Here is a 72,089-nt window from a genome sequence, read left to right on the forward strand (position 1 = left end):
GTAAAAAACAATAGGTTTCACACACCTTATATTTAGGAATTAGCATTTGAAAAACCTCGCAAATTCACTGAAAAAAAACATAGGTTTCATACACGTTATAGTTAGGAATTAGCATTTAAAAAACCTTGCAAATTCACTGAAAAAAACATAGGTTTCACACACGTTATACTTAGGAATTAGCATTTAAAAAACCTTAGAAATTCACTGAAAAAAACATAGTTTTCACTCATGTTATAGTTAGCTGGACATTTCTCTCATACAAAACCATTGAAATTCCCACGTTATAGTTAGTACAGCTAAATATAACTCGCGTGCCCGCAATGCACTGCTGATGACGTCACATATAACATCACTCATGACATGGTCAGTGACATCACTCATGACAACACTGATGACATCTCAAATGACATCACTGATGACAGGAAAGGGTTTGGTGCACTTATGGGGTATAAAAAGGCTTTTATTCATCTCCAGATGCATTTCATGAAGAAGCACAGTGAAAGTTATTTAAACAGTCCTGCAATCTGATTGGTGAATCCATGGCCAAGGCCGACATTGGGGCGTCAACATTACCAATGCTTTCATTTGTATTACGGGCCTCAGTGCTCCATTCCACAGTCATACTTGATGTCCACATGAAATGTTATGGCACTCCCACCACCTTGATATATAAAAAAAACAGGCATAGTCACTGTGCCTGAAAATACCCCTTGCCTACCTCTGGATGTTGTCACAGGATTTACACATGAAATGTATCTTTTATAAGGCTATGGTTACCTTTACCCTGCCTGAAGCTGATGGAGACTGATTTGCATTAGCTCTTCAACAACTGTCCAACCAGTACATGGCCTGAATGAGGGGTGAAAGAGGTGTGAATACAGCTCCCAAAGAGGGGACAATGGCCTGGGTGTGAGGAGGTGTTTTTCTTCTCCTTGCAGAAACAGCAGTATGGGTGTACATATAAACTTCATTACCATAGAAAGGGACCTGCCATGAAACAAGCAAATATAAGGTGATACTTGGAAAGGCCCCGCCCTTGTCCCCATAATCAGACTAGCGCCAATCCTGTTGGGAAGTAAGTTATCCTCAAAACTTATTTTGAGTGACCATAGATGAGGGGACTGCTCATTACCATGGCCACACCTCTGAGTGGGCATACAGTCTCTGCAAAAAGGGAAAATGGTATCTCCATCTTGAATTTTCAGAATAGGGTATACTGTTGGATTATTTGTGGTAGGGCAAATAGGAACTGCTGCAAAGGTGGGTAGGGTTGTTTCTGGAAACTTTTACCCTCTCAGTTAGGGAAGCGCCAGAGGTCATCCCCACCCACTATATGATGCCTGGCAAAAATATGACATCCCAAGGCACCATCCCCCTAAAAAACTCTCTGGACATATGGAACAACAGAAGACGGACTGCATCTGCTGTGTGAGACTTATGAGGGGCTGGGTTTACTGCTACTTGTACTCAGGATAAAGAAGTAGACTACAATGGTCAGTTGTCTGACCTCCTGTGTGGCTATATAGACACAACAAGCTGCAAAAGCCTTGTTTCCCCGTAGTGCTCAGCTGACAGCAGAAACTGGACCTCGACTTACTCTGCTGTTGGCCTTTGAAAGCCTGAGTTTCTATTTTTCTTCACTGACGCCTAGGTCCTTAGAAGTGAATTTCTCTAGGTATTTTACTATTTTAATTTTCAATAATGCTTTATTTGTGTTAATAATATTTACCATTATTAAAAAATATATATTAAAATCAACAAATATATTCACAACAAAAACATTTAAAATTGAATGACCAAAAAGAAATTCAAATGAAACCAACTTATTTTAATATAAATAATAATGATCATAATATTTATTTTGTATAAATAATTTCAAATCTACAAATAAATAATGAAATATAAAATGAATATTAAGAATCCAGACTAAACAATAGTAAAGTAGGTGGGCGTTGAAGGAGTCACATCTACTATTCAAACTTCAATGCAAGCAACAGTAGGGAACGTTTTGGGCTTTCGAGGGCCCACATTTATTATTCCCACTCCAATGTAAGCAAAAACAGGGAAAGTGGTGTACCCTTGAGGCTATTTTTAATATTCCCTATTGAGTCTTAGCAACAGTATGGAAAATGTTGGTGTTTGTAAGGATCAAATTTAACATTCACCCTCCTAGGTAAACAAAACAAAGGAAGATGTTGAACTTTGGAAGGGCTAGATTTAATATCCCCACTCCACTGTTTAAAAAAATGATGTTGTTAGTCTTAAAATGCAAAATACAATGCCCACTTTCAGATAAACAGTTTTTTCCATATCAGTATGAAGTTGACTTTTCACCATATATAAGCATTAGGTATATTTTCAAGTCCTTGACCCTAGTGGTCATGCTGGTTCAGGGAGCTAAGGCTCACCAGTATGTCACCAGCATAATGATTTCTTTCGACAATAGTTTGCCCATATAACCTTACCAGTGCCACCATATTTTGTCAACTTTTGTGGGAATTCTCTACCTACATAGACTTGCTTCTTGGCTAGCATGCACACATCGAAATCTTCCTTCCAACTACTCAGATCTGGTGGGGCAGCCATTCCACACGTTTGGGCAATTTTCAGTTTAGCAACCATTAGGTGACAACAATTCCTAGAATGTTTGTGGTGCTCCATCATCCCAGTTGAGTTCACCGCCCGCCGCAATGTCAGGAATGCAGCATGCGCCTGCCAGTGTGGCGGGCGCATCCTAATGCATGCAAAGGGACCCCCGCACCAATGGCGGGCGGTCCCATTACTCGGGAGGATGGCGGGCAGACAAAGTGTGCCCGCCAACCTAATGACCCTCTAAGAATGATCAATGTAGGTGAATTACCTTTTAAAGTTCTGTTATCTGCCGCAGAAAACCCAGACTCAAATTCCTATATCCTTCAGAGATGTAATTGTTTCTTCCAATTCATCCGTAAATTCCACGGCACGGAAACCGCCCTTATCAAGGCTGCCGATGACATTAGGGTCATCAAAGATCAAGGGGGTATAGCAGTACTCATACTGTTGGACCTCTCTGCGGCTTTCGACACGGTCGATCATTTTATCTTGATCGACCGTGTCGGAAGGATGGGCGTACAACTGGGAGCAAAAAACTTACTGGCCTCTTTTCTGTCCGCCAGAACTCAGACAGTTACTTTGGGGCCATTTCAATCAGCCGAGCTCTCTCTACCCTGTGGGGTTCCTCAAGGCTCATCCCTGAGTCCGACACTTTTTAATATCTATGTGTTGGACCTAGCTGGAGGCATCAAGCAATATGGGATGGGCCTTACCTCCTATGCAGATGACACCCAGCTAGTCCTCGCCATTAACAACGATGGAGACGAGGTGGCGAAGCGATTCCAGGAGGTCATGCAAGCAATTGGAGACTGGATGTCCTCAAGCTGCCTTAAGCTAAACTTCGAGAAGACCGAGGTGGTCATCTTTGGGAATATCTCTCCATTGTGGTCATCTATTTGGTGGCCGTCATCATTTGGAACCTTGCCCAAGCCTGTTTCAAAGGTCAGGAATTTAGGAGTAGTGTTTGATGATCATCTCAACTTCTCCACGCATGCTAATCAGACAGCAGCATCAGCTTTCCATAAGCTAAAACTCATCAAAAAAATTCTTCCGTTTCTGCCGGACAGTGCAGGCAAAACCTTGGTTAGTACGCTTGTACTATCTTCACTCGACTATTGCAATGGCATTCTGGCCAATGCTCAAGTTTGGGTCATCAATAAAATGCAATTAGTGCAAAATGCCGCGGCCAGAGTACTATCAAAACCCCCCAAATTTAAGCCTATTGCTCACACCATCCGCAAGTATCATTGGCTACCCATAAAAAAGCAGATAGAATTCAAAACACTCTGTCTGGTGTTCAAAGCACTGCATCACTGTGGCCCCCAGTTCCTGAGAAACCAGCTCAAACCATATCTCCCAGCTAGGCAACTAAGATCAGTGACTTTGCACCAATTAACTGTGCCCGGTACTAAGACTGTCTCCTGGGGTGACAGATGTTTTTCTGTTACAGCCGCCACACTGTGGAATTCACTCCCGTTCTCAATTAGATTAAATCACTCCCTTTATTCTTTTCGTAAAGGTTTAGAGACCTTGCTATTCACACAGTAAATTAGTCTGGAATCACATTGCAAGAGGCATGAGTTGAGTTTTCAGCTCCAAGACGCCCCCGGGCATACGTTCGCGCTTTATAAATCTCAAAAATAAACAAATAAATAAATAAATCCTCTTCTATGCCCCCCAAATCATTTTCCAAGTATATTTTCAATTGTATTAGTGTATTATGGGAGCTTTAACAAGTTGCTTATTTGTCAACCAGATATGGGGGTTCAGAGTAGAGTGTGTCTTCTGGCAGAGTGGCCTGCTCTAAAAGCATTCCCCTTGTGACCTGATGAGCAGGGTATTTCTTTCTTGTAGATATCTAAAGGCTCCTGAGTGTGTTACCCCAACTCCTCCTGATTGGAGCACTTCCCAATTCAATGTTACCACTAGAGACATTTGTTAGACTTTGGAGGGTTTAGATGTACTATTTTGATGCCAATCTTAGCAGAACAAGGGCAAGTGTTGGACTTTAGAAAGGTGAAATTTAATATTCTCACTCCAAAATAATAGAAATGCTAAAGGTTTAGGTTTACTATTCCCCCTTCAATCTAAGCAACAGTAGAGAATTTAGTGTTGTTTGGAATGGTTAGATTTAGTATTCCCACTCCAACATAAGTAAAAGCAGGGAAAGTGTTCAACTTTGGAAGTGTTAAATTTACTATTCCAACTCCTAAACTTTTTAAAATAAACATTTAAGATTAAAAGAAAATAACAATATTTTAAGATATTTAGGTCCCATTCTTCATTGTGACTTGTCACGGAAGGAGGCGAATGATCGGCTGAAACTGCCGCAGCCACTACCTCCTGCCACGCCGGGACACTGCATGAGGTGCAGTCAGTAATGACGACGTTCGTAGCCAAGAGAAGCCATGGAGAACGTTTGCTCCTCTGTCTGGCTTTTCAAGGTAAATCCCAGCGGTCTCAGACCTATGCTGCATCTGATTTCTGAGCACAACGCGGGATGGCTGAAAATTAGATGCACTGAGACATGCGGATACATAGGCTGCGGGTGCCATGGATGAAATTAATAAGAAGATGCTGGGCATACCAGGACAACTTATAGGCGACCTTGCTGCCCCTTCCTCCTCCAGGATCGGTAGTGGACCGGCTGTGTGTCAAGACGGAAATAGCATCTCTTCATTGCCGCAACCACCAGGTTTCTCACCAGGGGTAAGTGCAAGTGCTCTGCTACTTGGCAAAGTGCTTAGGTGCTATCTGGTAGAGGGTCGCTGAGGCGTTCAAGAGGCGGATAATTACATGGCATCTAATTTTCTGCATTATTACAATTGTGGTTTGGATGGTAAATACCACATAAATCTTGTAGACTGCAAAAAACATCTCTAAAGAGGAGGGGTAAAAACAGAAAATATAATTAATCGAATGGGGAACGTCTTTTACAACGGGACTTTTACAACGAAGTACCGTTACGACGCAGGTTTAACAACGAAAGTCATTACAAGAACTTTCGCTGGAGGGCGCTCTGGGATAGGTAATAGTTTAATTTACTATCCAACACCTTCCCTACTATCCACGGGGACTGGAGTTGGAATAGTAAATTAAAGTATTCACTATCCAGCGCCCCACAACGCAAGTCGTTGTAACGACTTGCGTTGTTAAACCTGCGTCGTAAAGGTACGCGTTGTAACGGTACGCGTTGTACCGTCATACATCCAATAGAATAAGCCTTAAAATGCAAAATTGTTCTAAAACTGCAGGCACTTCAACCCATTTAGATTCTTTTGCTCTAGCCCAGAGAGTAAACCAACTACTTGTACAGGCAAAAGCCCAGGTAAATCGCAATGCCTCCTTGCGGAAAGATCTTGTGATGCCTGTAGAAAATCAGAAATACAGTGCGGCGGCCTTAAAACATCCCCAGAAAAGCTGTCTGGTGGAAGAGTCAGCTGATTTGGAAATGAGTTTGAGCCTTTGATTCAGCAATGGGGGCAATCTCTCCTGAACAGATATCCATGAAAAACTCAGTGCAGACTAACTGTGGACATGAAGTTGATACTAAAAGAACTAAGGAATACGAGGAATACCCCCTATTTATTTAGGCAAAACCTGGTACGAATCCTGGGATAGATGGGTTGGAGAACTTTGTGTTTGCTGCCCCACAGTCTCTATCTGCAATAGCTGCTGCCTCCTCTAGCAGTGTCTTCAATGAACCGTGGCAACCTTCAGTGCCTCTCTACACGGTAAGATTGGATCAGTGCTTACAGAAGTGCACCCACCTTGACAAAAGTGTGACTACAGGGGCTCTCTTCCTTTCGTTACATAGTATGACCCTCCAGGTGGGAACAACTGGTTCCTAGCAGTACCTCATCCAGGTATCAAGGTTGAGAATAAACTATTGGGATCAGAAAGGTCCTGAAGAATGCCGACGTGAACCTGCACGGGGGCCACCACGAACATGGCAGAAATTCGTAAACGATTTTGGAGTAAGGAGGGGTGTGCGGAATTCCTAACTCTTTCCTCTCACCACCATCCTTCATGTTTTTTAACCCTGGCCTGACGGTCCAGGAATAAATTCATGCACAGAGATAACATCAAGCTAGTTTTAACCTTCACTGCACTTTTTCTTTTAGTGATCCCAGTATATTTGGCTAAGTTATACTTGTATATTTTATGTGTTGTGCATTGTCTAACCCTTCCTTTTGCTGCACCCCAGGCATTGGTCTGATCAGGGTTGTACTGATTCAAGTCCAATAATGTAGAATGTCGCAATTTTGTGAGTGAGGGCAGTATTTTCACACTGAGCACGTGCCACCACTGATTCCATTACTCTCTACTCCTCTTTTTATGCATTAGTCTGTGGTCAGGTGGGCCAGAATCGAAGAGTTTAGCCCCTGACCCCTTCTTTTTGTGTGGGATACCTCTCACACAGATGTCATCCGGGCCGTCTACACCAGGAACTATTGAGCAGGCAGCTCCAGGAAGGGCAAAAGCACAAAAAGGACAAGATGGATCAGGGCTAAATCCATTTCATGAGGGTCCTCCCTAAGGGGGCACATCACTCAATATGCAATGGGACACTAAGAGCATGGTTAATTTTATTTTGGATGAAATAAGGGATCTTAAAGCCTCACAAACTATTGAGATAGCATCTATACATGCCTGGCTCCTAAAAAACCGAAGACACTATAGCTCAGATCCCCGAAACGTTAAACAAGGCAGAAGCGAGAATTTCGCAATTGGAGGACCAGGTCATCATAATGAAGGACAATGTAACTGCCTTTAAAAAACTAAAGTCTTCAATGGATTACAGATAAAGGAGTTGGAAAATCACTCCTGGTGTACCAATCTTCGTATTGTTTGTGTCCTGGACAGACTTGAGGGACAGAAGACACTACAATTGGTTGACTCCTTTAGTAAAAAAACATGTTCTAATGGAATATGGCAAGGATTTGACACTCATGAGAGCGTGTGCCGGCATATCTACCTTCAACCTAAAAATTTCCTTGGATGATGTTGGTCAACTTTATAGACTACCGTGTAAATGAATGAGTCTTGTCCAAGGCAATTAAGCTGCGACAGTACAATATACCAGAAGTCCCACTATGCTGTATATTTCCAGATATGTTAGCTTCAGCTGCAAAAAGTGTTTGCAACAATGCTTCAACTGTTTAAGGAGCGGTGGGCACAGGCAATGACTGGGCAGCAATCTAAATTGATAGTATTGGTAAAAGGGCAATTTCATATCTTTCGTAAGCCTGGGCGGATTTCACAGAGTTCCGCTATGCGTGAAGTGCAATCAAAACTCCACCGCACTACGTGGAGCTCCACACACGGTGGAGTGCATTAGATTAATGCCACTTGCGATGCAGTCACAGGCATATTGGATAGGACCCCTTCACTACTAGGGACAGATGGCAGTGCAGCTTCAGGTTCCAGCTCGGATGATTGGACCTCACTCACTACCTTAAAGAGAGAATGGGTGAAGATCACCCTCCATGGTGCCCTTATGACCGAGTACCTGCGAGCAAAGATCGCTCCTCCAGGTTTAATCGTCAACACCTTTCCCAGGTTATTCCTCGATGACCCAACCTTCAAAAAGTAATGGTCCCTAGTTGCATGGAAGTGCACCAGGGACTGGTTGGTATTAATTATCAACACTGCAAAAAGACTAGCAGATGCCCTTCTGGTTAAAATCAAGATTGCAGAGCGTGCACTGAAAACCATTGTTCAAATACAAAACTAAACTTGCAGAGATCAGTATGGAAATTGCAGAGAATAAAGACTACTTGATGAAGCAAAAAATAAACAAACTTGGGAAAGATATCAAGAAATTCTCAAAAGAAAAGTTTTATCCTTATCTTAAAGATGACTATACATCAACCAGAAAGGGCTATTCCTCTGATGAGAATTCTGAAAGGAGTGAGTCTAGTGACAACTCCAGCACAGGGAGCTGGGGCAGGGGTAATAGTATGACAAGAAACCAACGCTCTAATCACTAGAGTGACCATCATATCCATGGCCCTCACACTACCAAGGGCCACCCAATACAGTGGTCCTCCCCCTCCCTTCTGGCACTTCCCCCAATACCAACATGGCCCACCTCAGTACTTTAACAACGGTAACCCACCTTTTTTAGGCAGAGGTTGGGGCAGAGGAAGAGGGCGCAACAGAAGAGGTGCAAAGAAACAGGTCCAGTGGCAGGATTAAACAACCAGGATTGACACCAGGAGCAAGACCCAAGGCAGGAAAACCTAGTGGTCAACCTTTCACATCAGACCCTTTCTGAGTCTGAGAAAACTGTAGTACAGAAGGGCTTTGGCTTTGTCCCCACTCCCAAAATTGACCAGTTCAGAACACATTGTGAAATACACAATTGGTTTCATACTATACGACTGAAAGCCTTTTTTAAAGACACTCCCCCCAACAAGGTTTGAGGAATCCTTCTACATTTACACCATGCAACAATATGGTCCCGGTTGAGGTGTTGGCTTTTGAACAAACTGTCCTCAAAGAGCTAGATCTACCACAAAGGCAGGCACCCTTCTACAACCTCTCCACTATGGAAAAAGACACTGTTAGGACCTTAGCTGAGGACCCTACAATCACTATAAAACAGGCTGACAAGGGCGGTGCAACAGTGTTTCAATCCACCGCCGACTATGATGCAGAATGCACCCGCCAACTGTCAAATGGGAGATATTACACTCCAATTTCTAGTGATCCCACATCTCTGTTGGCCACCAAGATCTCCTCATTCGTCTACGAGGCAGAGTTAAATGGCTGGATCAGCCGGAAGGAGGCAGACTTCTTGATTGCTAAGGAACCTAGGGTACCCCTTTTTTTACACCTTACCTAAAATTCACAAGGGTGTTACCCCGGTTCCTGGTCGCCCCATTGTATCAGGGATAGGCTCTATCCTTGAGCCACTTTCCTTCTTCTGTGACCATTTCCTACAACCAGTTGTCAGAGAGATACCATCATTTGTGAGAGACACCACTGGCATCTTGAAAATCATAGATGAGACACCCAACCCACAAGAGATTGACCTCCTCAAAACTCTTGACGTGGAGGCCCTTTATACAAACATTCCACAGAGGGCCACCCTAGAGGTCGCTGAAACAGCCCTCAGCGCCCTTGACTGGTCTTCACCCACTCCTATTTCATTTATAATGGAATGCGCCACCCTGGCTCTGACAGAGAACTTTTTCGAGTTCAAACAACAGTTGTTCCACCAGAGCCATGGTACATCTAAGGGGAGGACTTTTGCTCCCAGTCTAGCCTGTATATACATGGCATCTTTTGAACAAAATTACATCTTCAACACTGATAACCCGTACCACAATAACTTGCTATTGTGGAAACGCTGTGGAAACGCTTTATCGATGACATTCTGATTTTCTGGCATGGGACACGAACTGACTGTGAAGAATTTGTGAGGTGGATTAATGGGCTCAATAATTACCTCAGGTTTTCCCACACGATTTCTGACACATCCATTCCATTCTTGGACATAAACATCACACTAACAACAGGGCATCTACATGCCTCCCTGTACAAAAAACCCACTGACCGAAATAGCTTACTCCTGTACACTAGTCATCACCCCATAAAGCTGAGCGATAACCTACCAGTGGGCCAGTTCTTACGAATCAGGCGCAATTGCACCAGAATTGCTGACTACAAGACAGAAGCAGACACCTTGGCATCTAACCTCATTGCTAGAGGGTACCCAGATAAACAAATTAGAGACTCATTGAAGAGGGCAAAGAACAACCCAAGGGAAACTTTACTTGTCACTCACCCTAAACCGCCTACTGACAATCTCACGTGTGTGACTTTTTTCATCCCCGACTCCGCACAGATCAAAAAGATAATTCTCAAACATTAGCAGATGCTCAACACAGGGGAATTACAACTGCCTGGACCCAGGTTTGCATATAAAAGAACATGCAGCCTAAAGGATGCACTGGTACATACCAGACCAAAAAGTGCCAGCTCTGACACCCAGAGCACTCTATGGAGTCTTCCGCCGGTGACTGGACACTACCACTGTGGGTCATGCGTCATATGCCCACTCACTACTGCAACTAAAGAAGTAACACTCCAACCTAATTTCAGATGGATGCAAAAAAAAGACACTAATTGCAACACCAAACAGCGCATTTATATACTCAAATGCCCATGCGGAATGAAATACATAGGCATGAATATGCGACCCATATATACAAGAACTACTGAACATAGAAGCAACATCCGCTGACAAAGAGTAACCACTAAAATGTACACTCACTACAAAGAGACTCCACACAGCCATGATGATCTATGCTGGATGATACTGGAAGACTTCCAATCTATCACTCAGGCTTCATTGTTGAAGATCGAACAAAGATGGGTACATAGACTATCGACTCACATAACTGGCCTTAACGATGATATTCCCTGGGGATCGTTAAACTGAACTCTGGGCAATTGCCGGCTTCGACACATCCTTGACCATATGATTAGTTGTGTAGCCCCTTTAGATTTAGACAACGGCACCACATGACTTAACCTCCCCATACCAGAGATTAGGTTACTGGTTAACTGACGTCTAAATTCACCATACAATATGACCCCATATGACCGTCACATCTTGACTATCAACCTCTACCTTGTATCACTGCCTCACCATTGACTCAGCATATATACTGACCATATGCTTGTGAGCATTGCCCAATAAACCTAGGTATAAATGACTACAGTGTCACCATTGCTATTTTTAGACAATTGCGTGTCCATCTATTATGAACACACCCAGCGGCTTACCTTGGCAGTGACACGTAGTACAGTCTTTTTAAGTGAACACCGAATGCCTCAAGCATTGACTACACATACTAAGTGACTACATTGATTTTTATTGTTTATCATTATTTAAGAGTTGGTTTCTACTACTGATAGCGGTAGTATACCTATAGCACATTGGCGCCCAGCGTCTTATTCAATTCACAGTTTACTGGACTGAGATAGTTACACTACTAACTAACCCACTACAAAATGGCCTGTCGCAGTGCTATCAGGCTCCGACGCCTTTTTTGTGCCTTTTTTAATTTCACTGATCCTGCACACACACGTGACAGACCATCCCGCGAGCTCACCACTACTTCTAAGCCTGCCACCGACGCTACCTTTACCATCCCGGTGTTGGCGGCAGGGTAGGTGAGACAGATGGACGCGTACTGCGCACTGGTGAGTCTTACCGGTTTTTCCTTGCGGAGGTAAGTGCAGAATTTTTGGGCTTCTCTCCACTGCTATGGTTCAACCCGCCGAGATTGTAACTGTGTTCTACTGGGTCCATAGTCTTAGTCACACCATGCTGCTCTGAGGTCGATACACTCCGTGACACTCTCTGGCCACGCTGGAGGTGCTCCGGTGGTGTACCCTGGGGGCAGTGGTTTGACTTTACCAGTGACCAACGGTACTGAAACGCTAGTCCGGTGCTGGGAGGCCACTAATTGGATGGCCTCATCTTACAGCACACCAATTGCCGAATTTTTACCCTACCGCCACCTATGACTTACTTTTGATGACGTATTTAATCAGAGAATACTATTTGCTCCCCCCTCCTTTCTCTCTCCCCTGATTAGGACCCAATCAGTGTCCTTTTACCGCCGACCACTGTAGCATGCATGTTGTGTGGACAGTTTAGGTGAGTCCTGGTACACCCAGATTACCATGTCCATTGATTTTTAATAATATAGTGAATTTTCTAACAGTATAGTGAATTTACTTTAGAATGGGTGATACCATTATAGTAGGTTGCATAACATGTTTTACACCATGTGTAATACTTAACATCCACTATAATGCTGTATGACTGAGCACCTGTCACGATCCTTTCACGACCACTGATACGCCGGATAGTAATGGTCCTTTGGCTAATGATGTTGTTTGCATTAATGTGTGTTTTTAACAACAAATCCTGTATCTTTTTTACCCCACTTACAGGTCTACTATGACAAGACAGGGTATGTAGTTTCACACTTACCTCATGAGTGTAGATAGCATTGCATTGATCCTAAAGAAGTGTCCCGATCATTCTTGACTTTTGAGACACAAAGCATGTTGCTCATTTGAGAGTAGAACCCTTACCACTAGACACCTCATGACTAGGTTTGGGTCCTCTCCACACAATTTTATTTAGGCAGTTTACCTTTATAATAAAGTTTGGTTAGGTCTAACTAACGTATTTTAATTCACATCCCCTTCCTACTACACATACTTGACCTCTCACCCCCACTGCAGCCACCGGCAGGAACAAAAGATCCCCGATAAAGAGCCCCGGTTCCAGGTACCCGTCAGGTATTGCAGCGCCGACCTTACGAGGGGCAGGCTCAAATGATGAAGCATGACACCTAGCTTGCTGGGTGTGTGAGAGCCCTAGTTCCAACAAGGAGTATTCCCTCTCCTTCTTACACACATTAGTGGTTCCTCAGTGACCCCACTACAAAGTTCATGATCAGGACTACTTGATCCCACTCAACCAGAGGAACTTCGTACCTCCTTTGCAATATATGTGATTTTTGTGTGCCAGATGGTTGTCCGTGGATAAGATGATTAATATTATGCAGGTAGTCATGCTGAATACTGATGGAAAATGTGGGCTATTGAAACCTGGATTAAAACTGTCTTTGGTTTTATTCCAGGAGACCCAAATTCTGGCAGGGAAGTTATCAGAATTTTCCATGTTTAGATCTAAGGCAGCATATAGGATTTTTTCATCTGCCGAAGCAACCCATTGAGGTACTGTGATTTTCATGAGTAAATAATTGGAAGCAGACGTGGTTAACCCTGCTAGTGACAAAAAAGGTGGTGTTTGCTGATGGGGTCAAGATGTCTTACGTTGGTTAGCATTCATGCCCCAGTCGAAGATAATTCTGGGGCCTTATGAAGAGCTATTCCAATCACTTGTACATATTCCCAGTGAAGTAATCATAGGTGAAGATTATATTTTCCTGCAAAACCCAATGAATGACTCCTCAGCTAAATCAAAAAGGCAATTGAAATTGTTCAAAACCATAGGAAAATCTTGGGACTATTTGATCCCTGGAGGGAGGTCTTTCCTACTAAAATCGTGTATACCTATTCTTCAGGTAGATTCCGTTCTTCGTCCCATATAGATTTATTCCTAGTGCCTAATACTTTGGTATTTATCAATCAACTAATCCTACCGAATGGATTCTCGGATCACGCAATGGTCATTCTCGCGTTTGAGATAGGGAAAGGCATAGGACAACTTAGATGCTGGGCTCTAAATAAACAATACTTACAGGAAGAAAAGGGGCTGCAATTTTTTTAACACAAGGATAAAGAGAATTTTGGCAATAAACCATAGGGCTGCTCCCCCACACACTGTATGGGGTACTTTAAAGGCATATATCTGAGAGAGGGCTAGGGATAGGAAAAGACACAGAAAACAGTAAAAAAGATAAAGTACAAAAACAAACTATAGAAAGGAATGTGCAGCAGTGCTATGAAAGTCTATTCAGAAGTCCATCGGTCTTAATCAAAGAAGTTTGGCAAGGCTAAACAGGCTCTAAGTGAGGCATAGTATGCAAAATGTGAGACTTTAAATCGAGCCTATACACAAAAGATGAATGAGGAAAGTAAATTCACAGGGAAGTTTCTGTGCATGGCTGGCCATGTAACATGCTGCAAATAATTGGGTAGATGCATTGAAATTCCGTGTTACCGCCATTCGGAGCAAGGACTTGGTAAGGGCCGGCGACATTATGCTATAACACTACAGATGAATTTATGGACGAAAACTATCAATTAATAATCCGCCCCTTGAGAAGTTCCTTCAGGAACGGAATATCTTGTTACTATCTGATATTGTAAGGGTAAATATTATGCACCCCTTTTCTAAAGAAGAACTTGCGGAGGTCATTAGGAAATTCCCCAGTGGAAAAGCCTGCGGACCAGATGGTCTTCTGGTGGAATATTTTATAGCCTTCTCATGGGTTTTACTTGAGTACTTTTTACTGGTTGCCATTACAGTGCTGGAGGGGGGCTCCATACCAGCATAATTCACAAGGGGGACATGGTAAGCATTTAAAAAAAGGGGATGGACGGAGAGGATCCTAAATCACATTGTCCAATTACGTTATTGACATCGGATTATAAAATATCACAAAATATTTAGCAAACAGATTTGATTTAATAGCATCAAATTAGATTCATTCTGAATGGCTGCATTGCAGGAAGGGAGCTAGGGACAAACAAACATTATTTAGTGGAAGCCTTTGATTAATTTGCAACTAGCAACACGCCTGCCGTGGTGCTTCTGCTGGATGCAGAGAAGGCATTTGACCTTGTGTTCTGGGAAACACTAATTTGTATCATGTCTAGATTCGGTATACCTTCCCAGACTACAGGTTTGATACAAAGGATGTATCATAATTCAGAAACCAGCATAATTTTCAAGACTGCAGGGCTAGGGAAAATCAGTGTTCAATGAGGGTCCCGACAAGGCTGCCCACTAGCCCCTATTTTATTTGCTTTCTTCATCAAAAAATTCAATTGCAATTCGAGCCAATGCTAATATTGGCCCCCCTTGTTCTTTATTGGGAAGATCAAATGATATGCTGATGATATTATGTTAATCGTCGACTGCAACAAGGGCCTCCGGGAGAGAGCATGAGAGATTTTTGCACACTATGAAGGATTGGAGGCAATAAAATTAAAAAAAGAGAACCAAAATAATATTGTGTGGATGTAATCCAGATGTTCTTCATACAGATATCCCCTCAAGTGCGAATCTTCAACCAAAAACATATTTAGGTATTATGTTTTCACCACAGACTGATGATCTATATGATCTTAATTTCTCCCTGTTGCTTTCAAAAGTACAAGACTTATTCTCACGCTGGAACTCTCTTTCATTAACCATCCTGGGGAGTGTTTCTTTGATTAAGATGTCTATTCTTTCATCTATTCTTCTTAATCTCGCCTATTACATGTGTTTTAACTGTATCATTTTTTCAAAAGGTAGAGTCCGTGTTTACGTCCTTTATTTGGAAAGAAAACATCCCCAGAATTGCACCAAGTACTTTATGTGAGGATCTTGAAAAAGGCGGGCTGGAGCTCCCTAACCTTAGCGATTATATTTTGCACATTTTGCACAGTATATGTCCAGGTTTAAAATAGATCACACTGGAATATTTGTCAACTATGGGGCTCATTAATATGGCAGAAAGCCCGCCAGCCATGTGCTGGTGGGCCTTCTGCCATCTGACTAGCAATTTCCCCCCGCCACATTACGATGGCGGGATGGAATTGTTCCACAAGCAGGACTGCCCGCCACGCTGATGCCACAGTGTTAAGTTTTAACGGGGTATACCCAAAAACAACTACCTGGCCTGGGTAAATAGTACGTTACGTTCATGTTATGTTAATTATCTTTTTGATTTCGTTGATCCTTGTGCAATGCGTAGTTACGCATATCATTCTGTCTTGTCCCCTGGTGCGTTGTTTAGGCGTCAGTAAATTATTTTTGTGATTGTACCAGGCTCTTTTTCTGGCTCTCTTGACAAGTCTCTTTGGATACCCTCTTTCTAAGAGGCAAGTCATTAAATTGTCTGATTCCTTGAAGAAATCTTCTTTCAATGAGCAGTTCCTCCGGATCCGGAGGAACTGTCCGAAAGGGAGGTTGTCACGGAGTCCTCTAGTATGGTGGCTTGTGCATCTTAGTAATGTGTTTCTCTCTGCAGGTTTCCTGTATAAGGTGGTATACAGGTGATCATCCTTGACTTTGATACTCATATCTAAAAAGTCGATGGTGTCCCTATCGGAGTGCATAGTGAACTTGATGTCCTCTGATTGTGAATTTAGCCAAACAAAGAAAGTAGTAAAGTCTTGGTCCTCACCTGTCCATAGTAGGAACACGTCGTCAATATATCTTCGCCATTTAGTGATATTGTTCCTGTATGGGTTGTCAGGCGATAGTATGTGATTTTGTTCAAAATTATCCATGAAGAGAATAGCCAGGTCCGGGGCAAAGGCAGCCCCCATTGCTACACCCTTACTTTGGATAAAGAGATCTTTTTGAAACACAAACAAATTTTGGGTCATTCCCACCTCCAGAAGTTCAATAAATTCTGTAGGAACGGTAGCGGGTTGGGGTCTTCTGTCCAGGGCTCTTGTCATTGATTCCAAGGCTGGTGATTGTGGGATGCTTGTGTAAAGCGAAACAATGTCCATCGCCACCAGTATTTGCTTGCTTCTATCAAAAGCCATCCCATCTACCAGATTGATTACCTGCATGGAATCTCTTAAATATGTTTCAGTTGGTTCTGCGAGTGGTTTGAGGAAGAAGTCCACATATTTACAGACCGGTTCCGAAAGGGACCCACACCCCGATATTATTGGTCATCCGGGTGGTTTCAGAGGGTCCTTGTATACTTTCGGTAAAGTATAGATGGTTGGATTGCGGGCTGGTTCACAATGAGGTATTCATATTCTTTGTCGGACCGGAATCCTGTTTCCTTTCCTCTTTCTGTAATGTTTTTGATTCTCATCCTGATTTTTTTAGTGGGATCACCGTTGATGGGTGTATAGCTGGTTCCATCTCTTAATTGGGAGTAGATCTATGCTTTGTAGTCCTGGACATCTTGCATCACAATGCTCCCCCTTTGTCCGCTGATTTGATAACTATCAGTTTGTTGTTCTTCAAAGTATTGAGGGCTTCTCGTTCCCTTTTGGTGATGTTATGCTTCACGTATGGTCTCTTTGCACAGATCTTCATTACGTCCCGTAGTACCACACTTTCATATGTTAGAATCCTGTGAGAGACGGAATGCGCAGGTGGCATAAATGTTGAAGGTGGACGCATACCAGTGAATGATGATGAGGACTTTGGCATGTTTGAAATAAGGTCTCAGTTGTATCTTGCGGAAGAATCTGTATAGTTCTGCCTCTAAGTTGAAATGGTTCACATGAGCGGTTGGTACGAAAGACAGTCCCTTAGTGAGCACGCTCATCTACTCTGTTGATAGTTCATGGGTAGATAGATTGATGATGGGATTCTTCTGATTCACCATCTTTATCTTCTTCTCCTAGTGTTGATTTCCCCAGGGTTTCTCTTGTTGAAATCTCACTTGCTTGGGGTTATGACCCTGTTGTCTGCCTGTGCCCCAGTTCTGTTGGCTCTGGCCTCGACGTGGACGTCTGTTCCATGGGCTTCTTCTGCCCCTCAGTGGTCTCCAGTTGGTATCCCAAAAAAAAAAGGTTGCTGTGGGACCATCTGTTGGTCTTGTGGTTGTTGGTACCATTGATCCTGGTACTGGTAGCCGCTACTGGGACCTGCCTGTTTGTTGTCACTTCCCGTACTGTAGGACGAGTCAGAGAAGTTGGTCAATCTTCTCCCACCTCGATATCCTCCCCTGCCTCTGTAGAAGAAATGTCCCTGGGTGTCTTGCTTGAAGTAGTCTTCTTGCAGGTATGGGTATGTTCTCTTCTTATCATAATATTGGATATCTTTTGTCAGTTTATCTAGATTTTTGGCCTGTGTTTCCACATTGAAGTCCTTCAATGTCTTCTCCAATCGTTCTAGCGTTCCTTTGGTGCTAGCAACAGCAGAGTGGCCACTGATCTCTTGCTTGAGGTCGCTGATTTCCTTGGTGAGCTGTTCCACTTGTTCCGCCACAGGCAATCATTACGATTGCCTGGCAGGGCGGACAGATGGAGGTGAATGGTGGTGGTCCCTAGCAGGCACCGTCCACCAGATCACAATGCTGGCCTCAGTAAGCCTTTCCATGGCGGGGAAACCGCCATGGAAAGACTGGCAGAGAATGGATTCGGGGGCCCGTTGTGGGCCCCTTCTTTGTGGGGGGAGGGCAGTTGTGCTCTGGAGGGGGTACCATGGCGTTTCCCTTCACAAAGTGCAGGGAAATGCACTACGTGGCATTTTCTCATTGCGAATGGTGGTGCCCCTGCAACACCATCCGCAATGTTAAGGGCCTTGGATGTGTCCGCCATAGTGGAGGTTGCATCATAATGAGCTTAGTGGGACCACTGCCTTACCGGCGGCCGGTCCCAGAGCAACGCAATGATTGCGGGTGGACTCAGGTTCGCCCGCCATCGTAATGACCCCCTATGTTATGCAGCTGATTTGGATGTATGACGTTACAACGCATACTTTTACCATGCATACCATTACAACGCGGTTTTTACCACGCATACCATTACAACGCATAGCGCTTTGGGGTGCTGGATAGTGAATATATCATTTACTATTCCAACTCCAGTCCCCGTGGACACTAGGGAAGGTTATTGGATAGTAAATTAACCTATTCCCTATCCTAGAGCGCCCCCCAGCGCAATGCGTTGTAATGGTATGGTGGTAAAAACCGCGTTGTAATGGTAGTGCGTGGTAAAAAATGCGTGGTAAAGGTTGTATACCAGCTGATTTGTATAAACACCAGATAAATAATCAGTTAAAGTTGATGAATTCACCTAAAAAAGTCCGATTTAAGAGCATGCAATGTTTTTTTTGTTAACGTCAGGATTTTTTTAGATGATACACAATTCACTATTTTTAACATCGCAACCCCTTTATCCAAATTTGTTACTGAATTAGGGACTAAAGTCTCATCTGGAAAAAATGGACCAAAGTAGGGTTTAGGAAAATTTCAAATCTTATCCTGATGGAAAGGGGGCTAAACATCGATGAAATCAATGAGTAAATTCAAAACAATTTTCTTTTCCTTGCCTCTTAGAGAATGTTATATAAAGCGCTTAGCAATTTAGATCTGGTTCAGATAAATTGGAGTAAAAATATTGTGCTTGCGATATTTGAAGCAGATACAGATGAAAGTCCTGGGGAATGGAAAACACTCCTGGCTTGTTTAAAAAGTCCGGACCTTACCCAGAAAGCAATGGCACAATTGGAAAAATATGAAGGTCTAGAATTAACAGCTAAAATGTGGACTGAAAATAATGAACTCAACTTCAGAGCCTTACGTGGAGCTAACTTGCGCTGGAGTTTATATTTTAGTAAATGGCTCCTGTATAGAACTCCACAATTCCTTTCACAGGTTAATCCTTATCAGTCTAGTCACTGTTTTCGGTGCTTAACTTGGTCGGCAGCCAATTGGATGCATATAATCAATCAGTCACTTCAGTCCAGGAGTTCTGGAATGAAATGCTTCAGTATCTAGAGACTGAATGCCAAATCAAACTAGCATCCAATAGTTGGTTGAAAGTACTGGAATATGATCCATCTCTTAAGCCTAATTGAAAAATGGAAAAAATTTGCATATATTGCAATGGCAGTGGCCAGATTCCTCCTGCTTTAAAAACGGCGATCACAGCAGGTTCCAGCAATGAATGAATGGGTTCGGAAAATGAAGCGAAACGGAAATAGTGAACGGCTATACCCAATGTAAAATGGGGGGATTATGAATTTTGAAAAGCTGTGGGAAGGATGTTTTGAGTAGAAATAAAGGTCAGAATAAGATGGCCTTACCTGTACTCTGCCATTTCGCACATAATTTATCTTGATTTGCATTTTAAGTGATGCACACTGCTCATTTCAAGGGGTTGTTTGATGACAGTATACATGTTTTAGGAATTGTTTGATGATAGTATACATGTTTTAGGAATTGTATTTTTCACATGTTTTCTTTGTATGCACTTAAGAGCTCCATTTTGTAAATTTCTGTAGACTGCTAGAATTATACATTATATATATAGTTTATATCTTTTGCCCCTATTGATTCCTAAAGTACTGGTATTCTTTTTGAAGTCTGCTCTGTATATTTGTATATCTGAATATGTAAGTTGTATTTATTGATCATTGGTGTATGGCCAAGATTTTGGTACTGCGTTACATATATGAATTTGAAATTGTGTTGGATATCAATAATAATAATAATATCTTTTTTTTTAAATGCATAGTTACTTATAAACAGAATTAAATTATATTTAAAAAATACAAAAGTTATATTACAAGAAATAATGAAAATGTTAAGAATTGGAAATATTTAAAATGCATTCACGTCTGTCCCTCCTATGAAAAACAGCAAAAAAAATTCATTTGTTTATAAATAAAAAATTATTAATATTCAATTAATTCTTAAAGACAATTAAAATAAGTCATGAACATAAACCTCTTTTTCAATATGCTTTAATTGTATTAACTGATCAACCAATTACAAATTAACTTAAAATCAACAAGAAATTAAGATGAAACTTAATCACAAAATTATTTACAAATGTATTGAACAATTATTATATTTACATAAAATAACAATTTCTAATAAAATAAATATTTTACATTTTTTATAAGTTCCCATCCCAACAACCTACTACTAAATTGAAAATTGCTAATTACATTTTTAAAAATCACATTAAGAATGACAAAATATATTAACTAGTTAAATTAACAATTGGTCAAATAAAATAGCATTACTAATTATCAACTACTAATGTAGTTAACATAACAAATGACTAAAAAATAAAAACAATAATTCATATCTAAACCCTTCCCTGCGGCGATAATTTAGCCACAGTGCGGGGATGTAATTAGGGGCGTAACCCCTTGCGTGCCCAGGACGGTCCCAGGCCATCCTACATCACACTGGGTGTGTGCGCAGGACGGCCGGGGGCCGTCTGAACTCCGCCCACTAATTAATTATCCAGCGCAGGTGTGGAATTTGCGCTGCGCTTGGGGATCGGCAGCGTTCGAACGGCCCCCGGCCGTCCTGAGCACATGACCAGCATGCCGTAGGATGACCGGGGACCATCCTGAGCATGCAAGAGGTTAAAAAAAAACTTCCTAACCTAATCCAAACCCCACAACACACTCCTACATTCAAAAGTGCTAATTGAATTTAGAATCAAATAGATTTCATATTAAAAATTGCAGACTAACAGTTTAACAATACTATAATGAATTTATATTAAATGATTTTAAAAAGCAACATATTTTACAACTATATTAAAAAACAATATTATACACACCAATATTAAAACCTTCTTTATGCTCCCAAATATTTATATTTTTGCCTTCTTTATTCTGTCCCACATTATTGTTAAGTTGACAATATTTTTGACACAGTATTCTTGCATCACAATATATTGTTTCAATGTTTTTTCAGAATACCCCTTTCAAAGCAATAGGTCATTCCACCTTTGTGAGGGGTTTGTTTGTTGATGTGCAACTTAATTGAGGGTAAGTATGCCACCTCCCAACTGTGAATAGTATGGCTTCATTCAGAGAGCTGTGTAAATCTGGGAACCTGCAAACTGAAATAGCAAGTGTTGAGGGTAGAATCATCTATCCTCCTGGCTGAGCGCAAAAATCAACTGTGAAACATCAAGGTTTCTTCATCAAGTTCATGAATTTTAATTGTGCCTTTTCAGATTTTCAAATGGGAATTTTAAGACATCATGTATCAAAAGAACTTCCTTGCATGCATAATTACATTCTTATGCCGCCATTACGAATGTTTGTATAACACTTTCAAATCACCCAATGCATTTCGGGTCATATAACCGTGACCCTTCGTCAGGGGTCTGAAACAAGGGACAGAGGGCACAGGGATTACACACTTTCAACCTGCAAACTGAGGCACATTTGTATTAAGAGGCGAAAGGTCTGTATGCACAAAGTTCCAGAGCTCAAAATGGGTGATTAAAACCACACCCACTTAAATATTGAATACTGCAGTAACGTTATTTACCAGGTATTGTATTACTACCGAAAATACCAAGCATACTGTATGAACAGCTGCAGCTCCTCTCCTAAGGCTGAGGAGTTTCACCGCACTGCTCTCAGAACATTGGAAAGAGGAAAAATAAAATGTCAATGACATTATTATCATTTTATTTTTCGTACTGGCCATTGGGTTATGTTAGTATGGGGCAGAGTTCGGATTACGGGGAGGAGGAGGGGTCTGTGCACCATAAGTGCGCATGACAGTTTGGTCGGCCAAACAGTAATGCGCACTTTGCATTTAAGTCGGAAGGCTCCCACACATTTTCTGAGGTTCCAAACATTCGTCAGACCAATCTTTACTCTGCGTCGTGATTGGCTGAGGGGGGATCCTGTGTGCTTCCAGAAGCAAGGTAGAGAAGAGGATAGCGGAGAAGCTGCAGGTGTAATCAGATGTTTTTAAAAAAAAAAAAATGCATCCTCCCCCATTCCATAACAGCCAGCACTGAGTATGAAGCCTGCAGTAATGCTGCACAACATAATAGAATCATCAGGTGCAGACTGACATATTCCGCAAGAGACAAAAAGTACCACCTATTGGACAATACATATAGTATTTCATACAGTTGGAAGGTTTGGTCAGCAGTGCGTTTATGGATTCGGAAGCCCTGAGAACCATAGTGGCTTCTAGCTACTTCCCTTGCCATCTCCTCCTCGCCCTATGATGACAGAAGGTTTCTTTAGCTGTGTTTTGAGCAAAGATGCTATGTAGCAGCGTGTACAATTGATACAAACTGCATTACCCCCGGACATTAGGGCTGTATTCCCTGTACTATTCCACTGAAGATACAAGATAAAATTCAAAGAGAAAATACATTTAATCTGTGAGGCTGAGCAACGCAAGGATTCCTTAATTGGGAAAATGGGCCGCCTTTCCAAACAGAAACCATAATGAATGGATGGATACACGTGGGCTGTGAGTGTTTTTGGCTCTTTTTTTATATAATTATGCATTATCGTAATGATTATTGCTTTAATTAAATTTAAGAAATGCTTGGAAGAAATATAGATCAGCATTGCACATTGTGTTACGGGTGGATTAAAAGCAGGGATTTCATTACAATTTAATGAAGATAATTGGTAGGTGGGAGTACAACTATTTCCTCTGCTATCGTTGTAATTTATATTTGCATTAGATAAAACGTTGCAGGCCGTAATGAGGTTGAAGGGGTTACACAGTGTTTATAGATTCTACAGACCTACATATTTGTCTAATAAAATGGAGGGCTAATGTTAACCTGAATAAAAAAAAATTGTAATTTGACTCCGTCAAATAATTACTTCCATGTACAGAGCATCTGTTTAGAGGGATGGACGGGGAATGTGAAATTGCTCTGTACAACTCTAATTGTAATACAGCCCCAAATGTAATTGAGCACAGCGAAGGAACTTGACACTTTCCAGGAATCAAGAAATGTATACAAAATCGAGACTAACAGTAAAGAACAATTTCTTAAATGTATTGGCTATAAGGTCGTGGATTTTCCAGGCATTCTTATAGGAGAATTGTTTAGATTCGACAGTAGGAAGGCTTCTTTCACGATGCACAAGCATGTAAAATTCCATCATCTTCAGGGCGGTTCCAAAATTGTTTGTTGAGATGGAAAAGTCCTGTGCATGGTAGTAGATTTCAGTCCTTGCCCTGAGTGCCTCAACTGCGGTGAAAGCTGGATCCCTGGTAATTATTTCTGATCATGAGCGAATACAAGTCCTGTGAGTGGTCGCCATATACTAGGCCTCTCTCACAGATTGCATTCGCCTTAGACCGGGTCAGGGTGCACTATGCCGCACCCTCGGTAGCGGGCTGCCATCCTCACTAAGAGCTGGGTTGCACGAGCACAATGGTGGCTGCATACCCTTTTTATAGTGAGTGATCAAGGAACAGGGCCAGGCTTTCTGACCTGTGTTGAATGTCATAGACGTTCTGCTCTGTGTAATCAGCTACACCATGGAAGATGTGGGAACAGCATGTAGGTGTGTGAGTGCACCATGCTGGTATGTGCATGAACCTATGAGTTCAACTACTACGGTACATTGAGACAGCGCATGCAGGTGTGAGTATGTCTGTGAGCATGTGAGAGCTACAGCGCATGGAAACAGCAAGTGCAGTTTTGTATGCATCACACTGGTATGTGTGCGTCCCCAAAAGTGCTATAGCACATGGAGGGCTACATGCATGTGTGTATGCAGCACTAATGATGAATAGGTGCCTGTGAGAGGTACCATGAATGAATGACTTTGGTTTCCCTGCAGGGAGCCCGAGGAACTGCGGGGGAAAGTATGGAGTTATAGGATCCACCAAGACAGATTTTTGTATTGATCCATTTCTGAGAGCTCGGGCAAGAAAGAGTCAGGCTCTCCAGTGTGCTTCCAAAGGGGCACTTTGGTTCTGAAGCAGGTCACTGGTGAAAGGGGCCTAGACACACCTCAGGAATCATATGAGTTTGGTATGAGATGCATAAAGAGTAGGGATTGGAGCTTTTGTAACCTTTTGATACACATTTCAATGAGCCTGATAACCAGATAAGATTATCTAGTCACTCCTATGGCGTGTGCTTGGGCTTGTCAAGTATGGAGACACTACAGATGGTATTGATGGCTCTGGAATAAGAGCACAACAGTGAAGTGTGCACTTCAAAGTGGACAACCCCAAGGCTATCAACTTCAAAGATAGAGACACAAAATCACATTTGAGTTTCATTATGAAGGAGCTTGAGGTTCCAAATTGTCAATCTGAAGCTGTGCATCAGCATGGAAAAGATTCACACAAGTTCTGCAGGTTGTGACCAGGACTGAGGGTCTGTCAGTCTCCCATGCTGTGTGAGAGGACATCACCCACAAGAATAAAGAACACTTGTCTGGAGCACCGGATTCTGTCTGACACGAGACCAGAGGAACCTGTGATGAGGAGACTGCCTAGATGGAATGAGGTTCAGTACGGATCCTGTCGAGTGGATCCTGAGAGCCATGTCGGAGATTCAGGTTCGGAGAATCACCACACCGATCGTACTGTCCACCCGTGTTTTTGCAAAGCAACTCCGGTATGTCAGATGGGGACTGTGGTGAATCTCAATGGCTGTCACCCTAGTGCAGTGCTGTGCTGAAGATAGGGATACCAGCCTCTGCAGTACACTGACAGAAAATGGGATACTGCCTTAAGCGCGTATCTCACGACCCTTGTGTGCCAGGTGGAGGGGCATGGAGGAAACCGATTGCCATTGCCTGTGAGCAGTGTTCAACTGTGAACTAAGAGCTGCTACATTGTCAATAGAACTCGAAAAGTAACCCCAGGTCTGCCATCAGAGACAAACTGTACTTAAGGCCTGAATATGAGTTTGGTGGTCCACAACTTCTGTCTCCTCTATGACAACACTGTGCTGCCGATCTACTGCTTGGCATTTTACGAGTTCCAATGACTGAAGTGCCAAACATGGCCACAGTGGTCTGAAAGCAGGGACACCAGCGGTCTGCAGTATTGGTGCTGCATTCAATTGATCTTTATTTCGGCACTACATGGCCATAAAAGATTTGCACAGCAAACACATTTAATTTATGAAATACATGTCAACCCCCATTTTTAAAACAACTAACGATTATGGCTAATGAAATCAATACAGTTTAAAAAAAAAAAAAAAAAAGACAAATATAAAACGCAGTAGCATACCTAGCTAGTGGAACATTTGGACAAGGAGCTGAAAAAGTTACCATAAAAATACACACAATCAAACCACTAAACAAAATAAAACCAAGTGAACAAGTAGTATACAACTTTGTCCTTATAGCTTTAGGCCTTTTTTCCTGCGCACAAAGTGGGTAGAAAGCAAAAATCTGCTGACACGAAATACTATTGTTTGGGTTGTATCAGATTTGATCATTCTTAGTGCCATCTTACATGACCTTATTCCCAAAAGATTACATAAAGGTTTGATCCACTTTCTTCTGGCCGACACATAGGCTGGGCAGAAGAAAAGGATGTGCTGGTCATCCTCCTTGAGATTACCCTCGCACATAGTACATGTTTCGCTGATTATTAGATCATCAACAACATTGCCCCTTCTAGACCAGCGTGCCAGGGTTGAGTTGGTCTAAAGGTTACCATATCTTAGTTTCATAAAAAGGGTTTTGGCTAGCGGGGGCTCAACTTCATCTAGGAAATTCTCAAAAAGAGGCTCGTCCTTGAAGCTTAGGAAGTTGTTTACTAAAGTCCCACCACTATTTCCATTGGTCATTTGGTTAATAAAAACCCCCCAAAAGGCCATTTTCATCATATTTTTACAGTTGTACGGTAGCCTTTCCGGATGCTCCCAAAATTGAGATAAACCTATCTTGGTTAACCACAATCTAACATGTTTTAGCCAAACATTGGAATTCGATACATTCATACCCATTACCTCTTTTATCCCATTCCTATAGGCAAGCAATTCTGGTGTTTGCCAAAGTCTCACCCAGAACGTTAGTGGCCGAACAATAGTGTGATGGTCGGTTCTTTTGACGTTTAGGTCCAACTGTAGTGATACTAAAGGAGTGCCTTTTGGGGCCCTTACAAGGCTTCTCATGAATTCGTTCTCCAAAATTGTAAAAGCATCCTTTGACATTGTCCCCCAAATCTCAGCACCATAAAGAGCTGCTGATTGGACTTTAAATTTAAATAGCTCTAATGCTGGTGACACAGCTTTGCTAATGCTTGCACCCTGCTTCCTTAGGATGGGTATAGTGTTCTGTGTAAATATTAGCTTACTTTTCTCAATTTGGGGCCTCCACGTGAAATTAGAGTCAAGGGTAACCCCCAAGTTGGAAAAGTTTTGGACCGATTCCAATTTTTGGCCGTTTAATGTTAGGTAACCTTTTTGTGGTTTGATAGGGTTTAGGGCCATACATTTAGTTTTTTTGGCATTAATTTCCAAACCTTTCCTAATACAATAGTCACTAAATGAATGAAGTAGCGCCTGTAGGCCTTTCTTAGTTTGAGAAATTAAGATGGTATCATCCGCGAATAATAACGCGGGTACCCTTTCTCCATTTAATTTTGGGGAGTCATTTTTACAACCCTCTAAGTGTGCAGGAATATCGTTCATAAAAAGGAAAAAAAAAGTGGGGGCCAGGACACAGCCTTGGCGAACGCCATGCTCAATAGGTATGTTCTGGGTTAATTCCCCATTTGGGCCCCATCTCACTTTGGCAAAAGTCTTGGCATGCATCCCAATTATCTGAACCAACAGGCAGCTGGGTAGCCCTGCCATATGGAGGGACCTCCATAAAAGATCTCGTGGCACTAGATCGAAAGCTGCTCTAAGATCTACGAAAGCAACGTATAGATGTCCCTTTTTAATGTGAACATATTTCCAATAAAGGCAACAAAATCTAAAAACTTGGTCGCTGGTGCTCACTTTGTTCCTAAACCCAGCTTGAAATTTCGTGAGGACCGAGTTATCTTCCAACCACAAGTTTACACGAGTTAAAATATGCCTTGAATACATTTTCTGGAGAATATCCATCAGGCTAATTGGTCGGTAATTTGAGGGTTCCGACTGATCACCCTTTTTAAAAATTAAAACAATCTCAGCTCCCCGCCAACTTTCTGGAAAATCTACACTACAAGACAGCATATTTCACAAATAATTTATATAAGGTGCCCATACCTTTAGATCATGCTTGTAGAGGTACCCAGTAAGCATGGGCGTAAAATCCGCTCCGCTCGCGGATTTTTCGGATTTTCGGCAAATCCGCAATCCGCGAACGCTCGCGAATTTGTCGAAAATCCGTGAATCCGCTCGCGGCGGATTTTTTGCTTGGTTGCGGCGCGCGGCGTGGTGCACGGCGTTCACTTTCCGTCATTTTAGCGTTTGCCGAGTTGTTTTTCTTTGCGAGTGACGCGCCATTTTAGATCTTGCTGCGTGTTCCCGCGGGAGTTTGTCGCCCGCGAATACGTACTCGCGGCTTGCCACCTTGCACAGCACACCTCGCGAGAGTTCGCAATTGCGAACATGTAGTTGCGGCGGAAAGGAACAATCTCGCACTTGCGAAATAGAGATTTTGCAATTTCGCACAAGAAAATCACCAGCAAACAGGATAAACCTTCAGAAAATTATGATTTTTATCAGAATCACTCCTCAGGTTGACATTTGCATGGCCTTTTTTTTTGCAAGGAGTCCATTTTGGGGGGGGGGGAGGAAGGAAGTGCCCCACAGTCTCCAACTTCCTGTTCCTGTCCAGCAGGCTCCTCCCAGTGCTTTGTCCATCTCCTGGTCACTTTCATTTGGATCTGGAGCTGGAAGGATTACTTTTTGTGGGTGCTGCTGGATATTTGGATTTGAGGCCTTTTTGACTGTCTTTGGATCACTTTTGGATTAGAAATCAACTTTCACAAGTAAGTTTGTTTGGGGCATTACAGTTGCTGCAAGTACAATTTTGGAACTTTTTCAGAAAATTAAATAAATTATATTGTGGGTAGCCACAGTATCCAGTAGGACCAGGGTTGGTTATGGGTGCATGATACAACTGTTTTGTTGAATTTAAACACCATTGAGGCCATGGATGGGCTGGGATTGTGCAGATTTTATTGTTTTTTGTCGTTTTTTTGGGCCTGCTGGTGTGGCCCTTTGCCCAGGGGTGGTGAGTGTTGCATGGGCCTAGTCTTTCTGTGGGGTGTCTTCTTGAATTTAAACATAATTGAGGCCATGGATGGGCTGGGATTGTGCTTATTTTATTGTTTTTTGTCGTTTTTGGGGGGCTGCTGGTGTGGCCTTTTGCTTGCCCAGGGGTGGTGGTGGTGCATGGACTGAGTGTGCCTGTGGTGTTGTCTCACTCTCTTTGATGTAAACATCATGGATGGAATTGGATTGTGGTGATTTCTGGCTGTTTTTCTGTTTTTTGGGGGTGTACTGTTGATGTGGTCTGGCCATGTGGGTGGTGGTGGTGGCCATCTTGAGTGCTGGCTGGTACAGGCAACATGTGCTTGGGGTGTAAGGGGGCCATTTTGAGGAGAGGCAGTGTCTGAGGCCTGCACTTATTTTGCCTACTTTTCATCCCTTATGCCCAGGGGTAGTGAGTGTTGCATGGGCCTAGTGTTTCTGAGGGGTGTCTTCTTGAATTTAAACACCATTGAGGCCATGGATGGGCTGGGATTGTGCAGATTTTATTGTTTTTTGTCGTTTTTTTGGGCCTGCTGGTGTGGCCCTTTGCCCAGGGGTGGTGAGTGTTGCAGGGGCCTAGTCTTTCTGTGGGGTGTCTTCTTGAATTTAAACACCATTGAGGCCATGGATGGGCTGGGATTGTGCAGATTTTATTGTTTTTTTGTCGTTTTTTTGGGCCTGCTGGTGTGGCCCTTTGCCCAGGGGTGGTGAGTGTTGCATGGGCCTAGTCTTTCTGTGGGGTGTCTTCTTGAATTTAAACATAATTGAGGCCATGGATGGGCTGGGATTGTGCTTATTTTATTGTTTTTTGTCGTTTTTGGGGGGCTGCTGGTGTGGCCTTTTGCTTGCCCAGGGGTGGTGGTGGTGCATGGACTGAGTGTGCCTGTGGTGTTGTCTCACTCTCTTTGATGTAAACATCATGGATGGCATTGGATTGTGGTGATTTCTGGCTGTTTTTCTGTTTTTTGGGGGTGTACTGTTGATGTGGACTGGCCATGTGGGTGGTGGTGGTGGCCATCTTGAGTGCTGGCTGGTACAGGCAACATGTGCTTGGGGTGTAAGGGGGCCATTTTGAGGAGAGGCAGTGTCTGAGGCCTGCACTTATTTTGCCTACTTTTCATCCCTTATGCCCAGGGGTAGTGAGTGTTGCATGGGCCTAGTGTTTCTGAGGGGTGTCTTCTTGAATTTAAACACCATTGAGGCCATGGATGGGCTGGGATTGTGCAGATTTTATTGTTTTTTGTCGTTTTTTTGGGCCTGCTGGTGTGGCCCTTTGCCCAGGGGTGGTGAGTGTTGCATGGGCCTAGTCTTTCTGTGGGGTGTCTTCTTGAATTTAAACACCATTGAGGCCATGGATGGGCTGGGATTGTGCAGATTTTATTGTTTTTTTGTCGTTTTTTTGGGCCTGCTGGTGTGGCCCTTTGCCCAGGGGTGGTGAGTGTTGCATGGGCCTAGTCTTTCTGTGGGGTGTCTTCTTGAATTTAAACACCATTGAGGCCATGGATGGGCTGGGATTGTGCAGATTTTATTGTTTTTTGTCGTTTTTTTGGGCCTGCTGGTGTGGCCCTTTGCCCAGGGGTGGTGAGTGTTGCATGGGCCTAGTCTTTCTGTGGGGTGTCTTCTTGAATTTAAACATAATTGAGGCCATGGATGGGCTGGGATTGTGCTTATTTTATTGTTTTTTGTCGTTTTTGGGGGGCTGCTGGTGTGGCCTTTTGCTTGCCCAGGGGTGGTGGTGGTGCATGGACTGAGTGTGCCTGTGGTGTTGTCTCACTCTTTTTGATGTAAACATCATGGATGGCATTGGATTGTGGTGATTTCTGGCAGTTTTTCTGTTTTTTGGGGGTGTACTGTTGATGTGGACTGGCCATGTGGGTGGTGGTGGTGGCCATCTTGAGTGCTGGCTGGTACAGGCAACATGTGCTTGGGGTGTAAGGGGGCCATTTTGAGGAGAGGCAGTGTCTGAGGCCTGCACTTATTTTGCCTACTTTTCATCCCTTATGCCCAGGGGTAGTGAGTGTTGCATGGGCCTAGTGTTTCTGAGGGGTGTCTTCTTGAATTTAAACACCATTGAGGTCATGGATGGACTGGGAATGTGCAGATTTTATTGGTTTTTGTCGTTTTTTTGGGCCTGCTGGTGTGGCCCTTTGCCCAGGGGTGGTGAGTGTTGCATGGGCCTAGTCTTTCTGTGGGGTGTCTTCTTGAATTTAAACACCATTGAGGCCATGGATGGGCTGGGATTGTGCAGATTTTATTGTTTTTTGTCGTTTTTTTGGGCCTGCTGGTGTGGCCCTTTGCCCAGGGGTGGTGAGTGTTGCATGGGCCTAGTCTTTCTGTGGGGTGTCTTCTTGAATTTAAACATAATTGAGGCCATGGATGGGCTGGGATTGTGCTTATTTTATTGTTTTTTGTCGTTTTTGGGGGGCTGCTGGTGTGGCCTTTTGCTTGCCCAGGGGTGGTGGTGGTGCATGGACTGAGTGTGCCTGTGGTGTTGTCTCACTCTTTTTGATGTAAACATCATGGATGGCATTGGATTGTGGTGATTTCTGGCAGTTTTTCTGTTTTTTGTGGGTGTACTGTTGATGTGGACTGGCCATGTGGGTGGTGGTGGTGGCCATCTTGAGTGCTGGCTGGTACAGGCAACATGTGCTTGGGGTGTAAGGGGGCCATTTTGAGGAGAGGCAGTGTCTGAGGCCTGCACTTATTTTGCCTACTTTTCATCCCTTATGCCCAGGGGTAGTGAGTGTTGCATACTTGCATGTCCCTAGTCTTTCTGTGGGGTGTCTTCAATGTAAACATCATGGATGGCATGGGATTGTGCTCATTTTTCTGTGTTTTGTCGATTTTTTGGGGTGTATAACTGAACTGATGTTCCTCTGTCTTCCATTGCTTTTAGGTGCACAAGAAGACTCAATAGAACCACCAGTGCCAGGAAGAAGTCCTGCAGCGGTGTGTGCAGCATAACGTCACGCGACGTCACGTCTGGACACAGAACCCTCTGCAACTCGTGCAACTGCTGCCTGCTGACCTGCTCTGAAGAAGATGGCCCCAAAAAAAGTAACCCGTAGCTCCTCTAGCAAGAAAGGTGCCAGTAAGGAGCAGAAGAAGCAAGTTACCAAGGACACTGGTGTGCCGCCCGCCCCTTTTTTTGTGAGTAAAAAAAAAAGTATGCCTGCAGCAGCTGCAGCGGGATCTGCTGGGGACCAAGCTGGCAGCAGCACCCCCGCTCCATTGGGCTCAGTGCCACCACCACCACCACGCCAACTTAAGTCCAAGCCCTTGAGTGCTGCAGAGGCAGCCAGTATACTTCTTCAATCACCATCGACCAGTGATGTTGGCTCATCGCAAGAAAGCAGCAGCAATGTCCCTCAATCAACACAGGTTGTTGTAGCTCATCTGACGAGTGTTGAACAACCACAGCGGCAACAACAATCACATGTGCAAGTACAAGCCCAAGTACATGTGGAAGGAGAGGCAGCGCAAGGAGATGCGCAAGCAGAGGTGCATGGAGGGTCACAAGTGCCCACAATAGTTGTTCCTCCCGAAGTAGGGGCACATCAGGAAATCGACAATCAAGGCGAGGTATCATTTGAGGAAGCCACTCCTCCTGATGATCCTTCATTGTCTTCCACAACCCTAGCAAGGAAGAGATCAAGGGTGGTGTCTACATCCTCTTCAAGCACACCTCCTTCTGATGATACGGATCAAACTTGGGAACCAGCACCACAGCCGTCTGAGAGTGAGGCACACCATGATCCAACAAAGGTACTTAAGCGTAAAAGGAAGCTCGTCCAAAGTCTCAGACTTATGGAGTGTGATGAGGCTCAACAAGAAGTGGCGGATACTGCTGCTGATGAAGACTCTGCCAACGACGACCCAGTCATCATAAAGGTCACTGCAGCCCCAGCGGGCATGCAGCAAACAGACATTTTGACCCTAGCCCGAAGAGCTGCTGCGCGTGATGATGATGATGATGATGTTGTCGATGAGGAGGCAGTGGAAACACCACAATCATTGGAGTTAAGTAGTACACCAACTCGTCCCGCTTCCATATTTCTTTCTGGCAAGAAGAGACCTGCGTCAACCTCGACCTTAATTAGTGGCGGTGAAAGTGGAAAACGTACAAAAGTTGGCCAATCCAGATCCTCCACTTCATCTGGCATTAGCTTCATGACCACCACCACCACCAGTATCGCCGCCTCCTCCAGGTCCCACAGACACTTCAAGTCCCCAGTTTGGGACTTCTTTACTGTTTGTCCCAAAAATCCAAGGTTTGCCATTTGTACCCTTTGTAAGCTTGCAGTTAGTCGTGGTAAGCCAGGTAGCAACTATGGTACCGGCGGCCAGAGTGGTCATCTTGACAGAAAGCACGCTGTCCAATGGTTTGCGCACCTAGCTGCGATCAAGAAAGGCCAAAATCAAGGAAACGTTGATGTTTCATCTGATGTTGACGAGCAGGAAGAAGACGTGTCAAACACTTCCCTTACACCCAGTACCCCTCTCAGCAGCACACCCAATGTGAGGCACACTAAGAGTGTTGGAGCGAGTGAGACACCAACGCACAAAAGTTCACCAGCGAGCAAAATTGGGTCAACGAAGTCATTATCAGCCCGTAAATGCTTGGTCCAGGCCAACATTAGAACAATGCTTACTTCAGACGTGCCATATGAACGCAACCACCCACTGACGCGTCTGTATAACACTAAGCTGGCTAAAATGCTAGCTGTGGACCTTCTACCTTTTTCTTTTGTAGAAGCGGTAGGTTTTCTTGAATTAGTTGCAACACTCTGCCCTAAATGGAAGGTTCCGAGCCGGTTCTATTTTGCCAGAGTTGCGGTTCCAGCACTACATGAAGATGTGCTGCAGGCGATTGGGGCAGCTTTGCAGAAGAGTGCTGTTCACACAATACATCTGACAACAGACATGTGGACCAGTGGCCCAGGCGATGATTACATGTGCATCACTGCACAGTGGGTCTCTTTTTCAGGTGTTATAGCAAAGCTAAACGCAGGTGTTGACCCGGACCAAGTTTTCAAAGCTGCTCGGAAACATGCAACACTAGCCATGTTTGCCTTGGAGAAAAGTCACACAGCAGAAAACCTTTTGGAAGAGTTTGACAAAAAGGTGTTGTCAATGCTATCCCCCCTAAAACGCAAGATTGGTTATGTTTCCACGGATAATGGCGCCAATGTAGTTAAGGCCATGTCACAGGGTCACCATGTTAGAGTGCCGTGTTTGGCGCACTGTATCAACCAGGTAGTTCAAAAATTCTTGAGTGATAAAGAGAGTCCAGCGTTCGAGGTAATGGCCACCTGCCGCAAAATGTGCAACCATTTCAGCCATTCTTTTAAGGCCCGGAAGCATCTGCGGAGACTGCTACTTCAACGTGGAATGCCAGTGAAAGCACTCATCCAGGAGGTGGCAACACGTTGGAACTCAACCTTCTACATGCTTGAGCGTCTGCATGAGCAGTATACGGTACTCGATCACTATTTCTTGACAGAGGCTACATCTCAGAAGGAGGACCTGCGGATGAGTAAGGCGCAATGGGCCATAGTTAAAAGCCTGACAGACATGCTTCGTCCTTTTGAGTTCTTCACGCGTGCAGTCAGCCAGGAGGACTGTAATTTGGGAAAAGCTATCCCATTGTTGTGCATACTGGAGCACCAACTGATGGCGGTTTCTTCTGAGTTTGAAAAAGATGAAAAAAAAAAAAACATTTCATTTTGTCTGAGAAATTATTACATCGCCTACGTGGTGATGAACGTCTTAAAAACATCAACTCAGATCAGCATTACATTTGTGCTACTATTCTGGATCCACGCTACAAAAAGGCGCTGGCAGACAACGCATTCTTTCCTTTCGCTGATGCAGATGTTCAAAAGTACAAACATTGGTTAGCCTGGTCAGCCAAGAGGTTTGAAAAAGAACGGCAGGTTATTGAAGGAGAAGCCAGTACATCAGCATCAGCATCAGCAGGCCATCCGCAGTCACAAGAATCCACTTCTGCACCTGTGGCTGGGGCACAAGTGACCTCTCAGCCGTTAAAGACACCGGCAACTGGATCATCTGCACCACACACAATGACAACACTAACAGTGGCTGGGGAGGAGGATTGGCTAAGTTTGATGGGGTATGGTTCTCTAAAAAATGTCACAGGCACAGCAAAAAGTAAGCAAAGTGGAGGAACAGTTGATGACCTTGAGTCGATGGTGCAGGACTATCTGAATGACTCAACAGTGGTCTTTCTTAATGAGGAGCCATTGCAGTATTGGCATGGCAAAAAACAATTGTGAAATGTAAATGTAGTTGGAGAAATGCACACCTGCTTTTCAAACGTATTATTCCTTTTTTTTAACATCAATTGTTCAAGAAGTCAATGTTAATCATTGTCAGCGTGCTAGCTTTTTAGCGCTCCGCCCAATTGCGTCGCAATTCAATCAAAACACAAAGAGAACACCTTCCTGTCCCCATAGCTGCTACAGCCTATTATAATGAATTCAATGAATCAAATTCGTAATCAGTTAATCTTTTATCCAATATTCATCTTCATCTTGTTATATTTTTACTCCGTTTTTTTCTTCAATCCATTCTATCCATTTCCATATTAATTTCACTCTTCAAAAATCACAGGAGTCATCATTTCCTCATGCCACGTTTTAATGCGATATACCCAATGCATTTCGGGAATAATCCCTTCTTCGGGGGTTTCTAAAGTATAAAAAGAATTGATCTACATCAGTTCATTGATGAGCATTATTTCCAAAATATTTCATGTATATTGGTGAGCATTATTTACAAGCGTTTCGTGTATAGCGACCAACTTTCTTCTATTCCCTTACTCTAATGTTCAACATATATCCTAAACATTACTGATGTCATCATTAACGTGCACATTAACAAACTCTTCACCCTAGACACTTCCCAATTTCTCCTCCCACCTCATCTGTTCACTTATACGGTACTAGAATCTTCCTTTCTCCCCACCAACAATGTGCGCAGCCCAGTGATGCTAATGATATGAGCGTGCTTACCGTGGCTTCTGTCATTTAAAACTAAAATCCGACTGCTGCTGGCGTTATCCCACCATCATTTCCTTGCTTGCTATTCCATGCCGTGGACAATTTCCATGTTGTATCCCCTCTTCTAATCCCCCGAAGAAGGGATTATTCCCGAAATGCATTGGGTATATCGCATTAAAACGTGGCATGAGGAAATGATGACTCCTGTGATTTTTGAAGAGTGAAATTAATATGGAAATGGATAGAATGGATTGAAGAAAAAAACGGAGTAAAAATATAACAAGATGAAGATGAATATTGGATAAAAGATTAACTGATTACGAATTTGATTCATTGAATTCATTATAATAGGCTGTAGCAGCTATGGGGACAGGAAGGTGTTCTCTTTGTGTTTTGAAAAAACAATTGTGGCCACAGCTCTACAACCTGGCTATAAACTATTTGTCTTGCCCACTCGCAAGTGTGTCTTCTGAACGTGTTTTCAGTGCTGCTGGTGGCATTGTAACTGCCAAACGGAGCCGCCTATCGCCCAAAAATGTGGAGCGGCTGACAATGATCAAGATGAATCAGCACCTCATACCACCAGATTACAAAGTGCGAGAAAGCACGCCACATGAAGACGATGAGGACAGCAACGTAGATGAGGGGATTTTTTCTCTGTTCGGTGCCACTGACCTCATCCAGCCTGAATTCGCAGAGTATGATGACGAAATCTTGTTCTTATTCCCTGACACCGAGCCCTGAAAATGAGACAATCAATCAAGAACTTTCTTTTTCGTCCTTATTCACTTTTATTCCTGTGTGCTTTGTGTCTCTCTTTCTTTGTTTTGCACAGTTAATTTAATTCAAACTTTAATCACCTAATCCCAAAAACAAGACCATCATCAGAACTGTCTTCACTTGTTTGCTTATTGATTTGAAGGTGCCGCAGTCTACATTCCTCAGGTTCACAAGTTCTGAAGAACATGCTCCTCTATCCTCCTCCTCCAGACTGCGATTTCCCTCCAAGCAGAGTGCTGGATTACGCACAATGAAGAAAGACTCAGCACTTGTGGGGGTGTTGTACTTCTTTGCGGGTGAGTTGACGGTTTTGGGCCCATTGCTGTGAAGCTCTAATAATGGACAAAAGTGTTTTGGACCAAATATGAGGTGGAAATTTCTTGCCGTTTTTGCTGACTTGCTTGCCTTTGAGGTGCTCTTTGGCGGGGTTCCGGGGGTTTGTGTGTAATTTTTGGTGTCTGTCGAAGCACTGCTGCGACAGTCTAATCTTGATTGCATTTGCTTTTCAGGAAATCCGTGGTGGAAAACAGGAGTTATGATGATTGATGATGACCTAGCTGCACAGCGCGTTACTTTGGACCGAAGGCCGAGAGATATTGTAAGTATGAGATTTAGCTTTTTCGCTGTTTGGGGGTGTTGTCGGGTGTTTTTTTGCGGGTGGGTTGGCGCCGGCGGGTCTTGCCTGGGGCATTCCTGGGAAGGTCTAATACCGGATACAAGTGTTTTGGACAAAATCCATAAGGAACAGCCTTTTTTTTGCCATTTCTTCAGACATCTTGCTCAATGTAGCGTTTTGGGGGGCTTCCTGCTGTTCGTGGGTGGGTTGCGGCCGGGGTCTCTGTCGAAGCACTGCTGCGACAGTCTAATCTTGATTGCATTTGCTTTTCAGGAAATCCGTGGTGGAAAACAGGAGTTATGATGATTGATGATGATGACGACCTAGCTGCACAGCGCCGCGTTTGGACCGAAGGCCGAGAGACATTGTAAGTATGAGATTTAGCTTTTTCGCTGTTTGGTGGTGTTGTGTCGCGTGTTTTTTTGCGGGTGGGTTGGCGGGTCTTGCCTGGGGCATTCCTGGGAAGGTCTAATACCGGCTAGAAGTTTGTTGGACAAAATCCATAAGGAAACACCAGTTTTTGCACTTTTTGTAAGTTAGGGTTCGTTAGGGTTAGCCCTAGCAGCAGGATTGCATGTGTTTAGGGGGGTTCTATTGCAACGCGGTTCTGTTGTTGTAGAGCACTGTTGGAGCGATGCTGGCTATGGATACTTTTGCTTGCAGGCAAGTGGTTTGAATACAATCCACGGTCTGTATTTGGGTCTACTGTTACTTTCAAAGTACGTTTTGTAACCATTTTTCTGCTAGGCATCGTTTTTGGAGATATGATTGGGTTCTTCTACATTTTTGCGACTGGCTTTAGTAAGGGTCTTGGTGGGAGCATTGCTGGGAAGGTCAAATTTTGTTCTAAAACACAGTAGTACACCCACCTTGAGGGGAAAGATCCGCTATAATATTTTGGCCATACTTATTGATCCTTAAAAAGGTGACTCAGACAGAGCACGCAATTTCAAAAATATTGTACTGTCTATTAGGGAAATCAAAGTGTGACTTTTTGAACCACACAGCGTACATACCTTTTATTTATTTATCAGTGGTATTGTAATAGCACTTCCTGTTTTCCGTTCAATAATTACAGGCCGGGTTTCAGTCAACATCCGCCAGGCAGGCAGTGGACAGGGTGTCTCTTCTGTCAGTGGTCACCACCACATTGATGGACGAAGCGTCAGCTGGAATGGAGGAGTGCCGCCAATAAGAGGAATTGTTTGCTGCATGCAACTTACTTACCAATTTCAACAGGACAACTCCAACAACATACGCAATACAGATACAGTATCCATTGTTGTCTTTTATTCTATGAGTGTGACTGCATGTGCTTACCTTTACTTTGTAACCAAAGATTGTCTGTAAACTCTGTATCTTCAATTATTGTTTGTCCATGCTCTGCTTTTTTTTTCTTCTCTCAACAAAACCTACCCAAAAAGAAACCCCCATTCCCATCCATTTTACAAACCCTAACCCTCTTCCCCCGGGCTGTGTTGTTTTGCTTGATGTCTGACTAAAATGACATCAATAATTCCACACACTTGCTGGGGAGGATAAGGTGATAGCAGCAACAGGCTGGTGAAGGAATACGAGGATATCTTCTAGACTTACTCAGCTTCAGTACTATATCTTCTAGTAGTAGTAGCCAATGTCAAATAAATTCAACGCAAGTACTAGTTATACTTGCAATACTTTACCATTTGTTAGGCTACATTATGGCACTGTTCTAGTGTACTGTCACCTGCTATTTTCTCGATCGTACCGTAACCGTTGTAATGCTACAGTAAGGAGTACAAACAAGGTTTCGTTTTCTTTTTTTCCATAGGCATGCAACTGCCACTGTGTCACACCACTAGTAACACCGCAATGAGGAAATGTCACCCGCCCAGGAATGACAACGTTAATCCCCATTTCACCTGGAGCCAGCCCTGGGCCTAGCCCTAATTTCTAACACAAATTACAGGTAAGATAAGCGTTTGGTGGGAGGTAGTATAATGGAGTATTATTTCGGAGTAGACAAGAGATTGACGGTTGTACTACTAAAGTCCTACGACTGTTCAGGAAAACAAAGTTACTGTTACACCCCCGCCCCCCACCCACCAGACTGAAAAGCAGTAAAAAACAGGTATGGTCAGATAAAGTAGTTGAAAAATATATTTATTTATCCCTAACAAAATAATCTCCCTCACCCACCCTAACCCCAACGATTGTCTCTGAAACGTCCCAAAACGATCCCAACTCCCAAATCCCACCCCCCAAAAGTCTATAAAAAAAGGGCAAGGGACACTCCACTACTGGAGGGTGCTGGTGCTGGTGCATGATGCGGCATGGGCATCATACTCCTTGCGGAGGGTGGCAAGCTCGGAGCGGAGGCCCTTAACCAAGGTCTTATACCTCAGGACCTCCTGCTCCAGGTTGGACATGCGGACTCGTAGGCGGTGTTGGCGTTCCTTGCAGCTCCTGTGGGGGGCAGCTGGTATTTCGGGTGCTTGGCGGTGGCGGTCGGCTTTCTTAGCCCGGCTCGGTCCCGCTGGTTTAGTCACGGAGGAGGATGCAGTGGTCACAGTCGAAGATGTTGCCCCGCTCGACTGCGTGTCCTCCTCCTCCTCCAGGGCCACCAGCCGCCGATACTCGGCGACTGTGGCCTCCAGCCTCCGTTGCCGGGCCAATCTAGCCTGCTCCCTCCTTGTTGTTGATTTGGAAGGAGCAACTATATGAAGAAAGAAAGACCTGGGGCCAGATGTAGGTAAAAAATATTTACCGATTCTTAATTACCGAATTTTACCGATTCGGTAATTAAGAATCGGTAAATATGAAGGGTGGACATGTAGGTCCATCCAGATGTGTTTTTTACCGATTCGGTAAATATCTGTATTTACCGAATCGGTAAATACCGACCGGTAATGCCCCATTCATTCCTATGGGCTTTGAAGCCCATAGGAATGAATGGGGCATTACCGGTCGGTATTTACCGATTCGGTAAATACCGATTTTGACAAGGGTGCAGGGGGTGTCACTTTGACACCCTCTAGCACCCCCAAAAAAGGTTCGGGTGCCATGTGGCAGGCATACCTGCCCTAAGGGCAGGTCTGCCTGTCATATGGCACAGGTGTGCATGCACACATGTGCATGCACACCGGAATCGGTATTTTACCATCAAATTGAATTTGATGGTAAAATACCGATTTTGTAGGCCTTGTGGGACTCAGAAGAGTCCCACCTACATATCAATTTTACCGAATCGGTAAATATACCGGTCGGTAAATTTACCGACCGGTATATTTACCGAATCAGTAAAATTACCGATTTGCCCTGTTTCCGTGCCCCTACATCTCAATAGCCAAATACCGGTCGGTAACGGCCGAATTCGGCCGTTACCACCGGTATTTGGCTACCTACATCTGGCCCATAGTCTGTAACCAATGCTCCTTATTAATAACACAAAGTGATTGAGCCGAAAGTTGGGTCACAGAGTACAAGTAGCAAATTGAAAGCACAGTACATAACTATTGAGGACAGTATCTATGTAACCCTCCCACTTCTGCATCCTTGCTCTAACAGTAGTGGTAGTTTAATGAACTAATTCTACGACCACTATGGACTTCCATTACAGTCGACTATGACAGTACACCAGTCTTATTCTTCTTCTTCTCTCTTGTTTAGGGAAATGGGTACGTTATCTTATGCAAGCCGGCAGAATGACATGGACACAGCACAGTGAAGTTGCACCCGAGAAAAAAAGTTGCACACCATGATGATGGAGACAGACTTGCGTTACTGTACCGGTCCAGTACATGCAGGTGGTGAAGCTATTACTTTTCTATTACGGGTGGCACTGAGAATACTCTGTTACAAGGGCTACTGCTTAATTAATTTACCTTTCACCCTACAGTGCAAATGAGTACTAGAAAAGGAAACTGAAGAAGCTAACTAATTTGATTATCTATCACTTCACATGGGACGTATTTAATGACAGATGAGATGACTTTAGGTGCTTTGCTTAATATTGAGTGAACACAGTGATACACCCACACATGAATGACGTACTACAAGTAAACTAAAGTTATTAAGAGAGGTACGGAGTGTCCACCGTAATAACCAGATATATGCTGTGAATGCAAACGCAATACAAAGTACTGCTACTATTCATGGTAGTATTGGACACATTTACAATTTCTTTTCCTTGCCTTCCCTGCACTGGGACGGACGTGCGGGTGCGGTGGTACATGCTCTTCAAGGTAACACTTACTTCACCTGGCGACCATCTACTCTCTCTAGATACACATTTGCTATGTAAGAGTCAGAGAATACCATGCTCCAGGCATCCATTCATTCAAAGTATACGCACACATACAGTTTCTGTTTCACCCACCCAGGCTGCTGTCCTTCCACCCATCCTTGCTTCATCATTGACCCAGCCATGCACCATACCATATTCTTTCCTTCCCAGCCACCTCTGGGTCCAAGCAAACACATATCGTTCTTCTTTGCCAGCCATCATACAAGTTCGCGTCCCACTTACTTACACCCTTCTTTCGCTTTTCGTTCATCCCATCCATCACGTTCGTCTAAGAACTTATTGGGATTCTTCTCACCAAAAACTTCACAGCTAAGTCGAAGTACATTTCGAGGAGGCTACTACCTGGTTGATTTGTAATTGTAATACACCCGTGCAGAAAGCACACTATGCAGTCTTCAATCTCAATAAGTAAGGAATATATAGCTTACCTGTTTCCGCCACCACCGTTTGATCCCCCACAGGAACGGCCACCAGCTCTTCTACCGCCGCATCCTCCCCAGAGGCCTCCGAGTCCAAGTCCAACACATCAGCCACCTCCGCGCTGGCCCCGTCACCAGATGTTACACCTACAAAGTACATTTAAGAAAGTTAGAATACACCACTCACTACTATATAATATTTGGTCTAGGAGAAATGTTAAAAAAACAGAATACAATGTAATAATTTGTGACTGTCTACTCCATAGTAAAAATGTCCCATTTTCCAGGGAAGGCTGTTGTCTTGCTGCACTTTTATGCACAACTGATGAATGCTTGCTTTTGATTTTTAACACGCACCACTTTTTCTCCTAACAGACAGAAGCTTGACTCCTGAGTCCTAAGAACACGACCAGGATCAAGTTCAAAGTAGGTGAGAGTTCGGCTCGACCACAAGAAATGTGTCCAATTAATCGTCAGCACTAACCACTTTTCCGTTTACAGTTAAATAGTTTTATGACAAAGTAGATTTCAATAAATGTGTTTACTTTTAATAAAGCTTTTACACTTAAATAGACTCTGTGGTTTTTGTTCCTCTAGACTAGAGTGGATGAGCTAAAGGTTTTGGAATTTTTGCAAGCATGAGTGCCTCTGACACTTCTTGACTGTGCTGTGACTCCGTACTACTCTCTTGTCCTGCGTACGATAATCTAGAGATCATTGGGGATCTATAATCGGTGACTTCGGGAGCTGAATGACTCTGCCACACTATCTAGTCAGTAAGGAGACAGTGCATAGAGGTATTGCTGAATATAATGGGAGTCCAATGGAATTGCCAAATGTCCAATCTTAGTTAGCTACACAGACAGACTAATAAGAATAGTCTAGTAATACCACAGGGAGTCATATTCGAGGCAGGATAAGAATTTATATCCAGTCTACAAGAAGATCAAAGACGATTTAGAAAAAATCGAATGAGGAACGCTAGGAAAAAATAGGTACTGTTTAGTAAAATGTAAACTTACTGGGGCCAGCAAAGGAGCCCTCGCCTGCCCGATCCTGGCCTGCATCCTCAGCACCCTCCTCCTGTGTCCTCTTGCCCTTGGGGGGAGCTGATGTACAACATGAAAGAAAGAAAAACCATAAAACATGGATGAGATTTTTCAACCAAATCAAACATTTCAAAAGAACAATAACAACATATTTTGGAAAAATAGCAAATAGATAGACAACTATTCCACGGGATCTATCTCATGTGGTATACTACGTTATTCGTATTGCCTGATTTGCGGAACGTTGACTTAGAAAGTTCCTATGTAACTCAATAAACAGACTACTAAAGAGGTTTGCCTAGGCCTGGCACTGCAGGCAGTAGTGCGCAACACGTGACAGACAAAGTCCATCCTGCTTGCAGATCAGTGAATACTCAAACTATCAATCCACCCGCCACCACCGCCACTATTTCTTCTGATAGCCATGTGACTGTCTAAAGGAAGGACACTGGACTTCAGTCTGTTGGGGCTGATTTATAAGTCCCTTGCGGAAGTTGCGGCTGATTTTCCTCCATTGTTGCGTGCCTTTTCTGACGCAGCGGCAGAACAAAAGACTCGCCATGGTGTTGGTGCGGCGTATATATTAAAAAAAAAAACACATATGGGCATATGGGCGATGCATCACGTTGTAAAGCCCTGCGCCATCAGGGGGCGTTCCGGCGCAAGGGAGGGCGTACCTGCGCAGGAACGAATCCTAAAAGTGGCTGAGGGAAATCTACAAGATGTCAATCAGTCATTTTTATGACAATGATGCATGACTCAAACCCTGCGCGCTTGAAGCCGACGTACGGCTTGATGCAGCATTGGGGAGATAGGGTACCCCAGAGCATTGCTGGAGCTGCGCCATCGTTGGCACGCAACTCCAGCAATGCGCTGCCTTTACGGCACAGATGCGTAAGGCTTCTGTGACGTTTTGGGCCAATGGGTGGTGGTGGCATGGCACACAATTACTGCCGCATCCCTGCTACTTTGCAGGGATGCGCCGGTAATTGAAAATATGACCCTTACTGTCTAGCATTACGCAGTTCTTTTCTTTACAGTACACTGATACATAATTTCTCAGGCCAATGAAATGCTTCTGAACACAACATACAAAACAAAGAAGCATAGTAGCAAGCAAGGCTACTGAGAAGGAGAGCAGTGCACCTGAAAATGAAATGCATAGAAGATTTTGAAATATAATTTACCTCAATGTAATCGGCAGCATTATTGCTCTTGGTAAAGAACAAAGATTTGCAAATAACAGAGCAGGATAAAACAGAGTAGTAAATGTACTACTACTACTACTCACCAAGCCCGGGGACCTCTACGCCGAGCGCGTCCAGCAAGTCCCGCTCCCGGTCCATGACATCGGTCCAGCGGTGGGTGGCCTGGTTATATGTGCGCCGGACCCCAGAGATCTTGTACATGGCCCGGCACACCTTCTCCCACCGCTGGCGGCGCTCCCGGATGCCATAGCCGGTCGCGATCTTGCCGCCTCCCAGGATCGTCTTGGGGAGGCGGCGCTGGACATGGAAGATCAGTGCCGCCACTTCCTCCGCGCTGAAGATCTCCCTCGGGACCACTTGCTCCCCCCTTAAACGCCCGCACGGGAGCCGGGCACGGGGTGCGGGACCCTTCCCCTTCTCAGGGTGCTTCCCGGCTCCCTTTACCATGGTCTGGGCAGAAATAAACTTAAATGATAAAGAAGAAATAGAATAGTGAAGAAGAAAAGAAAAGAGTTTAAAAAAGTAGTTTAAAAGTAACTAAAAGCTGCAGAAAACACAAAAATATAGAGCTAGAAAAATAGAGGGTTAGATAATAAGTAAAATTAGATCAAAAAAACTTCAAACAAGCAAAGGATGGCAGAGATTGAGAGAGGATAGAGAAAGCATGCCCAGAACCATAGCAATGAATGAGAAACAAGATGGCCGCGCCCGTTCACGACCGCGTGGGTAAGTTCGCGCGAGATTTTCCTTGCGAGTACGCGCGAACTTGTACTCGCGAGCAGCACACTTTGCGAGATTACACATAGCGGGCGGAAACGGAATTACGTCACGCCAACAAGATGGCCGCGCCCGTGTACGACCGATAGGGTAACTTGGCAAACGAATAGCTAGAAGCGCCTCGCGAACACGCGCAAGATCACGCGAATATACACGTCGCAACAAAAACAATTTTGTATTCGCACGTATTCGCGGCTTCCGAAATCGATCTCGCACGGATTCGCGCCCCAAATAACGCGCGAAATTGCAAAAAAAACGATTTTAGCTAAAATGAAAGCAATGAGCAGGTGCAAAAGTTCAAACTTAACATTAGTAACATTCAAGGTAGTGCTTCCTGATGGGCCCCTCCAGAGTTTGCAACAATTCTATGACCCTGCTATGACCCAAACAGCAGGCTCATAGAATAGCACCATAAAGGTCCTGTAAAAAAAAAAATTCACTGCAACAAAAAGCAAATTACAGATAAGGAAGGAAGCAGGTGCCAGCCAGACTGGAACTTTCAAAATTACTGACACATTAATGAAACACAAATTAATTGATGGCAGTTGAAGAAGGGCAGGTGTGCTAGCTTTTTTCAACCACCATAATCTACAGTAATAAATAAACCTAATAGGTGCCTGTGAGGATGTACTAGAGGGTGGCATGGGTGTCCCAGAGGGTGGCAGTGGTGAAACAGAGGGTGCTGTGAACCTGTGATGATAAACCAGACGTAGAAACAACATAGTCGCGGCCGTTGCAAGCCGAAAAGTAAGTTCGCAATTGCGAACTTGTCCCAAAATCGGCGCGAACACGCGCCAACACAAAAAACGGAAAAATCCGCAAGTCCGCTAGAGTTCGCGGATCTTCGCGGATTGCGAATCCGTAAATACGCAAGTTCGCGGATTGCCAATCCGCAAAATCCGCCCATGCTTAGTACCCAGGAATTTTATCTAAGCCAGGTGCTTTACCATTTTTCACTACATTAATGGCTGCTTCAGTTTCCTCTATTGTAAATTTCAGGTTAACATTGGAAGGTGTGAGCCATGGACCTTCCTCACTAGTAACGTTAGTGACTTCATCGTATTTTTTATATAAGGTAGTAAAGTGATTAACCCACTTGAGTTCGTCAAGGTAAACATCTTTGACAACTCTCCCTTCGTGGTTCCCATTGGCAACTAGCCTCCAGAAGCCTATATTGTCCTTAGCCTTTGCAGCTGCCAGCATATTCGCCCAATTATCTTCCTCCCAAGCTTTCCTTAAAACAGCCTGCACCTGTTTATAAACTTTTCTAGCCAACCTAACATTGTCCGGAGATTTGGTTTTAATCGGCAACAAGAGGCTTTCCTTACACTGTCTGCATGTCTTGCCATACCATGGCTTGCTATGGGACAGATTTTGCAATTCTGATGGTTCTTTTTTGGCATTTCTGTGACTAGGAGTTTCAGGGTTTTAAAAAGCTCATTGTGAAGTGCAATGAAGCGTCTAGGATTATCGGCCTCAGGTGGGGAACCTATGAAGGCCGAGAATGAACTTGCAAATTGACGATAAATTTATGCAAGGATATCGCCATGCTCCAGAATATGAGACCACTTTAGGGCTCGTCTGTTGTTGCTAACAAAAATCTCGTCACGTGAACCGCTATGTGTATCAGTTATCTTTGCACTCCCAGCCCCCTTGACCAAGCATGCCTCTAGCTGTAAGTCCAAGGGACGATGATCGCTCTCTATCCTATCCTTCACCTCTAAGTCGATCATGTGCTGCCAGATAGTCAAGGAAACGATTACAAAATCTAAATTGCTTTTGCAATTGTTCCTGAGGAATGTTGGCTTTTTGGAAGTATCCGATGGGAGACGTCCATTGCAAGCCCTAAGACCATGTTCCGCGGACAACTTTACTAATTGAACTGCCAGAACTGAACAATGTACAGGTTCATTATTGTCCAACAAGGAAATATTATTTGCCTGGTCTTCTTCATCAAAAAGATCGCTCAGCCCTAGGATTGGTTCATAGTTACAATTTAGGTCACCAGCTATAATAACAGCTTCTTTGTCAACTATTCTACTTAAGAAGGAGTCCAGTTTTGCCAAAGTTAATGATTCCTTGGATACTGAAGCGGGTCAATTATAGACATTAATTAAATAGAGTACTTTCCCTTCGCTAGTTGTACTTTTTAATGCCAGTATGTCCAACGGGCTTGCGTCTATACCTTCTACCTCGATCCTCAAAGTTACTTTGACCCACGTGAATAAATCGCCTGATGGCCTTCCCCTTACAGAGGGGATGGCACCAATTCCAAAAGACTTATAGCCTACCCTATGAGGCGTATTGAGTGCCCATGATTCTTGAAGAAGGCAAAAATCACCAGAATCAATGTACTTTGCCCAATCTGGATCCCTCAGGTTCTTTATTACACCAGCTATATTCCATGATATTAATTTCAGGATCTTATCATTACTGCTACTCATGGGTGGTAGCGCCAAGTTTGGAGACCTGATATTTAAAGTGATAGCTCCCATAGATAACTCTCCCATAGAGTTCTGTCCTTCCAGGGGTTCAGTTCGCTCTCCCTGTATGGTGACACTATTTATATACCCTGGTTTATGTATTGATGGATCCTGTAGTCCGTCCCCCTGGGCACAAGCTGCCACAGCTACTCCTTCACTGCTAGTAATACTAGGGACTTCTGTAAGTCCTTTCCTATGGTCGTAATTGAGCATAGGACTCAACATACATGGTCTAACTTTGGTCCTAGTTGTACAACCCACAATTGGCTTCAGTCAATCTACTGCTTCTAAGCAGCTAAATCTGTTAAAAGTTGGTGCCCCTACCCATTGGTTTGGATTGCCCATGCCCCTATCACGGATCCCACTCCGTGCATGATAATTGAACCTAGTCTAACTTGCGCCACCTTCAGGAAGCGTCCTGGGTGGGTAAAAGAACGAAAGTGGTCTGGTTTCAATTGCGGAGTTCCCTCCTTGAGAGTTCCATGAACATATCTGCTAATGAAGACGTGCTTAGCAGACTACAAGTGGCTACAGAATACAGCAGCAAGAATAGTCCTAAATGTCCCGCCCAGAACATCCTCCTGTCCGCTCCTGGAGAAACTTCACTGGCTGCCTATCCGTCAGCGGACGAGGTTCAAGATTTGTTGCACCATACACAAATGCCTCTATGGCTCAGGGCCACGGTATCTGACTGAAAAATTCAAGTTCTACAAACCTGTGCGTCCTCTGCGTTCTAGCAACCAAGCTCTGTTAAACATTCCATCTATCAGAAGAGCAAGGCAAGGTGGCCGAGCACTGTCATACATAGGCCCAACTCTATGGAATAAACTTCCTCTCAATCTGAGACAAAACCCGAATCATTCTATCTTCAGGAAGATGCTAAAAACACATCTGTTCTGACAGCATAAACCTCCTTCCACACCTCTAAAAGCTCTGTTTTAGGCTCATATGGTGAACCAAGCGCGGAAATACCCCTACGGGGGTCGAGTCCTGCGCTATACAAGCATATAAATAAATAAATAAATATATGGTGCACAGTTCGTGAGTCTTCAAAGTTAACTACCACACAATCACCAGTGGTTGATTTTCTTGAGGGACCTATCCAAGGGAGCCTTCGAACCATTAAGATTTTACTCTTTATGTGAGTAGGTAGGGGCCTATTTTCATTTAGCCAATAAGATACTTTATTTTTGAGTGTCCAAAAGGATTCTTCGTATTGGTTGCCTAGCTCAGGGACCCCTGTCAGGACAATTACATAGGGACTAACATCTGGTGGTAGATTGATATAACCTCCCCTCGGTTTTCTCTCTGTTTGATACCCTTTCTGATCCTGCTGGTTGGACTTAATAACATTGGTGCCCTGTACAGGGGTTTCTTTAACTGTTGCAACAGAACTTACTGAGTTCACCATAGTTGCGTTTTTATTGTTCTTGCTCGTTCCCTGGGTCAAAGGCTGGGGTGTGTTTGTATCTAGTGCTGGTGCTATTAAGGCAGCATCCCCGGTAGGTTTAGATGGTAATCCAACTATACTGAGACTTGCCAGTGTTATAATACTTTTTTCAACCTCCAGTAACTGGTTTTCTATGCGTGTCAATCTGGTTTCCAGTGGGGTTAGAAGTGTTTTTAAAATTTCCCCCATGTTCTTTAGCAGGATTGCAGTCCCCTCATCAGCCGTCCCTGCTCTATTATCTCCCATCTCGTCTCTAACTAAAGAATCCTGTGATTCCTCTGGTATATCTAGATTAGCAACGATTTGAGTTTCATCCTCATCCTGCCCACTCTGTACTGCCTGCGGAACAACCCCTATTTCCTCCCCCTCTTTGTTCACTATGTCCCTGTTCCCCTGTGCTTTTGTAACTTTTATTTTTTTTCTAGCGTGAGCAGGAGCGGTCAGGCGTTTCCGTTTGGATATGGCACCCTCCCGCCTCCCACGTAGTTGTCTTGTGTTAGCCTCGTCTTCCTCAACCTCTAAATCTGTTGTTTCGTTTGTAATATCGTGCACTGCAACTGGCCCTATAAGGACTATGGGATCATTAAACAGATGCGTTGACACTTGTGTAAGGGTAGGTGCCTGAGGGTGTGAGCTATGAGGGTGGTGCACATCTTGCAGCCTTGCTCCTACTTTCACGAGTGGCCATCCTGAAAACACTTAATCTATAATAGTACACAGGCACTCGTAATCAGTAGTTTAGTATAGAGTACATACAGTTTTTAGTCCCACAGGAGTCTTAACACAAGAGGGGTGGCCCGGTCGGTTCTTGTTCGGTCTGGAACGGGCTAGAACGGACCCGCCCTTGGCCCGGGCTTCGCCCGGCGCACACCCGCGCGCATCCCGCGTGCGCGGGTAAGTCAGAGACTAAATAGGAAGAGGTGAAGGAGGAGGCGGGAAGAGGACCAGCTGCGGCAGATCCAAGCCTCACTGCACGCTGGTCCTCGCAGTCCCGCTGGCCGTCTGTGGCTCGGTCCCAAGCCGAGGTTCGGCACTGCCTCAGGTGTAGCAGGTAGAAACAGCACTCTCTCGTTGATGACTGTACGCGTGGCGCCCGCGAAGCGGGGGCCGAGAGAAGTGGAATTAATTACAAGAGGAATGCTGCGCCGGTAAGGGTCCAGAGATTCACCAACACTCCCTCGCCGCACAAAGCAAAATGCACCCTGAGTTGCAAGTCCAGCCAAAGATTTTAACAGCCAGGAGGCGGGAAGAGGACCAGCTGCGGCAGATCCAAGCCGCACTGCACGCTGGTCCTCGCAGTCCCACTGGCCGTCTGTGGGTCGGTCGCAAGCCGAGGTTCTGCACTGCCTCAGGTGTAGCAGGTAGAAACAGCACTCCCTCGTTGATGACTGTACGAGCGGCGCCCGCAAAGCGGGGGCTGCGAGAAGTGTAATTAATTACAAGAGGAATGCTCCGCTGGTAAGGGTCCAGAGATTCACCAACACGCCCTCGCCGCACAAAGCAAAATGCATTCACCGGTGCTGTCTGGTCCGCTGTCTATCCACAGAGCATATTACGACTACAGAGTCGAACTTGTGGTCTCCCAGCGGCAGTCAACAACTGGTGGTTAGCAAATGGTGGTTAGCAATGGCAGTTGACTGCTGCTGTGCACGCGTAAAAAAAACACCACAACAGTGACTATAGAATCGATTAAAAACCTACAGAGCTGATGTGCTTTGGTGAGTGGACAAACCAGCAAATCACACTATAAAACACACCCCATCCCTCCCTTACCAGCATCCTTTGCTTCACAACTGCCATGCAGCAAAACAGACAGCCCTTTTCACAGCGATCCTTTTTCAGATTCTTATTTAGCCCTCTCCACCACCTATAATTTGTTTGTTTTGCACCTTTTTACATCTATCACTTGTTTGTTTTTCATTCATATACTTACTCACATTTTTTTTAACCATGCCTGCCAAAAAAAAAAAACATTTGCAATATTGAGCAAGAGTTGACAGTCTGATTGGGATAAATCATAAGAGAAGAGCCCCAACTTTTTGGTTACCAAGTCCAGCATACTCCACTCAGGAGGAAAATTAAAATGTGGGACTGGATAGTCAACAGAGTGAATGCTGTTGGTATCACCCTGTGCACACAGGCTGAAATTAGGAGGAGGTGGGCTGAATACAAATAATCCCAGAGTAAGAGTTGTTATGGCTACGGATGGCCGCACAAGTGCTTGTCTTGCATGGTTATATTAGTGGGCACTCACCTTCTAAGTACCCTAAAACTGTAGATACATTTAAGCAGACAAAAACACAAAAGGGAGTGCCTCAAGAGTACAGCATTTGTATTATAAAGTGGCACCCTTTCCCAGTTAATCCTGGGTAGTTTGGAGCTTAACATAGTGTTTATTTGAACGAATTTAAAATAATCAGGATTAGAAATATTGAACCGATTTTGAAGATTATGGAAGGTTGTGTGCATATCGTAATTGACCCCTAAGTGCAAGGTGAATCAGTTCTCTAAGAAATTCTTCTGACACTTGTATAGCTCCTCTAGTATCGAAGGGAAATGACAAGGCCATTGATAAAGAATGTAGCTTAATACACACACCTTATGGGGTTCTGTAAGCCCAGACTGAATTATAGGACGCAACAACTCTGTGAAGATAACACAGGAGCAATATGAGCGTCTGAAGAATTTCTGGGAGAACTGATTCACCCTACACTTAGGTTTTGATGTGATAATACTACAAAAAATACAGTAGCCCTGATCAAGTCCTCTCAGAGGATGAAATGCATTGGCTAGGCTGTTTCATTGCTGTATGGAAAACTAATAAAGAGAACTGTTTTTGAGACTTCACACAGCATCTCATAAGTCATTTCAGTATTGGAGGAGTATATTGGGATTGACACCATTGAACTATGTGTTTATCGTTAAAGGAGGAAAAGAAAGAAGAGAATAAGCTCTATAATACAATTGTTGGACTTCTTCAGGAGGTAGACTGAACTCCCCAGCACACCAGTACAATTATTTCACAGGTAGAAGAAGGTCTTGGCCATCCTCACTGCTTGACAGGAATAGAAGGGGGAGTTGATGCTGGTAAGTTACACTTCAATAACTGGCACAATATCACAATATCCTGTTTGCTCTCAACTCTGCTTTTGCTGTTGTGTTCTCTATCTACTTTCCTAACATTCAATACTGAAAGTATCAGAGATGTTGGTTTGTCTATGTCAATGTGTATTGTAGTATTTATGACCACATGTATCCAACTCCAGGACAGGCTCATGTTGCAATGCTGTCTGTAAGTGGAAATCTATAAAAATATCATTCCGGAAAACATGAAATGTGCCAATATTTGAAAATAGAGTCCATCCCAAATTCATATTGCCAACAGGTATGGTACAATAACCATTTGTCAAGTGTTGGTAAGTTGAGATTGAAGTGACTAAACTACCATGAGGCCCTGTGACTGGAACTCTAACCAGGCTTCTCCACTCCTTTTGCCCCTTCTCACTTGTGTGCCATGTTACAATTGATGTTCACTCATCATGCAGGTTACCATTTGTACAGTGTTGGTAAGTTCAGTTAGAAAATCTATCACAACTATCATGAGGCCCTGCAACTGGAACTCTAACCAAGATGTTAAATTCCTGTTGCCCTTTTTCACATGTCGCCTATGTTACTACTGATGTTCACTTTTAATGCAGCTTACCATTTCTCAAGTTTTGGTAAAGTGGCATTGAACTAACTACACCTATCATGAGGTCCTCTCACTGGAAGAGTAGCCAAGCAGCCAGACTCCTTCTGCTCTTCTCACTTGTCTGTTGTGTTGCTACTCATGTTCACATATCTTGCAGGTTACAATTCGTCAAGTGTTGCTAAAGTGAGATTGAAATGTCTACAACTACCAGGAAGCCCTGTGCTAGGACCTCGAACCAAGATATTAGACTCTTTTGGCCCCATCTCACTTGTCTGCTATGTCATTACTGATCTTCACTAGTCATGGACTGTGCAATGTACTGATAATGCTCCGCACATGTATTCATCTGAATACTTAGCTTGATGGTGTCCTTGTATCATCAACTGATACCCCTAATATATGAGAGCCATTAAGGAAACACAGCTGATGAGCAATGGCAGGTGACCCCGTGACTCTACACTTCTCCCATATGAATAATGCTGAATATATAACCAAGCTGAGTGTTTGCCTGTATTCAAGAAAACTAGGCCTTGGAATGGACAAATACACATTTTATGACTACACGGTGTTTGTAGCAGAAATTTGGTGATGTCATGCCTATCCGTGAGGCCAAAATTGCCCATGACTGCACAATTAATGATCTGATTAAATCTGCAATTGGATGTATACAAATACATAGTAACCAACTTCAACCCCACACAAATAGACAATAATACTAATCTCTATCTATTTTGTACCATTCTAGGTCCCCAGTTACTTTGACACAAACAACATGGATGTAGATTCCTCACTTCCACCATTATTAATATTCTATAATTCTCAACAGGTAAATCCACCACTGCACCTGCACAGAGGTTGGAAATCAAGTTCCTCTTCACCCCAGGACAAAGCCTTTAATGATGACAACACTCCTGAAGGGGTGTATGTGTACGGAGTTCCTGGCTCATTTGGTCAGCCTGGGCAGATGCCAACAGGGGGCTCACTGTGCCCACAGCAACATCTCCCACCACAGGTGCAATATCACAGCCAACCACTGTCCCCCCAATCTGCGCACCTAGCCCAGTCGGTCCCATCCTGCATTCTGAGTCAGCTATCACCACCCCAGTCATAGAGGAACTAGGACCCAGTAGGTGGCTGCAGTCAGTGCCAAGGGCACAGGTCCATGGGGGTAGGTGTAGTGAGAGGGTAACTGTGGGCCAGTGGAGTGAGCCTACTGGGGACGCCAACACTGAGGCTGCCACCCCCCAAGTCTTGGGGGTCTACCAGGATACCGAAAGCGTTATGGGCTTGGTATTGACCGAAATTCATAAAATGAAGGAGAGAAACATACCAGGAGGTTGCTGACATCCACACCAAGCTTGCTGGCATCTACTCCTAGGTGGCCGGCATGAACACCAACATGGCCTTCCTGGTTGGGGTACAGCAGGACATCAACACCACCCTCTGCAAGGCTTCTTTCTGTGGTCAAAGAACATCCAGGACATCAACATCGGCTACAGCCATGGTAAGGGAGAACCTGTCAGAGGACAACATGCCTGCACTTGCCCCTGTCTCAGCAACTCTGGATCCCTCCTCAGAAAAAATCATCCATCCAAAAATCCAGGAGCTCAGGATGGCAATACACCCACCATCTCCAGAAAGCAACGTTGTCCTGGGTGTTTTTCATATTCACTTGTGAACAATTCCATCCCACGTTTCTATATCTGATGGAAGGAGTATGTTGGACTTAAGATTCCAGACCACTTGGACTCTACTACAGTGGTTTCATCCACCGTGACTAAGACTTCACTTTAGTGTAATTTTCAATTAATTTTTTGATTTTATCCTTGCTCACTTCATTAAAAACACACAATACCAAATCATTGTCTCCTGTTGTAATTCTCACTAGGGACTGCTGGAAGCATTGATATGTTGTTTGTAAACAATGTCCAATTCTGGATCACTACCATGTCTAAACAGCACATGCATACAAGTGTCTGGTCTGAGAATATCTTTATTCCATTGTTCAAATCATAGGCTGACATGATGTTAGAAACATACCAATAAAGACATGATTCAGCTGTTCTGAATCAGTGATATATAATTAGTTGCAGACTTTCACAACTAGGAAGGAGAGGATACATCTGACAAAATACAAAACAATAGGTACCAATAAATTAGGTCTACATCATCAGCTGGAACCATATTGCCTACCTCACAAAAGAAATCCTACATCCAATAAACAAAGACACAGACACGTCAGTTCACCAGTTTCTGACCACAGGGTCATTCCAATCCAATGTTGCTTGTCTAGTGGAATGTCACAAACAAATGTCAATGATGTGCCACAATCACTGTGGCCTACAATGAGGAGACACATTAACTGCTACATCCAGTTCATACACAGTGAGAAATTAGCCAATGTGGAGGCAGGATAGCATGAACATCATAGCATTGTGTTGCAGCACTTGATGGCACATATATTGCATTAGAACTAACACACTACAAGGAACAAGTCCAATGGAAGTCGAGTAAATTCCATCCTATCGCTGTGCAAGCTGTCCTGGTACTGGCTGTGTACACCCACACTCACAGACAGACATTCCCAGGGCCAATTCATGTCCACTTCAGATGTCTGAACTGCATCATATACCTGCTAATGTCACAACTCTGAAATGTCCAAATAAAGATGCTACGGGGAAGGTACCTAAAAAAGACCAATACAGATCAGCTTAGAAAACCTACATATGATACATATTACACTGTCAGCACATAGAAAGCACAGTCCAGGACAACATTTATAGCTGAACAATAATCAAAGTCATCACATCTCACACCATACTTACACTCAGGGAAAATAGTTTTGGATAAGATCTTGATGCAAGTCAGCTCCTTCCTCTACACCACTATCATCATCTTCATTTGGCATTTCAGGGTCCCCACCCGGTGGGTCTTCATGGCCTGCATCCTCTGCGATATAAGATATGTTCAGTCGCAGGGCAATTTTGTGGAATATGCAGCAAGACACAGTGAGCTTGCACACCTTCCCTGGGAAGTGGAAGAGGACTCCCCCAGTCTTGTCCAAATATGAGAATCTGGCTTTCAGGTGCCCAAAAGCCCACTCCACTGGCCACTGTGTTCATCCATGGGCCTCATTGAAACAGACTTCACGTGATATTGAAGGATTTCTCAGCGGTGCCAACAACCATGGCCAGATGGGGTAAGCCACGCTTTCAAATAACACTACCTGACATTACCCATATAAAGCTAGGGCAAATTACAATTACCTACAAGTCAAGCCCTTACTGGTACTAGTTGTGACATCAGCTGGGTATGGTGCTCTTCCAGAGTACGAAGGATTCGTGCAGATCCTGGGAACATTTTAATTGTACGAATCCGGTAATCTGGCAACTTGCACATTGATGAAATGGAAGTGCTTCCTTTTCCAGTACACTTGCTAACTGGCTTGGGATGTACTAGGGCAATATACGTGCCATCAATGGATCCAATTACATGTAGGATGTGATCAATTCCATAGGAATTCGCCTTCATAGTGGCTAAATCCTCACATCTGAGGAACTGGATATAACTGGTCACATGTCTCAAAAGTGCTGCTAGCCCCTCTGTGAGTACTTGACTGAACATAGGTTAGTGAAATTTCATCTGAAATAGTGACAATGAATTGAACTGGGCCTGAGGACAAACAATGCCTGTGGTGGTATTGAAGTAGGATCTTTGATGTGAAGTAGATGGTCAGACTCCAACTGATATATACAATTCCAGGAGTGTTTGCCAATACAAACGGAACTTCTGGATGACATGACATTCTTCCATGGTGTGTAGATCTGGAAATGGGCGGTAAACTGGAGGCTGGCTTCTCCTTCCTCTCCCAGTGTACCTATGGTGGGGGTAGCACAACAATTAATGTGAAATACCACAATGTACAATACACTGCGCACATTTTGCCTGTGTGCACAGTAATGCACTACACAGATTTAGTTTTGTACTGGACATGACATGGGAACAGGGCATTTCAAATGTAAACATGATTAACTTCATTTATGGTGGTGGTGACACACTTAACTGTCACCAATACAGTTTTCCCAACTGCTAATATGGCAGATGCCTGACCACGCTAATTGGACATGCTGAACGTACGCCGCCCCCGGTAGTCGACCGCTTGGTGGGAAGTCACATGCACGGCGGTCACAACCATTGGCTAATATTGGGGATAGTGACAGTCGAGGCACAATGGCTATGTGTGCCGATGCTGATAATCGCGTACGTGGACTACATGTACACAGCTGTAGGGAAAAAATCTCACTTGCCTCTTGACACTGCTACTTTGAACACCTCATCTGGGAGCAATCATAGCATTAACTACAGGGAGAGGGCCCATCCCTTCACTCCAGAAGAGCTGTATGCCCTGGTGGACAAGGTTCTTCCCCTGTATATCAAGCTCTATGGCTCAACAGAGGAACAGGTAAGTTTTGAAAATAGATAATGTATAGATAATGTATTCCATTTCACTCTTTGCTTTCTATTCCCATAGGCTACAATGTGCCTCTGAGTCTCAGAGTGCAATAATTATGTTGATTGCATACATTGTGTGGCCCTTACTTAGGGTACACATGTAAAGGATTATAGGGCCCTTGAATATGTGACGAGAAGGCCACCTTTAGAATGTGTGATAAGGGTGATGCCTACTTGTGTGACTGGCATATGTCTGTGAAGGGCTGAAGTTCATAGTATCTGCAATTAGTTCTCAAATCACATCAGGCATTGTTATGTATAGGCTTCGCACCATGAACCATCTCGGTATACTGTTATATGCATTTGAGGATGATGTTAGACAAGTGTGCCATCCCACTGCTCACATCAAAGTTTGTAAAACAGTTTTCTGGGAGGTAACTTTACCTCACAGACCCCTTCAGAATGTCAGGCAACCATATGTTCACATATGAAAAGGACAACATTTTCACTTTTCTGTATTAAATTGGTGGAAATGTGAGATACAAGTTGAATAAGTAGCCTCAGCCTACAGAGAGTAAGGTCTGCCATTGATATTTGGTGAGTCAGGGCCACGGCCCAACCTGAGCCAGAGTTACTGTGGCGGGAGATCTGATGCAAGTAATGTTACTGTAGACTTGCTGATCCATGGATGTTCCCAGAAGAATTTATCTGTCCCACTAGTAGCCCTGATAACTGTCACATGGATAACATGAGGCATGGTGACTGCTGTGATCCCCATATCTGATAATTATTTGCAGTGACCCACAGTGTCAATGTGTGTCTGTCACTAATGACTGTTCCCTTACACACAAATATCCGTTGATCCTTTTTTAAAAGTATTGCTTTCACTGTAGAGGCCAATGGCACACCTGAGACATGAACAGTTCTGATAGTAGTTTACTTTTGAATAGATGTGGAAATTTGAATCTTCTTCATGGCTACAGCATTCCCAATCACACTACACATAAAATGGTATGTTGATTGACCTCCCTGTTACAGTGCCACTTATGGCAAAAGGGATGTCCTGTGATGGCAGTACAAACAACAAAAACTCATTATGACTTATAAGGATGTTCATTTAAGTAGTCCACATGTCCACACAGCTCCCAGAGAGGTACCTCTCAGTGTCACAAATATCAGCCCTTACCTTCTAACCTTAGATTTCTAATGTTGTGTATACTATGGTACTTGCATCGATGGACCATATGCATTAATGCAATGGCCCTTGGAGTAAAGGTGTATTAACAATCATGCACAGGTAGTTTACCCTTCAGAAGTTCCAAATGGTGTGCCGTGTGCCATGGTACCTCACATCACACTGTCAGTTTCTAGAGAACACAGTCCAAGACAACATTTACAGCTGAACAAAGCTACAATTACAAAATAAACACTTTTTCCCAGATATTTATAAACCCATATGTTTTGACTATGTAGCATTAATATCCTCCTCACAACATCACTACAAGAGTTGCAAGAACAATCAAAGTCATCACATCTCACACAATACTTACACACAGGAGAAGCAGTTTTGATGGTACCTCACATCACATTTCATGTATGATAGACCAGGCCTACAGGAGGTTAGTGGGCTGTCTCAGTCAGTGTAGGTCATGACCAGAGTTGAGGTTAGTCATCATATGACCACAGAAGTGTGCATTTATGTTTTAGTTGTGCTTAGCATATGACATGGACACATGTATTGTGTTGACGTTTGATAAATGTTTGAGCTGGGTGTAAAAAGAATGTGTATAAACAATATAGATAGCCTTAAACTTCAAGTTGCAATCAGTTTCTAAATCTATTGCATCCATACAGGTCAATGCCCATCAGAGGAAAGCCATATAGAGAACCATAGCCCATAAGGTGCGGACCCTGTGGTTCACCTGCTGGCTTTGAGCCCACTGCAGAAAGAGGTTAGAGGACCTTCATCGCTAGACCCGGAAGATTGTGGAGGTCCAGCTGAGGAAGTCCTCCCAATGTGGAGGGGCGGGCATTAGCCTCTGACCCCCCCGATGGCCCACATACTGGCTGTGTCCAGCCCGGACCATATTTGGTAGTTGAGGCCCTAACAGCAGTGACAAGGGGGTGAGTCCTGGCCAGAGTCATACATGTCATATTTCCAACTTTGAGTGTTACAGACATGCTTATCACCAACCATATTGTTGGTGGCCCATGTGCCCCACATGAGCTGAGTCTTTGTTAGTGTGGTGGTTGGTGCATGCTACTGTGCTTCGCCTATTGTCTTTCTGACCTGTAGGACAGCAGAGTCACATCCACACCCAATTCTCTACTTTTGATCAGACCCTGGCTGAGTGAAGCGAGTAATCATCTCATGTTCTCAGTAAAATTGGGCGACAATTGTACCACACAGGCAACTGGTCTTGCTTGTATGAGTAGTTATGTACCCTCACTACCTTCCCTCATATGATGATGCCTTATTCCATGTGACATGACATAGGGTCCACAGTACATTCAGTGACTGTACAACAGTTCCCATTGGTGGATAGTGAAATGAGAGTGCAAACATCACTGGTGCCATCAGCATTAGTGCCTACATGTTGGCCAGTGTGCATTTACCAGCTGGCAGTTCATCTGCAACAGTGTTTCTATACACTCACTCACTGACTGGTGACATGAATGAGGGATTGAGGTCTAGAACTGTAGGGATCGTATGTGTGTCTAAACTGATCCTCACAAGGCATTCTGAGTAGCAATACCAAACAGTGGTGTGTGTGCCTGCCCATTGTGAATCTAGTGATCCCACATCTTCATGTCATAGATGTTCAGGGACACCCAAAACCTTCAAAGGTGTAGTGTCTAACCCTGGGTGAATTAGCTTGGGTGAACATGGTGGCCGCTAACTAGTATCGGTCACTACCACTCTAGCTTGGATGGTGGACGAGCCTAGCTAGGAGCGTCGATTTGTGTGGTGGTAGGTACTGTAATGGGATTCCCAGAGTAAGGTGTTGCAGGGGCTGAATTTTTTTTCGTTTCTGCGGTTTTTGGAAGTGTTCCGTGAAAGTTTACCCTGTATTCCAATCTGCTTTCCTAGCAGCGTTTGGCCCCTACGTCTTTGGTGTGACGCGGAGAGCCACTGCTGTGACGCTGGGAGGAGCGTGGGCGGAAGCAGCAGTGTGGCTCAGAAGGAGCATCAATGGACTGGGAGTACCGCACAGTATTCAGGGCATAAAGAAGAAACCTCATGGGAAAGAGAACATAGAGAATCTCGTGCCGATTTTCACTCCAAAGACACAGGGGCCGGAAAATGTAAGAAGGGAAACAATGCTGACACTGTTGACCCCGGAAAGGAGACAGGAGCAGGCATCGCTGGAGGAGGGTGATTTAGGAAAGGGGGCTGGAAATCATAGTAAAACCCCGGTAAAAACAGGGAAAAGGGTAGAAAGGGGAAGAAGGCTAAGAGTGGGAACCCCAAAGAAACAGCAACCAACCACAACACGATAAATAGGTACACTTTAAGGAGCAGAGGTGTTTTGGGTGAGGAGGATCTCACACTAAGTGCTGCAAAGTCAAAACTAAAAATTCAGGTGATCTCTCCAACTATGCAAACGGAACTCTGTTTGGACAATCCAACTACCTCTGCCCCTGCAGTAGATGAGCATAAAGGGGATGTAGTGAGCTAAAGGCATAAAAACCCTAAGGAAAAAAGAAGGGGAAGCTCAAGGAAGTAAAAAATGACCCCCTCCTTGCTCTCCTACTTTAAAGTACAAACACAAGACTCAGACCAATCCAGCCCTACAACAATCTCTTAAGGCTACATTACAAAGTCAGAAACCGAAAGAGAGTATGGATACTGCCACGGCCACAGGTTCTAAGGAGACTCCTATCTTCCAAATTTTCACAAAAAAATGCTTTGATCCATTAGTAGACCTTGAAATTGCTTCAGACTTGTGATTGGATAGTACAAATACTACGACTGTGCAGAGTCTAAACTCTCCACAACTCCACTCAGTACGTTTAGATGTGATAACAGAAACAGGATCATTGTCAGTCCAACTCCCCTGATTTAGAGAATTTAATGACGACAATGTTAGCTTAAATAAGACAGAGGTTTGTTATTTCTGAAAATAGTCAGCAACAAATTCCGAGGCATTGTGAGTCAATGGAAGAAAAGATTAATGGTCTAGTGGAACGAGTTGGAGTTTTGGAACTTGCATATGAGCAGCTCTCAACGAAGGTGGTGCACAATCGACAGGAAATTTTGAAATTAAAAAAGAATGAGCAAGAATTAAGAGATAAACTAGAAGCCATCGAAAATAATGCGAGACACAATAATCTCAGATTTTCTAATGTTCCTGACGGCTTGGAAGGGAGAGATATAAAGGCCTTTGTAGTATCCCTAATAATGGAGCAGAATAGGGATCGTGATCAAGCTCCATTGGAGGAAGACATACAGAGAGTCCATCGGAACCCCTTTGTAGTGCTTACAGGTAGAAAGGCAGCGAGAAGGATTCTGGTAAATTTTAAAACATAAACACTGAAGGAAAGTATTCTTTCAGAAGCACTAAAAGTAGGATCTTATAAGAAAAATGACTGGTCGTTCCGTATAAGGTCCGATATATCCCGCACGACACTGGACAGACAATGGGAGCTTGGCAAGTATATTCAGGATCTAAGAGATCTTGGTGCTACAGCGAACATTTGGTTCCACGCATCCCTAAGAGTAATGAGGAATAACAAGATGCCCAATTTCCGGGACCCAAATGATGTGAGAACTTTTATTGATCAGATCAGAGCACAAGCTATATAATAAGTTTCATGTTTAAGTCCATCAAAATGTACGAGAGCTCAAATAGAGGTGTCATTACTATAACTCAAAAAAAAGGGAGGGTTCCCCAGGGAGGGAGGGGAGGGTCACAGGCATAGATTTCAAAGGTAAAAAGAAAGAAAACAAATAAGTTTCATAAAGGGTGGGGGAGCATGTGGGATTTTTGTTAAAGTCCTCAAATGTTATGTATGATTTATCTTCCAGAAAATATAGACATGTTACAGCTATTTTTCATTGGTGTTGGAGCCACTTAAAAAATTACAGGAGTACTATTTATTGGAATGGCGGATCTAACTAAATCCAGATGTCTGAAAATTACGACATGGAATGTTAAGGGCTTGATGGTGGTAGCAAGAAGGCAAAAGATATTAGAGTATTTGAAGTTGTGTGATTCGGATATCATTTTTATCCATGAGTTCCATCTTTTAAAAGAAGAATGGTCAGAAATTTCAAAATGTCACCCATGGATAGATCACTGTGTATGTACCACTCAAACAGCCACAGTAAAAAGAGTCGCAATTGTGGTCAAAAAACTTCCCAAAGTATACTAGGCAAAACTCAGGTTGATCCATTAGGTAGATGGGTAATAGCAAAGGTTAAGATCCAGGGTATTTGGCTTGCATTGGTAGGTTACTATTGCCCAAACCTGGACGACTCGTCTCCTTTAAAACAAAATGTTTTATGTTTCATTGAGATAAATGAGCCCATTATTATGAGAGGTGATTTCAATGTCCCCCTTAATTCTGCGCAGGATACAACGTCTAAGAGGGTGGCTTTAGCGGTACCAAAAATGGGAGCTACAATAAAGCAAATAAACCAAGACTTAAGTCTTGTGGAATCTGGTCTCTAAAAAACGTTAAGGTGGGGTCAGAAGCGGGAAAATACACCAGTGACAATAAAAAGCATGGCCACAGATCAAGGACAGATTTTTTTTTTAGTATCAGCCACAATTAGCGAATATATTAAAAGTGTGGTACATATCCCAGAGCACTTATCTGACCATTCAGAAGTTTCACTACAATTTTTGTTGAAGAAAAAAACAGCTGAAAGGCGCTGGACGTTAAATCGATCAGTACTGTTAGACACTTCAATAATCAATAAATTAAAACAGGCTAAGAACAAATGTGTTCTTTTAAATTTGAATACTGCCCCTTTAAATAAGGTATGGGATATATTTAATGCGTATATTAGAGGAATATTAGTTGGTATTAATGCATCACATAACAAAAAGGCTAAGAAGGAGCTTCAATCATTAGAATACGCAATTAAAGAGGCACAGGGGAACATAGAACCTAGCCAAAACTTAATTACGGAAACTGAACTAAGGAAAGCAAAAAACAACCTAGCTAATTATTTGGAGATTAAGGTAAAGCAAAAATGGGAGGCAAGTAAACTTGCCAAGCATGAGTATGGGGAAGGATGCAGCAAACTTCTGGCGAAGAAGGCAAGAGCAGACCAAGCCAGAAATATGATAAAAGAAGTGAAATGTCAAACTACTGGGAATAGAATGACTCATGAAGGGGCGATTGAGCAGGCTTTTGTAAATAAAATTCAAGATCTTCATACAGAGGATTTAACCCCAGATAGGGATCAAACAGCAGTTTTTTTTCAAGACATTAATCTCCCTTGTCTTAGTGACGAACTCAGAGAAGAACTATCTGCCCCTTTACAATAGAAGACATTCATAGTGTAATTAAAAGCCTAAAGAGGGGTAAGGCTGCTGGACCCGATGCTCTTCCAAATGAAATCTACTCCTGTCTGAAAGAGGAGTTGGCCCCCTTTCTGCTTGATCTTTTTAATTCAATGTATATATTAAAACAAGATCTCCCTTAATTTTGGGACTTAGCCACTATAATTATATTACTAAAACCCAATAAAGACCAAAGGCTGTTTGAAGCATACATGGCGATCTCCCTTCTCAACAGTGATTACAAAATATATACACAACTAACTACTAAAAGGCTGGATCAAATGGTCGGCCTCTTGATTCACAATGACCAGAAGGATTTCATAAAGGGTAGGCATCTGCACGACTTAACCCATGAATTAATAGGCACAATTGATTTAGCAACAGAAAGTGTCACGCCCCTATCGGTAATGACTTGTGATGCAGCCAAAGCGTTTGATAGGGTCACTTGGCCCTTCCTTCAAGAGGTAATTCAGCGCTTTAACTTAGGTCACAACTTTGTTTCAGCAATTAAATCTCTGTAAAAAAATCCTGCTGCTCGAGTCTTGGTTAATGGCATTCTTTCCACACAGGTTAAAATAGGTTGGGGTACTAGGCAGGGGTGCCCACTTTCACCTTTATTGTTCAACTTGCATATAGAGCCACTCACTATTAAACTAAGGGAATGTAAGAACATCATACCATTCTCCTGTAATGGATGGGTTAAGAAAATAGGTCTTAATGCAGATGACTTGATGATATTCACTGGTCACCTTCAAGACTCAATAGTAGCTATTTGGGAAACAATTACAAGTTTTAGGGAAATATCTGGATATGCTGTTAATCAAACAGAGGTCCTGCAATGGAACACACAATATAGATGTGACCAAGTTCGGCACAGTGGTCCAGAAGCTCGACTCACTAGCAAAGGTAAATTTTGATAAAGTCACATTTAAGGTCAGGATACAATTACAGCAGTGGGACTCCTTACCTTTATCTTTCTTAGGCGAATCTGATCTTTTGAAAATGGCAATTCTACCCAAATATACCTTTCTATTTAATCCAATCCCATTAGAGTTCAAGAAGGCTAGATAACTAAAGTACAAGGCATTTTTTCTAGTTTCATTTGAGGTAAGAAAAGACTGCAAATAGCCTGGCGGAAGTTCAGGGAAAAAAAGGAAAATGGCGAAGTTGCCAGCCCAGACCTCCTCCAATACCAGAGAGCATTTAATCTAAAACATTTTAGGCAACTATTAGGAGACTCGGCTGCTTTTACACCACTATTTCAGGCATTTACCTCCGGCCTCCAGGCCCAATCTAGTTCTTTCCTTTTTAAATTTGGAGACCCGCAATTTAAAAAAAAAGTGAAACTTAAAACTCTCCAGGCTGCCTGTAACGAATGGCATCAAAGAAGAGCGATACTGTTAATCCCCTACTATAGCAAGTACACCCCAATTTGGAAATCACCTAGGAAGCCAGCTTGTTTACAAGATTCTCTTGCGGCTCCAATAAAAGTGAAGGGAATCAAGATTTGGGGCCAATTGTTAGAGGGGCCGGAGCTAATTTCATGGCAGAAGATACAGGATATTACAAAAGGCACTGTCTCCAAATTTAAATTTTACCAGTTATTAAGTTGGGCTGAGAAAATGTGGAAATGGTAATGGCTTTTTTGAGTCCAAAATTGCTTTATCTCCACTGGGTTGAAAGGAAATCGCTACTTGGTACAGTCCTCTGAAGATCCACAGCCTTGGTTTAAATCAACTTGGAGGAAGGAACTGCCAAACTACGATATTGACATATTATGGCAAGTATCTCTATCTTTTTTATGGCACAGTGTTAAGTCTGCATCTCTAAGAAAAATTCATTTATATACTATCCATAAGGAATATTGGACCTCGCAAAGGTTATCTAAAATGGATACACAAGCAGTGAAGAAGTGTTCTAAATGCGGGGAAATAAATGGAGATGAAACACACATGTTTTGGAGGTGTCCTTCTATCCAAACCTTCTGAGAAAAAGTGGTGCAATGATTTCCAGTATTGTGGGGCAAGATATTAAGATGAGTTTACTGGAAGTTATCTTCAGAGTAATTCCAGACGAAGATTCTATAATTAATATATCTAAACAACACAAAACCCTTATCTTCTTGTTAATTCTATTGGCACGCAGAGAATTGTGCATTATGTGTATTCTATCTGTTTCACCTTTAGAGTGTGAATGGCTTCAATCCATACATAGAATCGCAAGATTGGATAGGGTAACACATAATTTTAAAAAAACAATATTTTGGAATATCTGGGATAATTGGTGTAAGAGTATGCAATTGTAATAGAATTTGCCATAAGTCCTGTGTGTATATTTTCTTTTTTGGTAGCTCTTTTCTCTTTTTTCCCTATTATTTTTCATATGGTTTATTTAGTCCTATGATTAAGTAACAGCTACACAGGTTGACAGGGATGGTCCAATATGGATTGGATTGGTAGCTCTGGAGCGGTAAACCCGTTATCCCTGTGGTAATGGAGAAGAAAAATGGAAAAAGGGTAAGCGGCTAGGCCAATAGAGGGTTCAAGATGTCACACAGCACCTCCGTAAAGGAGAGTTTGGATCACCTCGTATATTGTGTGCCAAATAAAAAGCCGGAAACCCAATTTTTGTTCTCCAATTTATAAATGCTAAAAACAAATGAGGACAAAAAAAAACCCTGGGCAAAGTACTTCGCTACGCTGTGTAGTTTGTGAAGTTTGCTCTACTCCGCACTACGCGAATTGCACGTAGCACAGTGCAAACACACGTAGCGTAGCTGTCATTTTTTGCTTGCTCGCGGTGCTCAACGTCAAGTTGGCTATGGCGAGCGAGCAAAATGACATCCCAGCGAGACTTTATCCTCATTGGCGTTCAGCAACATCAAGTTGCCGATCGCGAGCATGGAAAATAAACCTCCCGCTGAGATCCTCAACGCGGGGAGGTCAGGTTTTTCATTGTGAGTGGTCGCGTACCAGTAGCGTTGAGAAAGCTGCTGCTCGAGTAGAAATCTACTCGAGCACCAGAATACGACCGCTTGCACTGTGCAAGATGCGGTTTGCACTGATTGCACAGTGCGGACAAGATTCCGGCACAGTTCAAACTGCATTTTGCACAGTGCACTACGCAGTTCGCGTAGCTACGTGTAGCTCGCGAACTGCGAAGTGCACTTTGCGTAGCTACGCATAGCACTACTACGCGAACTACTCCCAGGGTTAGTATTGGCTTGTGGATGTACAATCTATGACTGCTATCATCACCTGTGCCAAGCAGGATTGGGCATGTTCATATCGCCATATGGAGTCTTGTGCTCTGTGAATTTGGAGTATCTATCTCCCATTTGCTTGGACCTCAATGTTTTGAGGGAATTATATCTGCTAAATTTGATACATAGCTAAACTACATGTGTACATCTGTCATTTGACATTTCAGGTAGTGAACGTATGATGTAATATGGAGTGCAAAGTGTCATCAGTGTGCAATGAACATTTGCATGTGACATGGTGTCTGCCACAATAGTAATTAATGGTACATTGGTGTTCAACTTGACATTCATGAAATCATGATGTGTTAAGAGTAATAGATAGATTTGTTAGATTATGATCATTGTTTGAGCATTGTGTAACTCTCACACTTGGATCGATCCTTTTTGGTTACATTTCTTTACAATGGTATACAACAAGTGCCAAAGGTTGCAAGGTGATCAGCTTTTCCTGTATGGACATAAGGATGGAGTGTAGAGAACTCCATCAATGCCTTTGGGCCTGTCTGGGGTTATGACATGAGTGGACTCAACTATTTGCAGGCCACGTAGCATGTATGCATGTGCTCATTCTAAATTGCAGTCTATGGAGTGAAGCATGAAGGTGGTGTCATATGAGTACTTCTTCAATGTTTGCAATGGATTTGTGAAAGTCAGGTGTGTTACATGTCATTTCAGCTACATCCAGGGTAAGCAGAGGCGAAGGGGCCAACGTCAGTGGGGACACAGCAGGTCACTGTGGTTCCGGACATGAGACACCAGACACATAGAGACCCAGTGACCCGTAAGGTTTGAGGAGTGCCCAAGAGGACATCAGCAAAGGTCATCATCATCTGATTCATCCTACGATGGTCCCTCCTGAGTGGTGGAGGACCCTACAGGATTAGTTGCACCTTCATCCTTGTCCATCAACCCCAGTTTTGTCACCACCCTCCTTGTTATTCGTGCAGAAGTTGACCATTCTCTCTCCCCTAGGAGGGGGGGCAGTCTTCTTTACTCTAAGCACCTCGTACCTAAGCTCTTGCACCTGTTAACCCCGATGCCCTGTCTGAGGACACTATTGACCTCCTGAGGAGCATCCCCGTGGCTCAAACTACAGTCCTGAATGCCATCCAGGAGCAAGGCAACACGCTGACCCAGACGGTTGTCTGCCTGGTTGGCATTCACACTGCCATGTCTGCCCTACAAATATCTTTTCAGGTTCTGGCCTCCTCCCTCACTTTAACCCTCCACCCATCCCAACCTTCCACTCCCCTCCTGCCCCTTCCCCATCCAACTTGGATGCCTCAAGTAAATAGGAAATAACCCGAGTCACAGCTTGAAGAGTGGCATGCTGGTGGCCACGTGGACAGTGCTAGAATACAGACCTTATGAATAGTGTGTTATTATTTAGTGTGTGTCACATTTCGCTTTGTGTGTATATAAATGCTACTTTTTATTTTTTTAAAGAAAATAATATTTGGCTGTACAATTATTCTTTGGGGTTGATGAACATACACTAAGTTGTGAGCCTGTGTTTGCCCTACACTTACCTTCTCCAGGAGAAGACTTGAATTGCTCGACTTGTGCTATTACTAAGAGTCAATTGGCAAAGAGGTACTTCACTAATTGCTCAGAGCCCATAGCAGGTTGGGCTCTAAGACTTCATGACTAAAAGGCCTCAAACACCATGGTTGGAACAAATAAACCCTGCTTGCCCCATGGCCCTCTGAAAGAGGTTATGACAATGTTTTAGAATGCAGCACACCACAGTTAGGCCAGTACTTCCCATGATTGAAAAGCTCAATAGCCAGAAAAGCTCTTCCTCATTTCCTAAAGCCAATAGCCATGCTAATATACACACCATCCCTAAATCAGAGTCCATATTGTCTTAGTATGTAATGCACCATCCCAATGCCAGCATATGAAATGTCGAATTATGTAGTGCACTTTGACAGGCCATTCAAAATAATAATGCCTCATTGTATAAATGAACAAAAGCAGGCCACTCACAAGGCTGCAGTATTTATTGCAGCAAACTCAGGCCACTATGTCTTATATGCCCATATGATAAAGTGCAATCAATTAAGTATATGATATTCACAATGCCACAGTATGCTTTGCCTAGGCAAATATTTTCTATGTCATAGTATGTGACGTATTTTCTCAAGGCCAGCATCCACTAATGTTCACTGAAATTCCACTTCCTGCTAACCCGAAATCAACGACGTGTGCTATGACTGGTACTCCTTTGCAACATTGTATAGCACAGTCAAGTGCTTCCCAACCTGTACTTAGCACGCATGAGCAGCATGTGTATCATATGCACATCATATGCAGTACAGAATAACATTGGTATGCCACCTATGTGAGCTTTATCTCGTATAGGTTCTACTATTCGAGTACACGTAATGTAATTTCTATATTTGCTTGTAAACAAGAACAACACTACTTTGCTTCATTTCACCGCCTTAAGAGGAAGCAGGATGATTTCACAGATCTATCTGGATGACCATGTTGCTTTATCTTGAATAGAAGGTTTAGGGTAAAACGTCCTGTAGCCAGTGCCTAATTTGTGCTTAGCACTGGCACTGAATAATCAACACTGGCGCTTTTAATGTGCACCAGTTAAGGACACATTTTTGTACGGACAACTTAAGTGATTTGCCCAGAATCACAGGATGTTGAGCTGACGCAGAGACACAAACTTGGTTCCCAAGCTATTAAGTCACCAGTTCGGGCCATTATGCTACCCCCCCTTTCATAGGAATAAGTTAGTTTTGTTTCAGATGGCGATAACAGGAAAAATTGGCTAGTTCAAGTTGCCTGCGGATGAGAGCCCCAGCACTTATATTTCTTTTCCAAACTAACCACTGCCTATAGACAAGATCTGCAATGCACCTGTAGGGTTCGCTTGTTGCTCAGTAGTGGTGAGATTCTGAGTGGTCAGAATGGGAGCTGTTCCATGGTGAAATAGTGGAGATTTTAGTAACAAATGTTTATTTTTTAGACTTTTTTCTATTTAACAATAGGACTCTTCTTTTATAGACTTCTCATCACTGCTTGGAAAGGGCAATCTCACTGCTTTTGGAGCCTGTGGCATACAGATTGCACCGAGAATGCGTCAGTAGCTGCATTGATCTACTTACCTGTTCAACTATGATCTGAGCCAGTGAACTATATGTTAGTCACACATTTCTGCCTTAGGCACAATAATTCATAAAATTCCCTCACTGGGATTACAATCCATGGCTTGAAGAACAAATTGTTCTCTACTGAAAATCCATGTATGCATATTTTTATGACTGGGTAGTGTTCCTATAACAGAAGGATACACATTCGGCATATCAACTAACTGAACTGTTTCACAAAGACTTTCTCACAAGGACTAGAATCATTGACCTTCAAAGTACACATAGAATTAAGAAGTAGGTACATGCAACTTGTGGAGTCTCACTCACATTTTAACCTGTGTCATATAGAGTGCCTGACAATACGTTTCCAATTTTTGTTTATATGTTTCTTTATAATTGTGTTCTTTTTTTGTTTCTTTTAATTTGACCTTCATTTCAAGCCTGGTTTTCTTTTTTGCTTGCAATTTCTCCTTACATTTTCCCCCCTTGTTCTATTTCTTTTACTCTACCTTTTTCTTTTATAGACGTTTTTCTAGGCAGTCTATTACATTTCAGCTCGAAGGACTGCTACCGCCAGCCATGCGGTGGCGGTCCTTCCATACACCGACTGCCTGTTTCCCCCAGCCAAATTAGGAAGGCGGTGGAATCTCATTGCAACCGTGGTGGTCGCAAAGACCGTCCACCATGGAACGACCACAGGCAATCCTTAGGATTGCCTGGCGGAGCAGTCGTCACCAGAAAAATGGCGGCGGTGCCTAGCAGACACCGGCTGCCAAATTACGATGATGGCTGGAGACAGCCTTTCCATGGCAGTGGAACTGCCATGGAATGGCTGCAGGGTTTGTGTTTGAGGGCCAGCTGCGGGCCCCCCTTGTGTTGGGGGAGGCAAGGGTGCACTGGGGTGGGTACCCGTGGTACCACCCTACATTTCACAGCACTACGTGGCAGGCACTGTGTGGTGCCTGCGACGTAGTGCTGTGAAATGCGCAACATGCCATATGTACATCGCGGCGGCAGCACCCGCTGCAATGTTAAACTTCAGAATGCGTCTGCCATGTTCACGGTCGGATCCTGATTTGTGGTGCGGGACCGCTGCATGTATGGCGTATAGTCACGGTTTACACCAGTATGGCGTACGGACTCTAGTTCATCTGCCATCCTAACGAGCTCCTAAATCTGGTTTGTTTCCTGCTGTTTTTTTCAATTGACCCCTCATCCTCCTTTTCTTTCACATATTGTAGCTCATTCTTGCATTTTGGTCTTGCCGAATTCTATCCGTTGGCAAACTTTCCCTTCTCTCATTTGCTATTTCTAGCTCCCCCTTGGTGGACATGTGTGCAGATGAACTTACAACCTCAGTCGAATTACTTTCACATAGATGGTGATTATGACAACAAAAAGATCTGTACACAGGTACAGCAACACAAAAGAGGTAATGGAAGAAAACAAGGGACAGAAAAATAACCTGAAACATGTGTGCCTAAAATATGCTGCACATACTTTTGACTAGGAAAGCAATTAGCCAATTGGAAAAGCATTTAAATGCCTTTGAAAGCTATTGATCCGGCAGGATTATAAAAAAATCATCATACACATCACATTTATGTACAAAGTCATTAAAGACTGAAAGTGCATGTTGCACACGGTAGAGATAATTACACATGAGACAGTGACAAGTGTAGTAAGGGGCACAGTAATAGCGTGCTTTAAAATATGTGATGGAGGAAACACATTTATTATCTCAGCTCATTCATGTGTATGAATGTTGTATTCATACACATAAATAAGCTGAGATAATAACTCCTGATGCATAAGTTGCGTCTAGACCTATATTGAGAACATTTGATGCTATGTGAAGTGGCTTATGCTTTTTACTGTGAATGCACTAGTCAGAAACGTCGGTCCAAAAATGTGTATCAATAAAGTACAGGTTTGAGATTTTTCAAATGGATACCATAGAGTAGTTTATAATATATGAAAAATCACTTTTGTAGAATGA

Source organism: Lissotriton helveticus, chromosome 5_1 (genome assembly GCF_964261635.1).
Source record: "Lissotriton helveticus chromosome 5_1, aLisHel1.1, whole genome shotgun sequence".
In the NCBI taxonomy this organism is placed as follows: domain Eukaryota; kingdom Metazoa; phylum Chordata; class Amphibia; order Caudata; family Salamandridae; genus Lissotriton; species Lissotriton helveticus.